The 72,089-nt window shown below is 38.5% G+C and overlaps 1 pseudogene; it reads right to left on the bottom strand.

The window, feature by feature from the left end:
* Window positions 1–51,251: 51,251 nt before the first annotated feature.
* Window positions 51,252–51,602, bottom strand: LOC147574256 (cytochrome c oxidase subunit 6A1, mitochondrial pseudogene; annotated as a pseudogene).
* Window positions 51,603–72,089: the final 20,487 nt, after the last annotated feature.

The following is a 72,089-nucleotide window of genomic DNA, read 5'->3' as shown; positions in this document are numbered from 1 at the left end:
CCTGAGTAGGTGAGTTTGAGCCAGGGGGGCTTGAGGAGAATCCTTACTCTGTCATTCTTTTCTTTACGACTTTGGACCAATTGCTTTCTCTTTCTGTATATATATTTTTTGTTTTGTTTCCATTTGTAAACCAAGATGACACATTCCATCTTTCTCCTTCATTGGGATTTGGGAGTATTAAAGCATTGACTGATTAAGGCATCTAAGAACTGATTTTTATTTTTCACCCTCGACAGGTAACTTATGAAAGCAATGCACCATATATTAGAGTTAGGATGACTGATTTATATTGTATTATATGGATGTGTATCCATAGTATCACAAGTCACCAAAAGTGGCTATATGTGGTTTATAATACTTAATTTTGTATAAAAAATGTATAAATGTGTTTTGCTTTATCTCTCCATTTGTTTTTAATTATAAATTAACATACTTTTCTTTAAATTATTAATATTAACAAGTACATACAATTCAATTCAAGATTATAAATTCCTCAAGTATTACTTCAGTGAAAAGAAAAGAAAAGAAAAAGAAAGAGAAAAAGAAAAAGAAAAGACTAATCTAATACAAATCTTCTAAGGTTAGTGATATTTAACTATGAGAGTTACTCAAATTTCTATTGTTTTTTTTCCTAAAATGTTTTTAAATTCCCTCCTGTAGACCATGTTGTGCATTTTTTATTGAAAGATAGAACTTTGATACATTGTACACCTTAAACTTATAGTGTTATGTGTAAATTACATCTCAATAAAACTGGAAAAAATGAATAAAACTACCTGATACAATCATTCATTCACCAACTAAATAGTCAAAGATACTACCCAGTGTTACTTCCAGGAAAGGGTAACTGATATATAGAAAGAGGTAGAGATGACAGAGATAGATGATAGAGATAGATAGATAGAAAGAGATAGAGGTAGAGATAGAGATAGAGATAGAGATAGAGATAGAGATGCAGATACAGATACAGATACAAATAGGAATGACAGAGATACATGATAGAGATAGATAGATAGATAGATGATAGAGATAGAGATGATAGAGATAGAGATGATAGAGATAGAGATGGAGATAGAGATGGAGATAGGGATGAGATAGGAATGATAGAGACAAAATGATAGATAGAGATAGAGATAGAGATAGAGATAGAGATAGAGATGGAGATGATAGAGATGGAGATGAAGATGGAGATAGGGATGGAGATAGAGATGGAGATAGGAATGATAGAGATAAAATGATAGAGATAGATAGAGATGGAGATAGAGATAGGAATGATAGAGATGGAGATAGAGATGGAGATAGGAATGATAGAGATAGAGAGAGATAAAGAGAGATAGAGATAGAGATGGAGATGGAGATAGGAATGATAAAGATGGAGATAGGAATGACAGAGATAACATGATAGAGATAGATTAGATAGAGATGGAGATGGAGATGATAGAGATAGATATAAAGATGGAGATAGGGATGGAGATAGGAATAACAGAGATAAAATGATAGAGATAAATAGAAATGGAGATAGAGATAGAGATGATAGAGATGGAGATAGGAATGATAGAGATGGAGATAGAGATAGAGATAGAAATTATAGAGATGGAGATGGAGATGCAGATGCAGATGGAGATAGGAGTGATAGAGATGGAGATAGAGAATTACCATCAGACTCCACAGCTTTAAAGGTTCAGTCCCATTAGAATGCCCTCACTTCATAGGCCAGTAGCAAGTCCCCACGCTTCTGTCCTGCTTGGCTACAAAGTCGGGGACATCACCACCATGTTCAGTAGTTTGCTATAATGACTCATAAAGCTCAGGCAAATGCTATATTTATGCTTATAGTTCACCACAATAGATATAAATGCACAGCCAGATTAAAGGTACATGGGAAGGAGCATCTGGGTGGCTCATTTGGTTGAGTATGTGACTCTTCATATCACCACAGGTCACAATCTCTCAGTTGTGAGATCCAAGCCCCCCCTCAGGCTCCCCACTGAGCATGGAGCCTGCTTGGGATTCTCTCTTCTTCTTGCTTTGCCCTTCCCCTGCTCTCTCTCTTCTCTTTCTCTGTCTCTCTCTCTTTCTCAAAATAAATAAACATTAAAAAAAGAGGTACATAGGAAGACATCCAGAGGGCCTCAAGTACGGAAGTATCTGTCCCTATGGAGTTGGAGGTGCCTACCTCCAGGAATGTGGATATATTTTCCAATTCAGAAGCACCCTAAACCGTGTAATTTGAGGGGTTTTTATTGCAGGTTTCATTACATAGGTATGGTTTTAGCCATTACATAGACATGATTCACTTAGATATCTAGCTACTCTCCCTTCCTAGGAATTATGGTGTGGGGCTAGAAGTACTAAACTTCTAATCAAGTCTTGGTTTTTCTTGGGGCCAGCCCTCATCGTGAAGCTGTATGAGGGACCCACCAAGGGTAATCTCATTAGAACAAAAGATAGTCCTATCACCTCAGGAAATTCAGAGGTTTAAAAGCTTCAAGGGTTCCAGGAACCAGGGATAAAAATCAAATATCTTTCTTATACACCACAGATGACAAGGAACTTTATGCTGTGGAGATAGAAAGAAAGTGGGTGATGGGGCACCTGGCTGGCTCAGTTTATACAGTATGCAACTCTTGATCTTGGGGTTGTAAGTTCAAACCCCACATTGGGTGTAAAGATTACCTAAAAATAAAATAGAAAGAAAGAAAGAAAGAAAGAAAGAAAGAAAGAAAGAAAGAGAAGAAAGAAAGGAAGGAAGACAAGCAAGAAAGAAAAGAAAGGAGGAAGGAAGAAAAGAAAGAAAGGGGATGTTTGGCATCCACAAGGATTCTAATCCCACTCCTTACTAGCTATTTGATCGTGGGCAGAAATTTTAACTATTTAGTACTCAGTTTCCTCATTCATTACAAAGAGAATAAGCAGAGTTAAATAATGTAAGGTATGTGAAACATAGAGCACAGAGCTGGTACATGGCTAACACTCACTAAGAGTTATTACTTGAATCAGAGGTCTGCAAACTTCTGCTTTACGTGAACAGAGATTTTATGCTTTATAGCTCAGCAAGTTTCTACAGCAACTATTGAAAACTGCCATTGCAGAGAGAAAGCACTCATAGATAAAATATAAACAAACATGCCTGTGTTCCAATAAAACTTTATTTATAAAAATAAACAACAGCCGGGGCGCCTGGGCGGCGCAGTCGGTTAAGCGTCCGACTTCAGCCAGGTCACGATCTCGCGGTCCGGGAGTTCGAGCCCCGCGTCGGGCTCTGGGCTGATGGCTCAGAGCCTGGAGCCTGTTTCCGATTCTGTGTCTCCCTCTCTCTCTGCCCCTCCCCCGTTCATGCTCTCTCTCTGTCCCAAAAATAAATTTAAAAAAATGTTGAAAAAAAATTAAAAAATAAACAACAGCCCACATTTGGCTTGTAGGCATTAAATTGCCCAGAACCCTGATTTACATGATGCAAATTCAGAATTATAATAATTTGATATTGTGTATCAACTCTAAATTTACAAATTGACCACATAGAATGCACTTTGCTAAAAGAATTGTGCATTTTTTCATGAACTGTGGTGCTGATATTTTGGGTGGCATTTTGCTTCTTCCAAAGACATGTTAAAACCCACAAAATTTCTAGAAAAAAAAGCATAGGCAGTAATTCCTCTGACATTGGCTGTAGCAAGGGAAACAGAAGTGAAAATAAACCACTAGGACTACATGGGGCGCCTGGGTGGCTCAGTTGGTTGAGCGTCCGACTTCAGCTCAGGTCAGGATCTCACAGTTTGTGAGTTTGAGCCCCGCATGGGGCTCTGTGCTGACAGCTCAGAGCCTGGAGCCTGTTTCAGATTCTTTGTCTCCCTCTCTCTGCCCCTTCCCGCTCATGCTCTCTCTCTATCTTTCAAAAATGAATAAACATTAAAAAAAATTTTTTTAAGCTACTAGGACTACATCAAAATAAAACATTTCTGCACAGTGAAGGAAACAATGAATAAAGCTAAAGGCAACCTGCAGAATAAAAGAAGATATTTGCAAAAGATATATCTAATAAAGGGTTAGTGTTCAATATATATGTAAAGAACTTATAAAACAACATCCAAAAAAACAAATAATCCAATTAAAAAGTGTCAGAAGACATGAACACACATTTCTTCAAAGACATCCAGATGGCCAACAGGCACATGAAAAAGTGCTCATTATCACTCATCATCAGGGAAATTCAAATCAAAACTACATTCAGATATCACCTCACACCTGTCAGAATGGCTAAAAGCAAAAACACAAAAACAACAGGTATTGGCGAGGATGTGGAGAAAAGGAAACCCTCTTGCACTGCTGGTGGGAAAGCAAAGTGGTGCAGTCCATCGGGGAAAACAGTATGGAGTCCTCAGAAAGTTAAAAATAGAATTACTCTATGATCTAGTAATTGTACTACTGGGTATTTACCCAAAGAATACAAACATACTAATTCAAAGGGATACATGCACTACAATGTTTATAGCAGCATTGTCTACAATAGCCCAGGCATGGAAGCAGCCCAAGTGTCTAGCAATTGATGAATGTATAAAGAAGTTGTGGTATATACATAGATACAATGGAATGTTATTCAGGCAAAAAAAAAAAAAAAAAAGAAATCTTGCCATTTGCAACAGCATGGATGGAGCTAGTGAATCTAATGCTAAGTGAAATAAGTCAGAGAAAGGCAAATACCATATGATTTCAGTCATATGTGGAATTTAAGAAACAGAACAAATGAACAAAGGGGAAAAAGAGAGAGAGAGAGAGAGAGAGGCAAACCAAGAAGAAACTTAACTATAGAGAACAACCTGATGGTTACCACAGGGGAGGTGTGCAGGAGAATGAGTAAAATAGGTTATGAGGATTAAGGAGTGCACTTGTTTTTTTTAAAAATTTTTTTTTCAACGTTTATTTATTTTTGGGACAGAGAGAGACAGAGCATGAACGGGGGAGGGGCAGAGAGAGAGGGAGACACAGAATCGGAAACAGGCTCCAGGCTCTGAGCCATCAGCCCAGAGCCTGACGCGGGGCTCGAACTCACGGACCGCGAGATCGTGACCTGGCTGAAGTCGGACGCTTAACCGACTGCGCCACCCAGGCGCCCCTAAGGAGTGCACTTGTGATGAGTGCTGGGTGATTAAAATAAAAACTTAAAAAAATATGTATATATGTTTAACTTCTAACCTGCAGTACCTAAGAATGTAACTTTATGTGGAAAGGAATTGCTTACAGAGATAATCAAGTTAAATAAAGTTATTAGGATGGGATCTAATCTAATACAGCCAGTGTGCTTATAAGAAGGGGAAATCTGGATGTAAGATAATCACAGAGGGAAGTTGACTTGGAACAGATCTTTCCCTACTGCCCCCAGAGAGAGCATGGCCTTGCCAATACCTTGAGTTTAGACTTCTGGGTTTGCAGAACTCTGGGACCATGCTTTTCTGTTATCTTAAGCCACTAGTTTGCTGCACTCTAGGAAATCAACACAGACTTTGGTGCTGGGAAGTGGGGTGCTGCTGTAACAAATATCTTACAGATATGCACATGTCTTTGGAAATTGTTAATGGCAAAAACTGGAAGAGTTTTGAGATGCATGACAGAAAAAAAAAAATAGACTGCCTTGAAGACACTGCCGTTAGAAGGAAGGACACTGAAGGAGGCAGCAGTGAAAAATCACTGATTTGCAGTTTAGAGGCAGGATGATGGTAATGGACAGGACATTCCAATGTGTAATCTCCAAGCCTTCATTTATTTTAAGAATGCCTAAAATACCCCTTTTCTGGGTATTTTTTTATGAGGCAGAATATCTGCTGAAGCAACTCCCACCGCAGAAGCAACTTAATCTGATACATCGTGTCAAACTCTTGGACCCCACGTAGAGCACATTTTCCACCTCCCAGGAAGAAGTGTCTTCTCACCAGAAGTGTCCCTTCTGACTCATGGTGTAAGATTTTATTCAGCTTGTCAAAGAAACTAATGGAGGCAAATGTCAAAAATTCAGAGCTCCTTAGACAAAAAACTGACAACTATTACAAAAAGAGGCAACACCATCCTAGTTAATCAGGTATGTCTACTTTCTTTGTTCAACAATTACTGAGTGTCTATTATGAACTACGCCTGCATTAGGCGAAGTGAGCCAGCCTGCCATGATTTATGTGTGGTAAATGTCAAACTAGTACTACCAGACAGCTACAGTAGTAGCAACTAGTGGAATCAAGAGAAACAGACTCATAAATACAGAGAACACACTGTTGGTTGACAGAGGAGGCGGGGAGGAGTAGGGGGGGATGTCAGGGAGGTGGGGAGGTGAGGGGGAGTGGGGGTGAAATAGGTGAAGGAGATAAAGAGGTACAAACTTGCAGTTATAAAGTAACTAAGTCTCGAGGTAAAAAGTACAGCATGGAGGGAGGGGGGCGGTGCCTGGGTGGCTCAGTCAGTTAAGCCTCTGACTTTGGCTCAGGGTATAATCTCAGGGTTCGTGGGTACAAGCCCCGCATCGGGCTCTGTGCTGACAGCTCAGAGCCTGGAGCTTGCTTGGGATTCTGTGTCTCCCTCTCTCTGCCCCTTCCCTGCTCATGCTCTGTCTCTATAAATAAATAAATAAATTAATTAATTAATTAATTAATTAACAAACATTAAAAAACTTAAAAAAAAAAGTACAGCATAGGGAATATAGCCAATAATATTGTAATACCATTGTCTAATGACAGGTGGTAATTATACTTATCTTGGTGAACATTTCATAATGTATAAAATTGTCAAGTCACTATCTTGTACACCTGAAGCTAATATAATATTATATGTTGACTATTAAAGAGAAGCATTATTAGAGTCCATGACATTGAACTTGAGACTTAAAATATGCAAGAAAAAAAAACCTAAGAAGAGTTAGCCAGAGTATCTCCCAAGTTATATCTCACAAGGGTTTTTCAAGAAATAATCCTGGAATAGGTAACAAATCCATCAGGGGAAGCCAGTGTGGTGGTTTCAGGGATATTTGCGCAGAAGGGGGCTCTTAAAATATCCTGTTAATAATATGGACTCTTGTGGCTACCAACTGTGGGTCATGTTATAAAATAAAAACAAACTTAAGAGCAGAATAGCAAGAAAAAGATTAGTAAAGAAAGCATAGATGGTTAATTAAGTAGATTAAAATTTTTAAAAATTGAGAAAAGAAATGAAGTGCTAAGAAAATAGAATATTCTAAATGAGGATTTTAATAATTAAAGAATTAACATAAAAGGGAGCTAAATTCAAGGTTTTTTTAGAAGAATTAGAATACAACATCAAACGAGTCAAATAGAAGGAACAGTAAAGAGGGGGAAAAGCAGGTATAGAATTAGCAAACATTTATTTTATTTATTTATTTATTTATTTATTTATTTATTTGGAGAAAGAGAGTGTGTGCAAGTGGGAGAGGGGCAGAGAGAGAGAGAGAATCCCAGGCAGGCTCCCCACTGTCAGCACAGAGCCCTATGTGGGGCTCGAACTCATGAACCCTGAGATCATGACCTCAGCTGAAGCCAGATGCTTAACCAATCAAGCCACCCAGGCACCCCTAGAATTAGCAAACATTTTTTTAAAGAGATTCAGAATAAAATACTTCTACAAGGTATAAAAGAGAAAAAAAATTTTTTAAGTCAAATGCTGACAATAGAGTGTAAGATGAAGTTTGAAGACAAGAGATACTGCAGGAATCAAAGTAAGAATGGCAATATTCCAGAGGAGAAAGAAAACCCACCATTCTGGCAGGCCAATTACATTTTGCTAATAAACGGTTGATTAAACAGATGTCTGAATCTTCAGATGTATCCCCTAAATTTGTTTTCTTTTCTGGTTGGCAAGGGCCGAATGGCAAAGCCTTTTTTTTCTCCTGCCTTAGGTGTGCAACAATAGGACAGTCTGTGGTTTGAGCCTAACGTTTAAGACCTGCTAGTGAGGTTAAAGCCCCCGGAGGAAGGATGGCGGGGAGCATCCACAGCAAAGCCTAGTAAACCTGGAGCTCTCTGGCCTAGGACATGCTCTGCTGCCGAATTTATTATACAAGGAGGAAATAAATTTAAATTCAAAGTATTGTTTTATTTGTTCCAATAAACAACATGCCTTTTCCTGAAGGAGCCATATCTCTTTTCTAATGACAATTGGCATTTATTAATATATCATTATGATTAATTTCACAGTCTTACTCTTACTTCGGCTTCTTGCTGGGATATAAAAATCTCATATTCTTACACGAACTGCTGCTTGGACTGGACAGGATAACAAATACAGGTTTCACTTTTCCCCATGTTTCAATCTTCATAAAATTCAAATTCTCTATATTCGAGAAGATGCTTCTTAAAATCCATCACTATTTGGTAGTCTCTACTGATTTGGAATGATCAAGTAAATATCCAGCCTGTTCCTGTTTGAATTACAATTGGAAAGTGTAATGTGGCTACTAAGCATCACCTGTGCTTGGAAATTGGGAATGAATGGCTGGCAGAGGAGTGTTACAAGTACCCTGTATGTGCAGGATCATAGTGCAAAGCTATGATTAAGAGAGGCAGAGGCAGCCCAGACTCTCAAAGGCATATGTCTGGGGTAGAAGAATAATCCTTCTGGGCAGTGTTTCAAGTTATAGCCTGCAGAATGCTTGAGTCATCTCTGGGCTCAGGTAAGAAAAAAAAAATGAATTTTTTTCAAAAAGCAGGTTTTAACAATCTAATTTTCCCGATTTCGTACTTTGGCAAAAAGTTCTACATCAGGCATTGAAGAGGTAATTAAAGTCAAGATGTTCAGGAAATTAACTTTGATAGCATTAGAAGGGAAGATATAATGCTCTAGAGTATGTTGTGTTTAGTATATCATGCTTAATACGATTTTGAGGGGAAAAATTGAAAAATGGGGTGTAACAGAGAGAGCATACTGTTCTGTATCACCTTGGCATTGTTAACGCACTTACCTGAAATGGTAAAGCACCCTTACCTGTATATTAATAGTACATCATTCAACTACAGGCATTCTCCAGATTGGCCCTATGTCTTAACTGAGTCATGAAGGACATATGCATTTATAATGAAATATAAAGGTTTTTTCTTACCTAAAAGAAAGATCTGGATTAATTTCACTTTTTCAATGGTTGTAAATAAACAAATAGCATAAGGTTTACCATCTTAGCCATTTTCAAGTGCATAGCTCAGTAGTGTTAACTATATTCACATTATTGAGGAACACATCTCTAGAACTTTTTCATCTTGCAAATGTGAAAGATGAAAGACAGTGCAGAAACTTGGACTCTTACAGGCCGATGACAAAATGGCAAATGGCCCATGAAAAAAATGAGTATAAATCCATTTATACTCTTCAAAGAAGTAAATGTCTTCAAAGAACTAAAGTTTAAAATATATTTCTAGCGGTGCCTGGGTGGCTCAGTTGGTTAAGTGTCTGACTTCAGCTCGGGTCGTGATCCCATGGTTTATAAATTTGAGGCCCTCATTAGACTCTCTGCTGTCAGCACAGAGCCAGCTTCAGATCCTCTGCCCTCCTCTCTCTCTGCTCCTCCCCTACTCGTGCTGTCTCTCCCTCTCAAAAATAAATCAACATTAAAATAAAATAAAATAAAATAAAATAAAATAAAATAAAATAAAATACAATTCTATCCTGAGGTTAAAACCTTTCTAATTTTCTATCCTGAGCTTAAAAACTTCCTAATTTTTAAATATTAATCTATAATAGATAGTTATTATATAGTTGTGTGTGTGTGTGTGTGTGTATATATATATGTATGTATATGTATATGTATATGTATATGTATATGTATATGTATATGTATATGTATATATAATAGCATTTACCACTGAGGTAGAAACAGCTTGTTCATATAAATCCTGGAAGTGCTTAGGGGCGCCTGGGTGGCGCAGTCGGTTAAGCGTCCGACTTCAGCCAGGTCATGATCTCGCGGTCCGTGAGTTCGAGCCCCGCGTCAGGCTCTGGGCTGATGGCTCAGAGCCTGGAGCCTGTTTCCGATTCTGTGTCTCCCTCTCTCTCTGCCCCTCCCCCGTTCATGCTCTGTCTCTCTCTGTCCCAAAATAAATAAAAAACGTTGAAAAAAATAAATAAAAAATAAAAATAAATCCTGGAAGTGCTTAAATGCATGGGATTCAAATGTGGTCCCCATATGATATCAAGCTTTGACAATTGTGGCCATATGGTGTTCATGTCCCCCTTTTCCTGAGAACATCCTGATCTTTTAACAAATGTCTCCTTCATTGTGGATTTACCTCCTTTGGAAATATGGTAAATCTAAACAACTGTTTCCAACTCCAAGAGCGTTTGGCAGGAGGTCTATTCTCTTCCCATCCAAGTACAGCTATGGGGCAGATGTGTACCAATTGGAAACTTCCCTTTTTTAGAATGACCCTGACTAGATGCTAGCTGCTAGGTTTCTACTTTTTGGCTCCTGGAAACATTCCATCCACTCCCTGAGCCTAGTTATCATCCTTCCAGAAAATAACCTTTTATTTAGTTTATCAAGAGTTTTCTTTTTTGCTTTTTTAACGTTTATTTTATTTTTGAGAGAGAGAGCATGAGTGAGGAAGGGGCAGAGAGAGAGAGGAGGGGGGGAAAGAAGATCCAAAGCGGGCTCTGCACTGACAGCAGCGAGCCTGATGCAGGGCTCAAACTCACAAACCCTGAGATCATGACCTGAGCTGAAGTCTCGGACACTCAACCGACTGAGCCACCCAGGTGCCCCAAGAGTTTTCTTATTTATTTGTTTGTTTAATGTTTATTTCTTTTTTTAATGTTTATTTCTGAGATAGAGCATGAGTGGGGGAGGGGCAGAGAGAGAGGGAGACACAGAATCCGAAGCAGTCTCCAGGCTCTGAGCTGTCAGCCCAGAGCCTGACGCAGGGCTCGAACTCACAAACCGTGAGATCATGACCTGAGCCGAAGTCGGTCACTCAACCGACTGAGCCACCCAGGCGCCCCAATGTTTATTTATTTTTGAGAGAGAGAGAGAGAGAGCATGAGCAGGGGAGGGGCAGAGAGAGCAGGGCTCTCCAAGCCGTCAGCACAAACCCCACGAACCGTGAGATCATGACCTGAGCCGAAGTTGGACAGTTTACCGACTGAGCCACCCAGGCGCCTGAGTTTTCTTATTTTTAATTGCTAGCATACCAGAAACTAGCTGATAGATTTACCAAACAGCTATATAACCTTGAGGAAATTACATCCTTTCTAAGGATGATAATAATATCTGCCTTAGAAGGTTGTTGAGAAAATTAAAGGAGGTAAACTGCTTAGCACATAGCTAGCCACTTTGCTATCCTTATTGTTGTTGCTGCTATATGGAATGCATAATCACAAGCCACAAAAGACACCACAAAAACATGGGTGCCTTTCCTGTGGCTCTCGGGCATTCATATGAAAGCCAACAGACTGAAGGGATATAACATAGGGGTTTTCTCTCATATATCCAACAGCCACCTTTAAAATCAATTTTCAAGCATAAAACCTGACCTCGGTTTAGAAATAAATGAAATTATTTTCAGTACTTGCTTCTAAGCCTTCCTTCCCAATGCCAGCTCTCACTCACCGATTATCTTTAGTGGTTTTGCTTATTTCGGAATCCCCATAAAATTCATTCAAATAAAATTCTCCAGGGCATCAAAATTGTTGTAGTGGACTGGACTTCCCTGACAATGAGTTATCAGTCACAAAGTACTTTCTTAAGCTGCATAGATATTAGGGGAAGAACATCTTATTTATTCGCCCCAGTTGAGCAACTAGCCCAGGCAGGGGCCAGAGAAAGCAGAGTTAAGTGATAAGTGGCTGGATATATGATACGATTATTAATAACCTGATTGATCAACCTTTTCTGACAATCTCTTGTCCCTAAGTAGTAAATTCCCCAGTGAAAGCAAAAAATGTGAACTCAATCTAAAAAAACAACAAAATGTTACTTCACCCACTCTACACATTTTTGCCCTTTGATCTGATGGTCTCTTTCATGTGCTGTTTGATTCCAGTGGACAATTCAAATATATGTGGATGGATTTTTTTTTCCCCATAGAAGTAATTAGGTTGTTTGAGATAGTACAAGCTGAGGAGTACATACTGATTAAAGGCTTCTGCTTCCAGTTATAGAGAGCCGACCTTAAATCTCCTCTCCTCCCTATGGTGCAAACTGTACATAATTGGGAATATTTTGTACCAGAACCAGAGAAGGCATTTGTACGCAGGGTCTTTGCTACACAGAGCTCATGGAACCAGGCCCACTTTCAAGGTTTATCTGCAAGAAGAAGAAGTCACTTGGGCACTCACAATGCTTAACCATTGCACTAGTAGTTGGGATACGACTGCACAAGAGAGTGGTCTTTTGCCTGGCAATCTTAATACAATATCTGTAAACTCAGACAGACGTAGTTTTGGATGGCTATTTTACCCTCTGAAATGTCCTCAGACAAGGGATCTTTTTATTATTCATAGAGATCAATAGCTTATATTCACAATCTGTTTTGTCGTTATGATTCAGAATCAAACCTTGTTCGCTGCAAGTTTCCTTGAAAACTGACAAGTTTGGGGAAGAGAGGAAGGGGAGGTAATCATTAAAAAGGCACAAAAGGGGTGACTGGGTGGCTCAGGCAGTTAAGTGTCCCACTCTTGATATTGACTAAGGTTATGATTTCACAGAGGGGTGAGATCGAGCCCCAAGTCAGGCTCTGCACTGACAACATGGAGCCTTCTTGGGATTCTCTTTCTCCCTCTCTCTCTCTGCTCCCCCACCCCCGACCTCTCTCTCTCAAAATAAATAAATAAACATTTAATTTTTTTAATGTTTATTTATTTTAGAGACAGAGAGACAGAGCATGAGCAGGGGAGGGCCAGAGAGAGCCGGAGACAGAATCCGAAGCAGGCTCCGGGCTCTGAGCTGTCAGCACAGAGCCTGACGTGGGGCTCAAACCCACAAACCATGAGATAATGACCTGAGCTGAAGTCAGACACTCAACCGACTGAGCCACCCAGGTGCCCCAATAAATAAACATTTAAAAGAAGGAAGAAAAAACCCTGTATGAATTAGTTCCCTGTCATATTTTCATCACTATCCTTGGCTTCGTGTCTGTATGGATTTCACTTAAGAACATGGGGTAAAACGGGCCTGGCTGTTTTTGCAGCTATTGACTTTAACTGGCATAGCCTTTTCATCAAGTCCAAAGGGAATGCATCACTTTGGAGGTATCAGCTTGAGTTGGAAGGTTTACAAATAGCCTTCATCTTTCTGCATAAAGATTCAGGCAGTGCTATTTTCTGCAACATACCAAACAGTACAGTTGCCACTTATCTATTTGAGGTGCTCCCAACAAATCAAACTAGATAAGTAAATGCTCAGGAAAATGCTCAGTATTATCACAGGAAAAATACTAACAGTGGCCTGTGAAATGGAGACACAAGGCAAAACACGTTAAATGTGGAAATGCACATAGTATGGTAACTGACACACAGTTCCATAAATGTTAGCTAAAATCATAATAACACATATTATTAGTTAATTTTTATTCTCTTAAAGTAGATCTGACTAATCATCTCTTACAGTTCCAATTACCTCCTCTATGATGATAAATCTCAAATGCATCACGAACCCAAATCTCTGAACTGAGTTCCAGGTGTAAACAACTGATCGATTGAATCCAATATTTCCTTCAGTGTACCTCCAGTCCGTCATACCCAATATTTTTTATCTTGGCTTATCGAGTTTGGAAACCTAGCAAGCCTTAGATTCCTTACTCATTCTTCACTGCCTGTGATTGAGTCACTGAGTCATTCGATTTCAGCTCCAACATCTCTTTAATTCATCACTTCCTGTTCTCTACACTTCCCATGTCCTTTTCTTGCTCACATGCACATTTTTCTCAAAGGAATTATTGCAAGATCTTTGGCACTCTTCCATTGGTTATCTTTAAATTATAACACATAACATGTATATATATATACATTCATATATGGACATAATTATATATATATATGTAACTATAACGTTACATATAATAAATATAACAATCTATAATATATCATGTATGTAACATATGTAACACATATATATATATGAACTAGGATTAGCTACATAATTTGTGGGGCCCTGTACAAAGTTAAAATGAGAGAACCCTTCTTCAAATCTGGAAAAAAAAAAAGTACTGTGAAAGGGACTAAATGTGTAAAATATTCTTTTTTTCCAGTCTCTCTGTCTCTTTGTTTTATTTCCCACCTTCATGGTGTTTTTTATTTGTTATTTAAAGTAACAGTCCTGGGGCGCCTGGGTGGCGCAGTCGGTTAAGCGTCCGACTTCAGCCAGGTCACGATCTCGCGGTCCGTGAGTTCGAGCCCCGCGTCGGGCTCTGGGCTGATGGCTCGGAGCCTGGAGCCTGTTTCCGATTCTGTGTCTCCCTCTGTCTCTGCCCCTCCCCCGTTCATGCTCTGTCTCTCTCTGTCCCAAAATAAATAAAAAACGTTGAAAAAATAAATAAAACAAAGTAACAGAACAAAGTAACAGTCCCTTCAGGGGCCCCTGGCTGGCCCCATCAGTTCAGCAGTTAAAGAGTTAAGCTACCCACTCTTGTGTGACGGAGCCCCTGGTCAGTGCAGAGCCTGCTAGGGATTCTCTCTCTCCCTCCCTCGTTGCCCCTCCCCCACTGGTGCACATGCTTGCTTTCTCTCACAAAATAAATAAACTTAATAAATAAACTCACACTCCCTCCAGCGTGGGGATATTCACAAGGTGAGTGAAGAACCTCACAGGCGCCCAGGGCCAGGCCCATGATTCTCCATGCGGCACTCTCAAGGCCCAGCAGCATCTGAAATACCCTCACACCAGCTGCCAGACGTGTGCACTGAGATCTGGCAGGGCTGGGGAGTCAATCGCTCCCTCAACACACGGCAGACCAGTGCCTCCAAAAGAGGGCACGTCTTCGTGTGGGGATGTTATCTGTACCCAGATCAAGATTGAGCGGCACACTCTTTCCCTACCCAATCACCCCTGGAAGGAGCAATAACTCATGATAAAAATATTCTTAGAGAATTCCAAATTTTCTCTCTAAATAAAATATATTGCAGTGATTAATTATATAAACTTTGGGGTCACAGAGCTTTGCCTGCCACCAGCTTTATGATCTTGGATAAATTTATTAAATTCTCCAACCCTCTAATTATCACAGATGAGTCTGCAAAATGAGATAATAATAATACCAACTTTATAGGATTTTTCATAAGGGCTAAATGAGACTATCATGTAAATTGCTTGCTTGATGTTAGCTATAACTGATATAAAATAGTCTACCTTATCCTATTTATTGTTTTCTTCTATGAATCCTAAATTATCTCTTATTAATATTTCCACTATTGATTTGTTAGCATTTTCCTATTATAATGTTCCCCATCTCTTTATTTTTAACTTTTCTTGTATCATTTTTTTTTGTAGTGTGGCTTGAGAAAATAGCATGTAGTTATTTTTTTTAAAGCATGGGAGAGTTTCATGGGGAAATTTAACCAAACTTACTGAGTTTAGTGATACACTAACTATGACCATATGTTTTTACTATCACTTTTCTTCTTCCTACTTCAGAGTTTTGCTCTTGGTTAATTCCTTTTTACTACTTCGGTTTGGAAATTATACATCCTTACAATTATTCTATCGGTTTCCCTTAAATATGTAATAAACATCTATTAACAGATGCAGATTTCTATCTACGCCAACACTTAAACAAAACAAAGCCCTTAGTCGTTTTCTCTTACTAACTCCACCTTTGCTTCCATGTTTCTTAAATTTGAGTATCACTGTTCCCTATATGTCATTTCTCCTCTTTTTGACACTTTTGGCTCCTTTGCAGTGCATGTTCCATTTTTGTGTGTCCGTGTGTGTGTGTGTGTGTGTGTGTGTGTGTGTGTAAATTTTATGAGTCATTACATGTCTGAAAAATGCATTTATTTTCCCCTCCAATTGAATGCTATTATAGCTATGCACCATTCTGATTTTTCTTCCCATCTTTGCAAACACTGCTTTACTGTTTTCCCCATTCGATGTTGCAAGTCCGAAATCTAAGGCTGTCTAAGTATCATTCATTGTAGGTAAACACTTTTCATTTCAGGTTTTATCTTTTCTTTTTGGAAACTTTAAAGATTTTATTCTCATCTTAATTGAGATTCAGAATTTTCACCAGAATAAGTTTAGATGTGTCTGTTTCACTTTTGCTCAGCCTCTGGCAGACTCTTTTAATCTGAGACTGAAGTCTTTATGAAGAAACCAGAATACCAAGCATCAATAGAGTAATGTCAAAAAAAATAAGAGTCTTCCCAAAAGACGGTAGTGGGCGTCTAGTCAGCTGTAATTAAAACTCCACAGCCTTGTCCCCACTTTTCTGCCTTAACAAATGCTTCTTAATTATTCATGGTGCTTCAAGCACATTTGGGCATATTGTGCTATGAAGCAAATAAGAACATTATTATTTACAGCTATTAATTTCCATCAAATACTTTCCCTTGGGGGTAAGTTGAGGCTTCTCTTGTTCAGTGCTCTCATTCTGTGTTGGACATCTCTCAGAGGCTAACTAGCCAGGGAACACTCAATGACACATCACTCCCCTTTATTATTCTGACACAATTTTGGGGCGCCTGGGAGGCTCAGTTGGTTAGGCGTCCGACTTCCGCTCAGGTCATGGTCTCCTGGTTTGTGGGTTCGAGCCCCTCATCGGGCTCTGTGCTGACAGCTCAGAGCCTAGAGCCTGCTTTGGATTCTGTGTCTCCCTCTCTCTCTGCTCCTCTCCCACTCATGCTCTGTCTCTCTCTCTCTCAAAAATAAATAAACGTTAAAAAAATTTTTAACCTGACACAATTTTATCAGGCACTCATTTTGTTACAAACCCCTAGTTGGGCAAGAATTCCACATAAATGAACATGTTGAATCCCAAATGGTATGAGGAAGTAAAGGTTGCTTTAAGACCCTGGCACCAAAACCTTATGTAATATTTTGTTTCTCTCTTTTCCTTCAGACACTACATCGTGGCCTGACCTGATTGTTTTCCTGGATTTTTCTTTTTCCAGTTGGTCATACCGTCATTGATCTGATGCTCGTGATATGAACACCTCTATCTACTTCTATTTGTGTGTGTGTGTGTGTGTGTGTGTGTGTGTGTGTGTGTTTACTGCTCCTTGGGAGATTTCTAACTGCCTGAGTCATTGGCTTTGGCTGCATAAATTGGTGAGCTGAGGCTGCAGATATGGAGCTGTCCCGACCTCACTCCCAGGTTATAAATGATGCTGTCTGGCTAGAGGACACTGCATTAATGGGCATTATGGATGGGCCTGCTCTATTTCAGAACTGTGCTTTTCAAGCCAATCTCTGTCTGAGACAGGGGAGATCTAGAAGGCTACGGTAGAGGGAAAGAAGTTCCCTTTTTCAGGTGAAAAATAAGTGTAAGGTAACCATAAAGTGACCAGATATGAAAGCAGTAGAGGTATGCTGGTGACAAAAAAAGAAAAAAAAAATTAAAAACCTCCTATTTTTTTTGCCTGAAGAATCTATTAAAATCTCAGTTTCATTTTACTTTATGTAATAAAATGAAACACAAAATGAAACAAAACAATAAAAACACCTCTCCTGTTATTTTTTAACTTATACCAAATCATTTTTATATTGAGGGACTAGAATGGAAATGTATTGCCTGTGATAAGTGCATTTTAAAGTCAAAGGGAAGTAGGGGAGACTACCTTGGGGCAGAGAGGGGGCAAGATAAATGATTATCGCTGGTTCAACATGAGTCAAGGAGGTTGGTGTTGGCGGTAGCCCTCTTAGGGGGTGGAGTGACAAGCCGTAGGACAATGACTTGCCATGTCAATAATTTACCTACGTGGTTATCCTATTTACTATAGTTCCTTCAAGGGAAAAATATCTTTAAAAATGTATGATTATTGATAACTGAGGAAGGAGGAGGAAGTGACATCAGCTGGGATTTTGAACTTAGGACATCAGGACTCTGTTTCCTTCCCTTACATTAAATTCCGGAACGATCTGAAGCAAGTTATTCCACCTTTCCGGACCAGCTACTCCTCACCTGAAGAGGAATGTGACAACAGCCCCCCTACATTGATGTGGAGAAGATTAATGCAATGATGTGTTTCAGTGCCAAGCACAGTGCCTGGGGGGATTGAAAGTGAGGTGCAAATACCTGCTTCTCTCATTCCACCCCCTCCTTTGGATTGCTTCCCATCTGTCCTGCCTGCATCGGCTTCCTTTTTAAAATATGCGTCATGCAGGTTTTTATATTTCAGTTGAGAGTTTACAGTTAGCACTTGAGACTTACATTACCTGCCTTTGAAATGCTCTCAGTTTCCCCTTGGACGTCGAGAAAATCACAGTGCCAGATAGGTTTTGTAAACCAGAGCAGTATCCATTAATTCAGTCCCTAGAATGTGGAGAGAAAAACACAGAACCATTTTTACCCTGACAATTTCCAAGGCATCGCTGCTTAAGACTGAAATAATTTGAGAAAGCAGATCATTTGAAGCTAATGGCATTCAGTCATGTTCTCAATTTAGAGACCTTCTACTGAGTATCAATTACTACTCACACTTCAGAGAGGGTAACAAATCAACCCGATTTCGGGTCATTTGATATGAGAGAAAAAAAATTACTAGGAAGCTTTATGTAATTTTCACTTTCACTGCTTAAGCCAAAGAGGGAAAATGATAGAGAATCAGAGACCAAAATCTAACCTAATCAGTGAAGTTCCTCCTGGCTAAAAAACTAAAGACTATTGTAAAATTGTAAAATTCTTAACTAAGGAGCAATAAATTCTTACAGTTAAGCTTTTTAGACAACAGAAACTTAAACATTAAGAAGAGCAGGGCATGATCAGTCCCTCAAAGGGCTTACACGCATTTCCTAAATTGATCTGGCTTCTAATTTCTTCCTGGTGCCTTGGGAGTGGAGTGTGATTATCTGTGAAGTGATGAAGGTCCTTTGTGCAAAGCACATATGCCCCAGCCCCAGCTTAGGTCCTTATGAGGGAAGTACAGTCATTAAGTCTCACCAGCGTGTTCTTGAGGCAAAGCTATGTCCGACAAACAGACAGCTGGGGCCACTTGATTTAAATGTTTTCTCTTGACCCTCAAAGGCACATCTGATTGGTAGAGAACGTCTTTGTGCTAAAACTGGCCAAGTCTTTCCTCCAGATCTGAAGTGAGGGAAGAAATGTTTATTTATGGATGAATGTTCTGGGGTAATGCTCTGGGGTAAAATCACCTGGAAGACACAGCTACAGATTGCCTTTATAAATTGATGGGCGATTACATCATGAGTTGGCATCCACTACAGATCACAAAAGTCAATCCACAACACTGCAGGTGACTTAGGTATGGGTGAGACTCCTTTGACCCTTCATGGGCATTTCGGCTTTGGACTCAGTATGTCATTGCCCAGTCCACTCTTAAATATACTTAAACATCTTTCTTGAGTCCTCATTGACAGGCTCATTACAGGGTAACTTCATCTTGACAACTACTAAAAGCATAGTGCTTCCCAGCAGGTGTCCCATAAACAGTATTCACGGAAACTATGTGTCTCTATGATGAGTGTGCAATGCAAGTGTAACATAGCCACAATTAAGAAGTGCTGCCACAGGTGCAATGTTTTATGAGGCATCATCTGGGTCCTGAGCAGAAATTCATAAGCCCATAGTGTTTGCATGCTCACTTGTTAAAACATGGGATTCACTCACCAACGCAAAATACTACCAACAGATATTTAAACTTTGCTGGGTTTTTACTTTGTTGTTTTTGTTTTTACTCTTTCTTTGCTCCCTTCCTTCCCTCCCTCCTTTATTCCTTTCTTGGCCTTTTATTTTATTTTTCACTTCATTTACCATGAGGTTTTTGTCTACTTGAAGCCAACTACATATTAAAAGTACCAATTATGTGTAAAACATTATGCTAAGCACAGTTGGGGATATGGCTACAGCTATAACAATGTCCTCATCCTCAAGGAACTTACTTTAGTTCCCAGTGCAAATATGTGCACAAATGTATATATAGCAAAATAATGATGACAGTATACACCAAGGAACACTATGCATGCTTATACAAAGCCCTCTTTGCATAGAGACATTTACATAGAAAAAAAAATGGCACCTGAATTGAGCTTTGAGGAATGAGTAAGGTTTTTCAGAAAGCAATAAACTGACAATAAGAATTCAAGACAGATAGGATAGTATAAAGAGATAAGTAAACTAGGGGGTCAAAGCCAAGTTTTTTAGAGCTTTTAAGGCATAGTGATTAAAGGTTAGTGATATGATTAGCCACCAAAACAAAACAAACACCCCTTGGAAAATTAGCAGATGATAGATGGTTTGGGGATTAAATGATGCATAATATATATATATATATATATATATATATATATATATATATGATCAGAGCCATAGACCCAGAGTGTTGAAATCCAGAGGCAAGAACTAATGTTTTGGGAAGATAGGAAGCCAGGACTTTATAGCCTCATAAAGTGATAACATTTCAGGAGAGAGTAGATATATAGGTCACTTAGACAGTTGTGAGAGGAGGAATATGTCAGGACCTTGGGAACACACACCCTTTGGAGGTAGGAGGAAATCAAGAGAGAAGCCAGGTTAGTGAAGAATAATGGACGTCAGAGGAGAAGGCATCATTAGATCGGATGCTATGAGGATCCAAGAGCATGAGGACTTAGAAAGGACTAGAATGTATAATTAGGCAGAGAGCAGAGCATCAGACTTATAAGTCCATAGTTTGAGTTTGTATCCTTGATCTACCACTTAGCTGTGTGAACTCAGGGAAGTTATTTAGCCATTCTGGCCCTCCATTGTCTTATTCATAAAATAGAATTGCGGTTGTAAGCAAACATGGAAAAAATAATTTGAACAATACTGGCAAATAGTGAACAATATAAATATGTTCTCCATCTTTCTTTCCCAGCAGACTCTCTCCTTCACGCCTATTTATACCAGCTGCATTGAGACTGATCTAAATGATGGTTGCAAGTCCTGAGTCCACATGACTTGTTAGCTCAAGTACACCCAACACTGATCAAACATGCTTCTTTAATGTTTTATTTTTGCTTGGTTGTCTCCTAATTCTCAACAAAAAGAATCTAATTGACCCAACCTAGTCAGATTTCTTCCCCCCAAGTCAATCAGCGTTGGCCAGAGATCAGAGTAAGGTGGTACTGAATTGGGCACCATCAGAGCTGGGGAAGTGGAGACTATCTTAAGTGGCAGAGATGGCCAGAGTGGGCTTGGTTGCCATTTCCGATACAAAGGGAACAGATAAAGGCTAGAAAAGGTCAAATATAAATCCTGGGTTCAGAGTGCCATCTTCTGTTTATGTGCTTATAGTGCATAGAATGGGGGATCTAAAGCACTCTAGTTGGCCAGCACAGATTATAGCTTATGGTTCTAGTCAAGCTAATGGCTTCATTCACCAAAACCTAACAGTGACAGAGGAGGTGGTAAGATACCTCACTCTTACACACATGCCCTCTTCTGGAGTTTCTGCTACTAACCATTACTATTCAATCACTGAACTCTCCAGCCAGAGGACCGATGCTATACAGACAGAATCGTGCTCTGAGACAGGCTCTGCACTTATTATCTGTGTGACTTTGGTTGAGTTCCTTAATATCTGTGCCTCAGTTTCTTTTTGTGTTAAATGGGAATGTATTCACCAGCTCACGGTTTGTTACACCTAGCACAATGTCTGACCTATAGTAGTTGTTCGATAAATGTTATATGCCCTTGAAGAGTGAACAGAGTGGAAACATTTACTATATGAGACAGAGTGAATCAGAGGAAATGAAGCTTGAGCAAAAGTCCTAAGATTCCATTTCTTTTTTTCTCTATGAGATGCCCTAGTTATGTGATGTTCGAATCTCAATTTTCCTTTGAACTTCAAATTTCTCATAGTCTTTAATTGCTATGAATATTTTTCTAGATGTTCAAAGGGCCAAGTGAGCTAGGGTGTAGGAAAACACTTTACAAATTAGAAAATGCTGAATACAAAGTATCATGAAACCTTATTCTAATCATTATTATTGAATAACTGGAATTTTAAAACGTAGTCCATATAGATTTTGTTTTTAAAACATCATTTAAGTAGATTCTGGAATAAAATATGTTATTCTTAATCTCCTAGACAGAAATTTCTTATGATGTGGGCCAAATATGATGAACGAGTGGACTTGGCTTTGTCCATATGGTACTTTAAAAATATGGCTACAGGGGCACCTGGGTGGCGCAGTCGGTTAAGCGTCCGACTTCAGCCAGGTCACGATCTCGCGGTCCGTGAGTTCGAGCCCCACGTCGGGCTCTGGACTGATGGCTCAGAGCCTGGAGCCTGTTTCCAATTCTGTGTCTCCCTCTCTCTCTGCCCCTCCCCCGTTCATGCTCTGTCTCTCTCTGTCCCAAAAATAAATAAACGTTGAAAAAAAAAAATTAAAAAAAAAATATGGCTACAAATGTTTTGAAAACGTGTTTAAAATGGGAGATTTCATACAAAAACCTATATTTGCATCTTCTCTTGAAAAAGAAAAGGAGTGTCTTATAATACAGAGACAACATTTCACGTGGGCATGATGTGCCATAGCTGAGTAGCAGCTATCTACTTCCAATAGTGCACACACACATTCTGGTTTGCCAGAGTCTCCACTACTCCTTAGTATACTACACACTGAAGCTGAGTGTCACTATTTATCAACAAACACTATTTTATTCTACTTATGCCACAGTGTTTGGATTGGCTGTTGTTGTTGTTGTTTGTTGTTGTTGTTTTCAGTTTTATTTATTTTGAGAGAGAGAGAGAGAGTACCAGCAGGGGAGGGGCACAGAGAGAGGGAGAGAGAGAATTCCAATCAGGCTCTGCACTGACAATGCAGAGCCTGACGTGGAACTTGAACCCATGACCATAATAAGATCACGACCTGAGCTGAAATCAATAGTTGGACGCTTAACTGAATGAGCCACCCAGACGCCCCACTACAGTGTTTTTTGTGTGCCAAGTAGTCTCCTTTATTATTTACTTTATCTGCCTGTGCCCTCTGTCCCAAAATATGCATAACTACATCAGTATTCCTCCACGGAGAATCCATTTCCTGGGTATAACACCCAGGACAGAGTCTGAACCACCAATAAAATGGTATGATCAAAGGCACAAAAGTGCATTATTATTATTTAGAAATAATTCCAAATATAAGAGTGAAACATGCTGTTGTCTTCCTGTTAAATATAAAACTCATAAATCTGAAGAAGACACTCTCAGCAAATGCCAGTTAATCTAAGTTTCCCTACATTTGTTGCATATTTTTCTTCTCACAAAACCAATGATATTGAGCTGAATGCACCTGTGAATGGGATTCCTAGAGTCTGTAATCTCTAATATCATATGTAACATTATCTGTGTTTGCCTTTGTCTAGGAAGTGGTCCCTTATCATCATATAAATTCCTAAATATTTATTCCTTGATATTTATTTATATCACATATATATTTATATCAATTAATATCAATAATTTATATCTATATATATTTATATCAATTCCTTTATATTTATTCCTAAATATAAATTCCTTCACATTTAATGTGAAAAGTTGCTCAACATCACTAATCACTAGAGTGATGCAAATCAAAACCAAAATGAGAGATCACCTCACACATTTTAGGAGAGCTATCAAAAAAAAAAAAAATAAGATAAGTGTTGTTAGGGCTGTGGCGACTAGTAACTCTTGTATACCCACTGGTAGGAATGTTAAATTGGTGCAGCTACTATGGAAAACAGTATGGAAGTTCATCAGAAAAAATTCAAAATAGAACTACCATTAAGATCCAGCAATCCCACTTCTGGGTATTTATGTAAAGGAATTTTAATCAAGATCTTGTAGAGACAGCTGCGTTCCACGTTTACTGCAGCATTATTCATAATAGCCGAGATACAGAAGGAACTTACATGTCTATTGACAGATAAATGGATAAAGAAAATGTTGCATATGTATATAAGGGAATATTATTCGGCCTTAAAAAAGAAGGAAGTTCTTCCAATTGCAACAACATGGATGAACCTGGAGGACATTATGCTAAGTGAAACAAGCCAGGCACAGAAAGACAAATATATACGATTTCACTTTTACATGGAATCTAAAATAGTCAAAATCATAGAAGCAGAGACTAGAATGGTGATTGTCAGAGGCTTGGGGGAGGGTAGAATGAGGAGGTAAGGGTCAAAGGGTACAAAGTTTCAGCTATGTAAAATAAATAATTTTTGGAGCTCTGTTTATAGCATAGTCGCTACAGCTAACAATACCGCATGGTATATTTAAAATTAATTAAAAGTTACGTTAAGTGTTCTTACCACACAAAAAATCATCATCGTTATCATCATAAAGAGGGTGGAGGAAACTTTGGCCTTGATAGTGGTGACGTTTTTGTGGGTGTATACTTATCCCCAAAGTCATTGACTTGTATACATTAAATACATACAATTTTTTACATATCAATCATAAGTCAATATTTTGGTTTTTAAAAATCACTACCTTACAGAGAACTAATAGTACTTTAACTATAGTATCTAAGTCTGTGTTGAAATTTAATAATTATGGGAAGAGGAAATACATTTTCTCAGCCAATCCTGATATTGAAATATGGTGGGTTGAAGTCAGGGATGTCACAGTGAAAGAAACTTGGTATGTGTGTAGAGGTGTGTGCACGTGTGTGTACATGTGTATATATGTGGAAATCCTGATTTAAAAAAAAATAATGGAAATATGGAAAAAAATCTTGAAATATGCTTGTATCCAATAAGATCTACTCAGATGCTGCACACACTTATTAAGAGACAATTTTCCACTGATCTCTCATGTTCCATCAAGTCTTGGGAGCAGAGGTACTAACTTTCCTTTTATTCCAAACTATGTTTCCAAGGATGTTTGTATAGCAAAAAGCCTTGGAAGATGGAGACCATCACACTCTGTAGCAGAGGGCAGGATTGTTCAGTAACCAAGATAGTGTCTCCTTTTAGAGCAAAGTTTGGTTTACAAAGAGGCTAAAATTTTAGACCCTTCACAGTTTTTGACAACATTCAGCCTCACCCAATCCTCTTTCTTAGAGCCCTTTGTCTCATTTCTTAGCCTTCCTCAGCTTCTTCGGGGTCTATATTCCCATCTATATTGCCAAAATCCACTATCTCTGGCCACACTTTCCATGGAGAACCTGGAGATAAACTAAAATTTAAAGTTTTCAGCCGATTCAAGTCCCTGACCCATCAGAGCATTACTGGCATCTCAAACTTTTAATATTCCAGTTGAGAATGGAAAAACAAAGGAATGAAAAAAAAAACACATCGTTACGTAAACATTGATTCTTAAGTAAACATTGATTCTTTTTTTTTTTTTTTTAATTTTTTTTTTCAACGTTTTTTATTTATTTTTGGGACAGAGAGAGACAGAGCATGAACGGGGGAGGGGCAGAGAGAGAGGGAGACACAGAATCGGAAACAGGCTCCAGGCTCTGAGCCATCAGCCCAGAGCCTGACGCGGGGCTCCAACTCACGGACCGCGAGATCGTGACCTGGCTGAAGTCGGACGCTTAACCGACTGCGCCACCCAGGCGCCCCTAAACATTGATTCTTAAGTAGAATAGAAACTGATAGAACCAGTGGATCTTGTGCACGTCCCCCAAAATTATACCGAGCCGTATGAGGATGGCAAATTTGCTCAGCCCTGAAAGAGGTAGGGCGATGGGTATCTTCTCTACTCTATGAAGTCCTCACTTGGAGTAAAAGGATATGAATCCACCATGCCAGTGCAACAGTCTTATTGATTTTTTCCCCTGTAGTTCAGTTTATGTTTCTGAAACACTTCAGTGACTTAAACTTAGGATGCAGAATGGCTGTTTACTGAAGGCTCACTCTGAAATAGCTATTCTTACCTCATTTATATTAAGACACATGGGAGGGGGAAGTGGGCAGACGCAAAAAATGGAAATAGATGAAATTTGCATTAGAAGGATGTATTAAGTTGCTTTGTGCTTGCTTTGATTATCTTATGTCACGAAGACTTGCTAAGAAAATGGAGAATCTGGAACTTTTAAAAAATAAATTTAAAATTAAACAGCTTTTAGGTGTAAGTTGAAGCTAAGGAGATAGATGTCTGTCAGTGTTGTATTCACACACACACAGATATGTAAAAAATTTTTGAAAAAACACTTTTTATAGGTAATGAGATATTCTCAAAAAAAATCTTAATTTCTCACTTTTCCCTTCATATTTTGACCTGTTTCCCTTCTTATTTAAACCTTCATTTGAGGGGTGCCTGGGTGGCTTATTCAGCTAAGTGTCCTGCTTCGGCTCAGGTCATGATCTCATGGTTCGTGAGTTTGATCTGTGCTAACAGCTCAGATCTTGGAGCCTGCTTTGGATTCTGTGTCTCCCTCTCTCTCTGCCCCTCTCCTGCTCATGCTGCGTATCTGTCTGTCTGTCTCTCTCTCTCTCAAAAATAAATAAACATTAACAAAAATTTAAACCTTCATTTGAAGGTTTTGCTTCTAAATGTCTACAGATTGTGACCCAGGAATTCCTAAATGCATAATTGGGAGTCTTCTTTCCAAATATATGGACAGTATAATGTACTGGAGAAATACCATCCGCACTTAGAATCCTCCCCCGCTGTCCTTTGAGTGGTGTGGTATCCTATTCAATTATGCGTTATTTATGTTTGCCAAGTTAAAATGAATGAAAATTTAATTTTAGGTTGAAAATTATAAATTCACAACACATAGTGGTAACTGGGGATGCTCTACAGGCCAGAGGCTGGAGGTAGAGAACAGGGAGAGAGAAGATAGGTTCAAAAGGTAAGTTCCATCCAGGGATGGAATGCACAGTATGAGACTCAGGACTGCTTTCTCAAGCACACTAATTCCTTCCTGGGGTCGACAAAACCAGGGCTTCTGCACATCAGATAGATAATATTTTCAGGCCTTTTGGGAATAATAAAAGTAGAGCCTGCAAAGTTAAGACAGGCAACATCAGAGATGCATGCCACTGTATATATCATCCTTCACTCAAAGAAAAATCTCATAAGAACCAACTATCAGATCACAGCTTTTTTTTTCCCCCTTTACAATCTGTGCCCCTTTCACTTACACTGGAGCATCAAATGAATGCTTCAGCAGAAGTTGGGGGTGTTTAATAATTTAACAAGCACACAGGTCTATAGTATATTATTAGGCAATGTCAAATGAAGAAAATACATTTCTTCATTTAGCAAGTTCTACTGAGAGATTCTTGTACTTTAGACAGGATGCTAGGGAATACACTGATAAATAAAACAGACAATATCCTCACCCTTGTAAGATGTGCATCCTAGTGACCACAGTCTATATGGTAGTTCCCGCGTATCTGTAGGAGATAACATTCCAACTCCCAGTGGATGCCTGAAACCGTTGCTGGAAGACGAGCTATCCCAGCCCGAGTGGCATGGCCGGGCTGTGGACGGGTTGGTGACTGCAGGGCGGCCCGCCAACAGTGAAGCTTCTTGTCCTCCCGCTTTTAGGTAATTTGGCCTTATTAAAGTACCTGGGGTATTGTCTGTTGGGGAATTGCCCTCGGCAGGCCCCCTGGGAAAAGAACCATTAGCGAAGAAAATAAGTTTCCACAAGAAATTGTGGGGCCTTACATTTAGCCCTTGCCATCCCCTATGGAGACTCCTCTACTTACAGGAAGGATAGCCTCATACATTTGCCAGCAAAGAGGGCCTGTAAAGGAGAGACACATGGATTTGAAAGTCTCACTCTGGCAACTAAGGAGTGTATCTCTGGGCACAGGTGGCTTCAACCCCTAGGCCCACCTGGCCCCCCGGAGGCATTCCAGATGATGACTGAACCTAGTCGGTTAAGGTACAGGATGGTCCATTCGTTCCTAGGTGCATTGTCTCTCTGAGAATGTATGAGGCATGGGTTTCTAAGGTCCTTTTGGTCCCTTCCTGGCACCTTGGACCGAGGCAAACACATTGTTCTTCTGGCCTCAGGTGGTTAGGAGGTCATGTCCCTGTAACTGTTCCACCTGAGGTGTTGAGATATGGAGGACCTTTCATGCGAACAGCAAGGCAAATGCTTTATAGACTGTAGATAATTACAGATAAACGCAGATGCATAATGGAATAATGTAAGAAATTAATCAATAATCAAAGGGTATGCGGGAACGTTAGGGGAAAATCGCCATGTTATTTCTTAAAGGTTGATTACACATAGGAACATTTTCAAAGTTAGGTAATGTTAGAAAAACATAGATGATGTATGTTACAAGGAAATCACTAGTGAATATAATGCCACGTTTACTAAATAAATCGGCCAGTTCAACACGCTGCTGTTGTCTGTGTCCATTTTACTTTAGTTTTAGTTTTTCATTTTAGTTTTTTATGTTTTAGGTTTTTATTTTAGTTTTGTTTTATTTTCACCGACACCGTTCTTTCTTTGGGAGCCCCTGGTTGCTGGAGCTGGTCTCCGGCAAACCGTAGATAGTACCCAATCCCAGATAGACTATTTTTTTCTATGCATGCATACTTATAATAAAGTATAATTTATAAATTAGGCACAGTAAGAGATTCACAACAATACTAAAATAGAACAACTGTAACATTATGCTGTAATAAAAGTTATGTGAATGTGGTCTCTCTTCTCAGAATACCTTATTGTACTGTACTCACCCTTCTTTTGAGGTTGTAAGATGATAAAAGCCTGTGTGGTGAGATGAAGTGAGGTGAATAACATAGGCCTTGTGGCTGTAGTTAGGCTACCATTGACCTTCTGAAGATAAATCAGGAAAATCATCTGCTTCTGAACTGCAGTTGACTGTAGGTCACTGAAACGACAGAAACACTGTACATAAGAAGTGATTACCATTATAGTTCATGGGAATATGGAAGAAAGAAAGCAGGGTGAAAATTGAATAGCCCACCTAGATCTGAACCAGAACAGGCAAGTGTAAGGGGCTAGCAGCAGGAAAAGAAGAAGGAATTGGAAAGACTCAGTAGGAAAACCTAGTGGTCAGTCCTAGTTAGTTTTCTCTTTTCCTGGGCACAGAGCAAGATCCTTTTGTGGCTAAGTGTAACAGTTGCTTGGTTAGGGTCAATGTACTATAGGAAAATATGGTGTGTGTCATTTCTAAGCCAAATCATTGAATAGCCAGGGCATAGTTCCATGATGGTCTCTTTTCTGCCTCAGCAAACCAAAAGAACTGTTGTTGAGATGGCAGAAGCAGAGGGTTGAAGTGGACACATGGATGATAGTATTTGGACGGTCACCCTGCTTTGTAGTGGCCTCTGTGTGAAAAAGAAGCACATTTTCTTATGTTAAGTTTTGAGATTGTAGTGTGTTTTCTTTAGCGTAGCTTAACATGCCCTAGCCACTACAGTGGGGCTAATGGACACATAATACATGAATATGTAGAGTCATGTATTTATTGAAGGTAGGAATGAGATGCTAGGAAAGAGGGGCTGGGAAGGAAGGGAGAGAGTAGGGAAGAAACCCACTTTCTTGAAGCAAGTAAATGAAATTATAGAAATCCCTTGTTGCTTTACAGAAGAGCATATCTAACTCCACTTCAATTTGTTTGCCAAATAAGAAACAGATGGGAAAATTACTTAGAGTACAACTATTCTTAAGAATTTAATGAAAGAAATATTCTCTGAGACCATCAACAAAAAAAATCCATAAAGTATGTATGATAGAGTTTTTGTCTGATCCACGTATTACCGCTGTATCATATTGCTAATTTGATTTCATTCATATGAAATGTGCAAGTACAAAATTTTGTGTTGTCTGTGTGTGCATGTGTGATATAAAACTAAGTTAATTTTATTCAGTTCCACCAGGGAAATTTCAATGTAATTTTTCAACTGCATAATGAAATGGGTTTTAGGTGGGTAGGCTCAGATCTCTGACTTACACAGAAAAGGAATCATTTTTGTTTTGTTTTGCCCCAAACCCTGGAAACAAATAAAAAACATGCAAAATGTGCAATACATAAGAATATCAATAATAGACTTAAAAAATTGTTTTGGCCTCAGTTGTGGAAAAATAACTACCCCTGAAATGGTCATTTAGCAGCTATTGGTGCCTTGTTCTCCTGGTACTCAGAATTCATTCATTTATTAATTCATTCAAATATTCATTCACTAAAAACACATATGGAGTGACTATGATATGCCAGACCACATTGAAGGTTCTGAGAATTTATCTGAGACCAAGACCAACATGGTCCATGTTCTCTTAAAGTGTATATTCTATTGGGGGAGGGGGGAAGAATATAACTAATAAATTAAAAAGAAAACATCAAATAGTGTAAGTGATATAAAGAAAACAAGGGGCGCCTGGGTGGCGCAGTCGGTTAAGCGTCCGACTTCAGCCAGGTCACGATCTCGCGGTCCGTGAGTTTGAGCCCCGCGTCGGGCTCTGGGCTGATGGCTCGGAGCCTGGAGCCTGTTTCCGATTCTGTGTCTCCCTCTGTCTCTGCTCCTCCCCCATTCATGCTCTGTCTCTGTCTGTCCCATAAATAAATAAAAAAAACGTTGAAAAAAAAATTAAAAAAAAAAAAGAAAACAAAACAGGAAGATGGAATATCGAATGTCTAGGGTCTAGGGGCTTCTTCAAGTAACGTGGTCAGGTAGGCTTTTCCAAAAAGCCCTCTTTAAGCAGAGATCTTACTGGCAAGAAGGAGGCACTCTTGCAGAAATCCGGGGAAGTTTGTTTTCAGGCAGAGGGAATCAAAACTACAAAAGTCCTAAGCAGGAAAGGGCATAGCATTACTCAAGGAACAGAAAGAAGACAGTTATAGCTCCGGCAAGGTGAGCCAGGGACAGGTTTGTAGTAGTTTATAGTGGTTAATGTCATGTGTCAACTTGACTGGGCTAAGGGATGCCCACATACCTGGTAAAACGCTATATCTGGGTGTGTCTGTGAGGATGTTTCCAGAAGAGATCAACATTGGAATCAGTAGACTCAGTAAAGAAGTATGAATGTGTGTGGGTTAACCATCTAACCCCTTGATGACCCAAACAGAACAAAACAGTGGAGAAAGAGTGAATTCTCTCTTTCTCTTTTTGAGCTGGGACATTCATCTCTCTTCCCCTTATACATCAGAGGTCCTTTTTCTCAGGCCTTCAGGCCCAGACAGAATTATACCACCAGCTTTCCTGAGTCTTCATCTTGCAGATGGCAAATTGTGGGCTTCTTGGCCTCCATAATTGTATGAACCAATTCTTATAATAAATGTGGTAAATTTTAAATACCAACTCGACATTTGAGAAAAGATGACAAGTTGCAATTAGACAATGACAGTCTGAAACTTATGACTGGAGAAAAAAATGAGGAGACTATAAAAATATATTTAAAACCATGGAGCTAAATGATACTATCTCGAGAACGAGAGTGTCTTCAGTGAGAATGTCTATAGAGAAAGAAGAAATAATCTTCCATTGAGCTTTATGACTCCCTGTATTTAGAAGACTAAGAAGAATCAACAGTAAGGATGGAGAGAAACCAGGTGAATACATATTTTTAAAGCCAAGAAAAGTTGTAGATTAATTGTATTAATGGCTATTGATAGGTCCTATAGGAAGAAAGAGAAAGGACTTCTAGGTTCTGGCATCACGGAGTTCATTAGTGACATTAATAAGAGCAACTACCAAAGAATTATACAAACAGAAACCCAAACAGTGCACTGAGGAAAAAACAGTGGAGGTTGGCATAAGAAAGTGGAGAAAGTAACTGTAAACAATTTTTCTAGGAAAAGTTGCTGTGAAGCCAAGTGGAAAAGTCATACCATAGCCAGAAGGATGACATGAGACCAAGGGAAGTTATTATTATTATTTCCTAAATGGAAGTTTCTAGGCATGTCTTAATCATCATGGGAGTAATCCAAAATCAAGGGAGACATTAATGACTCAAGAGAGAAAAAAAAGATGATTATATGTGAGAAATTCTTGAGAGAGAGAGAGAGAAGAATTAGAATACAGAGCCTAAAATACCCCATGACAGAAGCAGGTATATTTAATCCATTGGAACAGGAGGAAGGCCTGACAGTAAGGGTACAGATATAGGTAGATCACTGGATTAGAGCTGATTCAGGCTGGCTGTTATTAGAAAGGAGATCAGGAACTTCATCAGCACATGGTCAGCAAGGGCAGGTCAGTGTTACAGGCACCTGAGTTACCAGTTCGAGTGTGTGTTTAGGATTTTTTCACTCCCACATTTCTAATTAGAGATTATGCTTTTTTGGTGCTGTAGTGAGTTATCATTTGCTTGTCTGCTGTGCAGCTCCCAAAATTCCATGGCTATTGTCCCCCCGCCCCCAACTATCCCCATTCTTTTAGATTTTATATCTTTTAAAAAATGCGTTACAGTAATTCTATTGAGTACTTGGCTGGTAGAAAGATTAAATGGGAGCACTTAATCCATAGATTTTACCAAGAAGCTTATAAAATCTTTTTAAATTTTTTAACGTTTATTTATTATTGAGAGACAGAGAGAGACACAGCATGAGCATGGGAGGGGCAGAGAGAGGAGGAGACACAGAAGCTGAAGCAGGCTCCAGGCTCCGAGCTGTCAGCACAGAGCTCCACGCAAGGCTTGAACTCACAAACCGCGAGATCATGACCTGAACCAAAGTCAGACACTAAACCAACTGAGCCACCCAGGCACCCCTAAAATATTTTTAAATAGAATAGTCATGGTACCCTTGATTTATTAATACAAATTTAACTTTAAAACTATAGAGTATAACACTTGATAAACTTGATAAAATAAATTGGGTTAATTCTATAGTCACACACACCCAAAACTATATTTAAAAGTACGTTGCCCTCCCGTTTATGGACTGCATGTTTGTGTCCTTTCAAAGTCCATATGTTCACACCCTAACCCTTGATGTGATATTATTAGAAGGTGGGAATTTGGGAAGTAATTGGGTTTAGATGAGGTCATGAGAGTGGAGCTCCTATGATGGGATCCATGTCCTTACAAGAATACAAAAGATTGGATTGACTCTTTCAGACATGTGAGGATGCAGAGAGAAGCTGGCCACCTGCCAGCCAGGAGGCAGGATCTCACCAGACACTAGATCTGCTGGAACCTTGATCTTGGACTTGTAAGAAATAAATGTTAGTTGTTAAGCCATCCAATTTATGATATTTTATTATCAGCATCCCAAAATGACTCAGACACCCATTGTGTCCATTTTTTCTTATCTGGCCTTGCCTTATTCATAGTGCAACAAATTGTAAGATAATTAAAATGACTACATCAGAATCATGGGTTTTGAGACATTCATGAAGAGATTTGGGGCAACCTATGCCTTAATCAAAGAGATTCAGGGACGTTTCCTCCAACAAATTTTGTTTTCTTTATTGTAAATTGCATCGGAAGCAAACTGCAGTCTTAAAATACAGGTATTTTTCTCTCATTGTGATTATTGTAGTAGACAATTCTTGAGGGTATCTTCATAGCCCCTGTGCCTTTCCCACATAAACTGTTTCCATAACCATGGTGACACAGGTGTATGCTTGCCTTTCTGATCTTGAGGAAATAGGTATTAGTCAAAGTCATTCTGTATGCAAGGATCTGGGAGCAGAAACCCAGTTCATAATTCCTGAAATGACATGTTCTCAGTTTTGGAATTGGGATGGCATCGTAGCATCGGAATTTCTGGGAGAATTCATTTGGCCTCATCTGGGTCATGTGTCTACCCCTGGGCAATGGTTATGACCAGTAAGACTATGACATGGCACAAGAGTAAGGACTTTCCCCCACCCCATTTTTATGGAAGACTGAAAATTATAGAACGCAAAGAATGATTTTGACTGAAACTGTCATTATCCGAAATGTCAATAAACTGAAAAACTATCTTTATGATCAGAAAGCTGGAATAACAATATACTGAAAGGAGAATAATTTACAAAATGAGATGATCAATAGTGTCAGAAAGTATAAAGCAAAACCATTTGATTGTTTAATTTCAAACATGCAGTTTTAATAGTTTAGAGGGATCCTGAAATCGTTACAATATGTAAATAAACTAGGTGGGGGTGGGGAGAACTTCTAAAGCAGAGACCACAAGTTCTAAAGCCCTGGTTGTATCCTATTTCTTGACCTGGTACATTTTATAAATTTGGCAGTGAAGGATAGTAGGATGTGATCCATTTGTAAAGTATTTCTCATTCTCAGTGTCCAAAACATGAATACTCGATGGAGTTTTTGATGTGTTTTAAAACCAACAATAGAATTCTTAAAGAATTTTCCTATCATAGAAAACCATACTTAATACCATCTGTGTAGGAAGATCTGATCCAATTCGTGATCACGGTTTTAACAGACTACTGAAAAATTCTCACACACAGAATAAGACCAAGGAAAATCTGATGAATTAAGTAATTAGGTTTCTTGAGTACCTTCAAGTGAGTCAGCTTCTTTCTTATGTGTAGAGTTTAGTCAGAGTCAAAATGAGATATAATTGCTGATAGAAATTGTGGCCCAGACCAGGATGTCCAAATTATAACATACAACACTTAATGTATAAGTTAATGGTCTTTGTAAACATTAGAAAAGGGTTTTAGCTTATGTAAATATAAGCTTACTTGTTGGAATGATTCATAGAATCCGAGGAAAGCTGAACTAGTTTCCCGAAGCACAAGAACTAGGGCGGCTTTGAGAAGCTCAGCAGTAGAGCTGAGAAACCATCTTTCCAGGGTCCTATGTCACGTGAATTCTGCTCCAACAGCCTTATATTCCCAATTTCCATTCAAGACTCTTAACTCTTTAAATTCTTTTTTTTTTTTTTTTTTTAATTCGAGAGGGAAGGGGAGAGGGGCAGAGGGAGAAAGAGAGAGAGAGAGAAAGAGAATCTTAAGCAGGCTCTGTGCTCAGTGCTGAGCCCGACATGGGGCCTAATCCCACGACCCTGGGATCATGACCTGAGATGAAATCAAGAGTGGGACGTTCAACCGACTAAGCCACCCAGACACGCCAAGATTTTTAACTCTTGAGAGAGATCATCTAATTGACAAAGTCTGAATCAGGTGAATCTCTCTACGTGAGGATCAGAATCTCATGGTCAAAAGACACAATCATAGTGATGTAGAATAATTGTGAGCGGTTACAGTGTCATCTTTGAGCTGACTTCTCTTTGACTCTTCCATTTCTCTCAATCTGTTTTGATGTTTTATTCATCTCTGTACATGACCTATCCTAAATCTTGCTATCTGCCTCAAAAGTCAAGTACTGGTAATTAAATTTAATAAGAACTTTCTATCACTCATTCTCTGTTTTAAATGTTTTTCATATGTTCTCTCAATACAAGATAGTTTTTATTATCTCCATTTTACAGGAAAGTAAACTGAAGCAGGGAGTATCTACCTTTCTCAGTTCATAGTTACAATGTAGTAGAGACAGGATTTTAACTAAGCTGTGTTTCTGAGCTGTGCTCTTAACTATTATACTATATCTGCTCTGATAAAATGCTTATTAAACAGTCATTTGGTTTAAGAAAAAGCAATCTTTCTGATCTTTTTAGAAAGGCTAATATTGTGTGTTTAAAGTGGGCTAAAAGTTGTTCCTGTCTCCACCCACACTAAGAGGACTGATCATTAGATCAGCTTTCTATAGGCACACCTTTCTGGACGTGGAAGAAATATCCACACCACTTTGTCCACAAAGTACCTCCCCTTTCATCTGCTAAGAACACTTATCCAACTATTGCTGCTGTTTCTTCTCCATCATCAATTTCTTTTTTTTTTTTCCTTTCTATCCTAGATCGTGGTGATCAACATGCAAACACATATAAAACATCTCTTGACTCACTTCCTCACTACCACTCCATTGCTCTGTTCCTCTTTATACCAAAACTTCTAGAAAGAGTCCTCTGTACTCTCTGTCATGAGGTATTTTCCTCTGATTTGCTAAACTCTCTCCAAAAAGGTCCCCTCCTCCACTGCTCTTCTGAACATGCCCTTGCCAAGGTCACCTAGGACACACCCTGGAAAGTCAAGGGTCAATTCCAGACTCTCCATCCTACATACCATTGATCACTGTTTCTTCTTCTTGTCTCCTTTATCCTTACACACTTCTGTGACAAGTTTTCCACCAGCTTATGACTTGAATACCATCTCTACGCTGGTGATTCTCCCAATTTCATCCCCAACCTGAACTTTTCCTCTAAGTCTATACTCTTATATTTTAAGTCCTTTCTTGCCATCCCTACTTTGATGCCTCGTCAGAAATTATACATCTACCACATCCAAAAAAAAATTTTGATCCGTATCAAATTTATATTAAATCTTGATCCAGTACCAAATATAAATTTATATTTATATTTCTAAGAACAAAACCCTCGGTTCATCCTTGACTCTGGTAAGAGACATATCTACATGGCTCTGAAGGCTCATTTCCTTCCAACTTTTAGTAGTTCATTGATAAGTCAGCTCCCTGGGATTGATGGTGATAAGATAGGTGATAAGATAGGCCTTTAGCTGCTGTTCTCCTGGCCAGCATACAAGGCTGTCCCCAGGCCCTTCGTGTGCAGATCTTGGTCCTCTGCATACCCACCTCCTAGCATTGTTCCTGGCCAGGAAATTCTTTGACTCATTTCTTATTATTAGCATTCTAAACCACTGTGCTTTCCCTCGCCTCTTTTGGGCTGATCTGTAAATAGATAACAAGCTATGGGGTCAAGAGCCTTTTCTTTTTCAGACCTCTGAGTTTCACATCCAGCCTGTTGGCTAAGGAGGGCCCTTTCTGCTGGAACTCTGGCGCTTACAGAACATCCATGCTTGTCCCATGCTGTGGAATAAGGACAGTCCGGGGAACTTCGGGTTGTTCTGTTAATTCCCTGCTTGTAAGACTATCTCCCACAAGCTCTGTGCTATATCTGTGCTGTGTGGTACTTGTGATGTGTGTGGGTGACATCCTTGAATAACAGACCTTTTCCTTCCTCTCACACTCTTCAACCAATCCGTCAGCAGCTCTTATCAGCCCTGCTTTCAATGTATATTGAGAATATGACCACTTATCACGCCCCCAACTACCATCTGATTGAGGACACCAACATCTCTCAACTGTATGATTTAGGCTTCTAAATGGCTTCTCTGCTTCCACTCCTGCCCTCTATGCAGTCTGTTGACAATGCAGTAGCACAGAGGCCCTCCTGAAATGAAAGTGCAAATCAGGCAAAACCCTCCAGGGCACTCCATCTTACTTAGAGCAGGAAAAGCCCCAGTCCCTGTACAAAGACGATGGCCCTGAGGGCATGACCTGACCTATACTCCAGAAGATAACCTGACCCATGCTCCACTTGCTCTCAGATCCCACTTCCTACCACGTAAGCCTTTGTCTGCTGTGTTCCTCTGCTGGGGCTGCCTCAATGAAGCACCACAGACTGGGTGTCTTCCACAACAGAAATTTATTTTCTCATGGTTCTCAAGGCCAGAAGTCTGAGATCAAGACATTGAAAAGTTGGTTTCTTCCTGAGGCCTCCCTTCTTGCCTTATAGGCTGTTTTCTTCTGTGTTTGTATCTGTGCCCTTATCTCCTTTTCTTATAAGAATACAGTCATATTGGATCAGAACCCAATGATCCCCCTTTAACTTAATTACTACTTTAAAAACTGTATCTCCAAATACAGCCACATTCTGAGGCACTGGGGTTTAGGACTTCAACGTATGAATTTTCAAGACGTGACAACCACTCTGAGCATGCCCACTAGCCTTTCCGCACATTCCAGAGCTTCAGCTTGGCTGGAATGCTCCTGTCTCAGGCCCAGAGCTGGATGTTTATCTATCTATTTGGACAATGCTTCCTCCAGATATATCTATGGCTCTATTCCACACCTCGTTAAGTCTTTATGAATATACCATCTTCGCTGGAAGGTTTTGTCTGTCCAACCCTCCTATAACCTTCAAACCCAAGACTTCGGTCACATTCATTCATTTCCCTCCATAGCACTTATTATTTTGTCTACCATCTGTCTCTCCTAACTAGAATATGAGCTCCAAGAAGACCTATATTAACTGCTGAATCTCAAGAATCTAGAATAGTGCCTGGCACATAGTTAACATTCAGTAAATATCTGCTGAAAGTTGAATTCTTTGATGCCTAAATTAGTTGGTTTCTGAATATGGCCTGGATGGGCAAAAATCTGTTCATTTCCAAATCTAGTGAAAAATAAGTTATTAATAAAAAATCTGAGTTCATGTAGCAATACAATGGTATTAATAATAGAAAATGTAATGAATGGTAGAAATAAATACTATGGAGCATAAAATAGGAGAATAATAAATGGAAACTTCCATTATATTTTTTCTGTTCAAGCCAACATATTCACTGGAGTTCTATTAGAGTAAGCATAAATTCATTTTATTGTTTTCTAACCTTAAAAAAGACTTTTCTCGGGGCACCTGGGTGGTTCAGTCCATTAAGCATCTGACTCTTGATTTCAGCTCAGGTCATGATCACATGGTATGTGAGATCGAGCCCCGCATTGGTCTCTCTCCCACTCTCTCTGCTCCTTTCCCGCTTCTCTCTCTCTCTCTCTCTCTCTCTCTCTCTCTCTCTCTCTCTCTCAAAATAAATAAATAAACTTAAAAAAAAAAGACTTTTCTCTCCAGGTGGTCAAGTAGTGCTGGGGCAGCAGGTGGGGGTGGGGGTGGAAGACATCTTTCCAAATGGACAAGCACTGTTGCCCAGGCACCAAGGTGGATGTGGGAACCCTGAATCAAGTCTGTGAAATTTCCTCTCTACTTGGGCAGAAGAGAAGGGACTGCTGGAACAGACATAGCCCAGAGCCGTGCCAAAGGCAAGCGCAGAGGCACTTTCCCTGATGAATTTTACTTCTACCTTATGTTTCTTGGAAGCAGAGTGTGGTTGTTAATACATCAGAAAGACTGGGGGCTATAAAGAGGAGGAGGAAGAGTTGGAGCGGTACTCAGTAAATACTTTAAAGTGCCCCAGGGATTGAGAGAAGGCCTGGAGTGAGTGAGACTGTTTACCAAACAAAGCTTATATCATCACATTTCATATTTTGCCTGGCTCCCACGATGTGAGCTACATAAAAATGCATTCGACTGTGGCATTCCCCTGCTCCGCTGGCTTTAATTAAACTTGCTTTGTGCTTAGGAAATTAGCAAACTCTTTGCAGTTGAGGGGAGAAAAACATGGGTTATTCACATGGGTAGATTTTTCCCTTTAATTCGCACAGCTCAAATGCTTTGTCATATTCAGCGACTCTGGTGGCTACAGCACAGTGCCAGAACCCATTAGCAGAGGCTGCTCACCATGGCTGTAGAATGGGATTTCCACCTGACTCCAGTGCACATGATTGATGGCATCAGAGAAGAAGGTCACTGGGTTCTGGCCCTTAGCAGGGATCTGTCACTCTGTAAAATGGCCCCACAGCAATGAGTAGAAACAATGGGTCCCCTTGTTGAGCCAACAGGGGCAGTGGCTTAGGAGGCGTTTCCTGGCCCTCCCTGCTGACAATACTCCATTTCACGTGCGAATGACCAGCTGATGTTGGAGGTCTGAGCCCACAACAAACCACCTTTCACTTTTTACAAAGAAATAACATTATCTGCTGAATTGTCAGGCATGAAAAATTAATCCTTTGGCGGCAGCCGTGTGCAATATTTCAGTTAAGAGGTAAGGGACATGTGGAAGGGAAAAGAAAATAAAACCCTTCTTTGAGGAGATTGGGGCATGATTTCACTTCACCTAAGTAGAAAACACAAAGCCAGTAAAAAGTGATTAAGGCACAGAACAAAATTGATTAGAGAGCAGAAATCTGAAACTCCAGAAGCCTCAAATCTGTTTGAGGCCAAGACTGGCTTGTTGACATATATTCTTAAATTAAAGCCACAGAACCAACAAATGGCCCTCCTGCAGCCAGTCTCTGAAGACCACAGCCTACATAATGAAACTCCAAAGCTTTCAGAAAAGATAACCGGTCCTTAATTACATCCCTTACCTACTTACTACTTCTTAGATTACTTGAATAATGTAAGTTTCTGAATTCACTCATTATGCTTTCTCTGGGCTCCAGTCTCCTCTTCCTGAAATAGCCCCATCTTCTTGCCTTCACATGTGTAACTTCTAGTAGAAAGTTTCCCAAGCTGGGATTCTGTTTCCTTTGGTAGATTTGCAGACTCCAAATAAGCCTCTTTCAATATTCTATATGTGACATCGCTGTTGCTATTAGGTAAAAAATGAGCCAAGCAGCCTTACGATGGGTCATAGACCTGATTGATTAATAAGTTACGTTAACTTTGGGGTTCCCTTGAATAATACCTAGAAGCCACTGGCCTCAAGGCTGAAGTCCTAACATCCCAGTTTGAGTTACCTATGTGCCTTACCTGCTTCAGTCTTCATACACATTGACATATCATTTCCTTTCATCCAGACTCCAGTTCCTGAGCAGGCAGTGCAGTATATTTCTAATTTGGGGTACAGACTGTATAAAAATGCCCCCCTTTACCTTCCTTCAAAGCTCTGGAAGTGAAGAGTGGCTCTCTCCAGTGAGAGGATTTTTTGCCTTAGACACACACTCATGAAAAGTAAATGCAAACCAGTCCACAAGACATACTTCAAGGGGCTCTCATGCCAGCATTCCATGCCCTAAAGGAGCATCTTTCTGTCATTTGCACCCTCTTCTGTCTAATGAACATTTGTGTGTTTTTTTTTTAATTTTTTAATGTTTATTATTTTTCTTTTTTAAAAACTTGTTTTATTTTTTGTTTTTTTAAATTTACATCCAAATTAGTTAGCATATAGTGCAACAATGATTTCAGGAGTAGATTCCTTAGTGCCCCTTACCCATTTAGCCAATCCCCCTCCCACAACCCCTCCAGTAACCCTGTTTGTCCTCCATATTTATGAGTCTCTTCTGGTTTGTCCCCCTCCCTGTTTTTATATTATTTTCGTTTCCCTTCCCTTATGTTCATCTGCTTTGTCTCTTAAAGTCCTCATGAGTGAAGTCATATGATTTTTGTCTTTCTCTGACTGACTAATTTCACTTAGCATAATACCCTCCAGTTCCATCCATGTAGTTGCAAATGGCAAATGGCAAGATTTCATTCTTTTTGATTGTTAAGTAATATTCCAGTGTGGGTGTGTGTATATATATATAAATATATATATTATATATTTAATATATATAATATAATATATTATATATATTTAACATATATAATATAATATGTATAATATAAATATATATAAATATATATATGTATATATATACAGACATATATATATATATATATATATATATATACACCACATCTTCTTTATCCATTCATCCATTGAAGGACATTTGGGTTCTTTCCATACTTTGGCTATTGTTGATAATGCTGCTATAAACATGGTGGTGCATGTGTCCCTTCGAAACAGCACACCTGTATCCCTTGGACAAATGCCTAGTAGTGCAAATTCTGGACAGTAGGGTAGTTCTATTTTTTGTTTTTTGAGGAACATCCATACTGTTTTCCAGAGTGGTTGCACCAGCTTGCATTCCCACCAACAATGCAAAAGAGATCTGCGGAGAGAGACCCTCCACATCCTCACCAACATCTATTGTTGCCTGAGTTGTTAGCCATTCTGACAGGTGTAAGGTGGTATCTCATTGTGGTTTTGATTTGTATTCCCCTGATGATGAGTGATGTTGAGCATTTTTTCAAGTGTCGGTTGGCCATCTGGATGTCTTCTTTGGAAAAGTTTCTATTCATGTCTTTTGCCCATTTCTTCACTGGATTATTTGTTTTTTGGGTGTTGAGTTTGATAAGTTCTTTATAGATTCTGGATACTAACCCTTTATCTGATATGTCGTTTGCATATATCTTCTCCCATTCTGTCGGTTGCCTTCTAGTTTTGCTGATTATTTCCTTCCCTGTGCAGAAGCTTTTTATTTTGATGAGGTTCCAGTAGTTCATTTTTGCTTTTGTTTCCCTTGCTTCCAGAGACGTGTTGAGTAGGAAGTTGCTATGGCCAAGATCAAAGAGGTTTTTGCCTGCTTTCTCCTTGAGGATTTTGATGGCTTCCTGTCTTACATTGAGGTCTTTCATCCATTTTGAGTTTATTTTTGTGTATGGTGTAAGAAAGTGGTCCAGGTTCATTCTTCTGCATGTCGCTGTCCAGTTTTCCCAGCACCACTTGCTGAAGAGACTTTCTTTATTCCATTGGATATTCTTTCCTGCTTTGTCAAAGATTAGTTGGCCATATGTTTGTGGGTCCATTTCTGGGTTCTCTATTCTGTTCCGTTGATCTGAGTGTCTGTTCTTGTGTCAGTCTTGATGATTACAGCTTTGTAGGATAGCTTGAAGTCTGGGATTGTGATGCCTCCTGCTTTGGTTTTCTTTTTCAAGATTGCTTTGGCTATTCGGGGTCTTTTCTGGTTCCATACACATTTTAGGATTATTTGTTCTAGCTCTGTGAAGAATGCTGGTGTTACTTTGATAGGGATTGCATGGAATATGTAGATTGCTTTGGGTAGTATCGACATTTTCACAATATTTGTTCTTCCTATCCAGGAGCATGGAATCTTTTTCCATTTCTTTGTGTCTTCTTCAATTTCTTTCATCAGCTTTCTATAGTTTTCAGTGTATAGATTTTTCACCTCTTTGGTTAGATTTATTCCTAAGTATTTTATGGTTTTTGGTGCAACTGTAAATGGGATCGATTCCTTGATTTCTCTTTCTGTTGCTTCATTGTTGGTGTATAGGAATGCAACCAATTTCTGTGGGTTGATTTTATATCCTGCAACTTTGCTGAATTCATGAATCAATTGTAGCATTTTTTTTGTGGAATCTTTTGGGTTTTCCATATAGAGTATCATGTCATCTGCGAAGAGTGAAAGTTTGACCTCCTCCTGGCCAATTTGGATGCGTTTTATTTCTTTGGGTTGTCTGATTACAGAGGCTAAGACTTCCAATGCTATGTTGAATACCATTGGTGAGAGTGGACATCCCTGTCTTGTTCCTGACCTTAGGGGGAAAGCTGTCAGTTTTTCCCCATTGAGGATGATATTAGTGTTGGGTTGTTCATATATGGCTTTTATGATCTCGAGGTATGCTCCTTCTATCCCTACTTTCTTGAGGTCTTTTATCAAGAAAGGATGTTGTATTTTGCCAAATGCTTTCTCTGCATCTATTGAGAGGATCATATGGTTCTTGTCCTTTCTTCTATTGATGTGATGAATCACATTAATTGTTTTGCAGATATTGAACCAGCCCTGCATCCCAGGTATAAATCCCACTTGGTCGTGGTGAATAATTTTTTAATGTATTGTTGGATCTGGTTGGCTAATATCTTGTTGAGGATTTTTGCATCCATGTTCATCAAGGAAATTGGTCTATAGTTCTCCTTTTTAGTGGGGTCTCTGTCTGGTTTTGGAATCAAGGTAATGCTGGCTTCATAGAAAGAGTTTGGAGGTTTTCCTTCCATTTCTATTTTTTGGAACAGTTTCAAGAGAATAGGTGTTAACTCTTCCTTAAATGTTTGGTAGAATTCCCCTGGAAAGCCATCTGGCCCTGGACTCTTGTTTTTTGGCAGATTTTTGATTACTAATTCCACTTCCTTACTGGTTATGGGTCTGTTCAAGTTTTCTATTTCTTTCTGTTTCAGTTTCAGTAGTGTATATGTTTCTAGGTATTTGTCCATGTCTTTCAGATTACCCATTTTATTGGCATATAATTGCTCATAATATTCTCTTATTATTGTTTTTATTTCTGTTGTGTTGGTTGTGATCTCTCCTCTTGCATTCTTGCTTTTATTTATTTGGGTCCTTTTCTTTTTCTTTTTGATCAAACTGGCTAGTGGTTTATCAATTTTGTTCATTCTTTCAAAGAACCAGCTTCTGGTTTCATTAATCTGTTTTACTGGTTTTTTTGGTTTTGATAGCATTAATTTCTGCTCTAATCTTTATTACTTCCTGTCTTCTGCTGGTTTTGGGTTTTATTTGCTGTTCTTTTTCCAGCTCCTTAAGGCATAAGGTTAGGTTGTGTATCTGAGATCTTTCTTCCTTCTTTAGGAAGACCTGGATTGCTATATACTTTCCTCTTATGACCACCTTTGCTATGTCCCACAGGTTTTGGGTTGTGGTGTTATTTTCATTGACTTCCATATACTTTTTAATTTCCTCTTTAACTGCTTGGTTAGCCCATTCATTCTTTAGTAGGATGTTCTTCAGTCTCCAAGTATTTGTTACCTTTCCAAATTTTTTCTTGTGGTTGATTTTGAGTTTCATAGCATTGTGGTCTGAAAATATGCACGGTATGATCTCAGTCTTTTTGTGCTTATTTGGGGCTGATTTGTGTCCCAGTGTATGGTATATTCTGGAGAATGTTCCATGTGCACTGGAGAAGAATGTATATTCTGCTCCTTCAGGATGAAATGTTCTGAATATATCTGTTAAGTCCATCTGGTCCAGTGTATCATTCAAAACCATTGTTTCCTTGTTGATTTTTTTATGAGATGATCTGTCCATTGTTGTGAGTGGGGTGTTGATGTCTCCTATTATTATGGGATTACTGTCGATGAGTTTCTTTATGTTTGTGATTAATTGATGTATATATTTGGGTGCTCCACATTGGTGCATAAATGTTTACAATTGTTAGGTCTTCTTGGTGGATTATGATATAATGCCCTTCTTCATCTCTTGATACAGTCTCTATTTTAAAGTCTAGATTGTCTGATGTAAGTATGGCTACTCTGGCTTTCTTTTGTTGACCATTAGTATGATAGATGGTTCTCCATCCCTTTATTTTCAATCTGAAAGTGTCTGTAGGTCTTGTAAACAGCATATAGATGGATCTTATTTTCTTATCCATTCTGTTACCCTATGTCTTTTGATTGGAGCATTGAGTCCACAGATGTTTAGAGTGAGTACTGAAAGATATGAATTTATTGCCATTATGATGTTTGTAGAATTAGAGTTTCTGGTGGTGTTCTATGGTTCTTTCTAATCTTTGTTGCTTTTGGTATATATATATATATATATATATATATATATATTTTTTTTTTTTTTTTCTCCCCTTAGAGAGTCCCCCTTAAAATTTCTTGCAGGGCTGATTTAGTGGTCACAAACTCCTTTAATTTTTGCTTGTCTGGGAAACTTTTTATCTCTCCTTCTATTTTGAATGACAGCCTTGCTGGATAAAGAATTCTTGGCTGCATATTTTTCTGATACAGCATACTGAATATATCCTGCCACTCCTTTCTGGCCTGCCAAGTTTCTGTGGATAAGTCTGCTGCAAACCTGATCTGTCTTCCCTTGTAGGTTAGGGACTTTTTTCCCTTGCTGCTTTCATGATTCTCTCCTTGCCTGAGTATTTTGCGAATTTGACTATGATATGCCTTGTCGATGGTTAGTTTTTGTTGAATCTAATGGGGGTGCTCTGTGCTTCCTGGATTTTGATGTCTGTGTCTTTCCCCAGGTTATGAAAGTTTTCCGCTATGATTTGCTCACATAACCCTTCTACCCTTATTTCTCTCTCTTCCTCTTCTGGGATCCCTATGATTCTGATGTTGTTCCTTTTTAATGAGTCACTGATTTCTCTAATTCTTAAATTGTGCTCTTCTGCCTTAATCTCCCTCTTTTTTCTGCTTCATTTTTCTCTATAAGTTTGTCCTCTATATTGCTGATTCTCTGTTCTGCCTCATCCATCCTTGCTGCTGCTGCATCCATCCATGATTGCAGCTCAGTTATAACATTTTTCATTTCATTCTGGCTATTTTTTACTTCTTTTATCTCTGCAGAAAGGGATTCTAATCTATTTTCGACGCCAGCTAGTATTCTTATTATCGTGATTCTAAATTCTGGTTCAGACATCTTGCTTGTATCTGTGTTGGTTAAATCCCTGGCTATCGTTTCTTTGTGCTCTTTCTTTTGGGGTGAATTCCTTCGTTTTGTCATTTTGAAGGGAGAAAAGGAACTAATGAGGTAGAAAAATTAAAATTAAAGAAAATTAAAAATATATATATATTAAAATTAAAAACACACACTCACACAAAAATCGAATAAATGATGCTAGATCCTAGGTGTGTTTTGGTCTGGGTGTTGAAAGTGGTTTGACAGATTAGAGAAAAAAAGGGGGGAGGAGAAGAAAAAAAAGGAAATCATTTGAGAACTTGAAAAAATGAATACACTGAAGTAGACTAAAATGAGAGGATGGAGATAAAATAGAATTTGAAAATATATATACAGAAGTAAAGAATATGGTAGAAAAAAATTAAACAAAAATATTTTATTAAAAATTAAAAACAAAAATGAATTTTTTCTGTTTATATATTCAAGAAAAAGAAAAGGAACGAAAAAGAGAAAAAAGAAAAAATGGAAAAAAGGAAATCGTTTGAAAATTTGAAAAAGTGAACACTGTAGTAGACTAAAATAAAATGATGGAAGTAAAATAGAATTTGAAAAAATTTACACAAAAGTAAAAATATAGTGATAAAAATTAAAGAAAAATATTTTTAATAAAAATTGAAAATAAAAATGATTTTTTTCTCTTTCTGTATTCAAGAAAAAGAAGTGTAAAAGAGAAAAAAAACAAAAGAAAGAAAATCGAATAGATGGACCTGCTAACAGACTGAAGTGGGACTGAGATTACTTCATTTTCCCCTAGAAGTCAGTCTATGTAGCACTTTATTGTCCATAAACTAAGCCGGTGGTGAGACTTGTTTTTTTGAAGAGCAAAGTTGGCCCAGTTGGGCGGGGATCAGTGTAATGGCTCTGCTCTCCACTAGATGGCGCTGCTACCCTACTGGGGTGGATTGTTGCAAGGCTTGTAGGTGCGTATGCACATGCACAGGAGTGGTGAAAATGGTGCCACCCAGCTACCCAGTCTGTTCTCCTGGATCAGCAATCGCACACCCTTCCTGTCTTCAGCTCTCTTCCACTCCCTGCTTTTTCACTCTCTGTGACCAGGCCCCAGGCAGTACCTCTCTCCCAAGTTTGGTCTTAGATGCGGCTGTTTTACCCGGCCCCTTACTTTCAAAGGACTGTGACTTTGACCCCTTCTGCCCTTCTGTGGGAGGGTCTCACTGAACAATGGCCGAATTCCAGCTGCACCCATGAATGCTTGCTGGACCTGCTGCTGCCGGTGCCCCAAGACTGCGGCCAGATGCCAGCCTACCCCAGAAGAAGTTCACGAGATAGTGTTGCAGTGGCTTTTCAGGGATTATGGAAAATCACAACACACATCTGGCACCGGGCTTCACCTTTAACAACCTTGTTCCAGTACCAACGAATGTGGCTGTTTTCTAGGGTCTCTTGGGACCAGGTGGCTTCAACAGTCTCTACCAAATGTCCTTCCTGCAGTGGATCTGCTTTTCCCTGTGTGGGCTGAGAACCTCCCGGACCCCACTCTGTTCCTGGGGATTTGCTCTTCCCACCAGAGCACCACCAGGTATCGAGCTACGGAGTTGCAGACTTTGCACTCCCCTTGTTTACAGTCTTAATGGAATTTAAACCCTCTCCTTTCTCCTTTCTCCCTTTTTGGTTTAGTCCCTGTGGCTGTTTCCAATTTTCTGCTTTCTCTCCAGCTGCTTTTGGGGAAGGGTGCTTTTCCCGTATTCTCCCCATCCACCCCCCCCCCCAGTCTCTGTCCTCTCTCCATCTGCAAAAGTGGCTCCCTGCCCGCTGCCAGCTTCTCTCTCCCCAAGTTCACCTCTTTGCACCGCATACCTGCTGAATTCTGTGGCTCAGGTTGTGCAGATTGTTGTGTTAATCCTCCAATCAGTTCTCTAGGTGTGTAGGATGGTTTACTGTTGGTCTGGCTGTATTTCATGGATGCGAGACACACAAAAAAACTCCCATGCTGTTCCGCCATCTTGGCTCCTCCTCCTTAATGTTTAATTTTTTGAGAGAGAGAAACAGAGTGTGAACAGAGGAGGGGCAGAGAGAGAGGGAGACACAAAATCTGAAGCAGGCTCCAGGGTCTGAGCTGTCTGCACAGAGCACAACACAGGGCTCAAACTCACCAATGGTGAGATCATGACCTGAGATGAAGTCAGATGTTCAACCCAATGAGCCACCCGGGCGCCCCTGTCGAATTTGGATTTACTTTAAGTAACAATCTAAAATGCTTCAAAATGGCATTCTCTGGCCACTGAGTGAAAAATAGCATCCTATATTGTATCCCTTTACACCATCTTCATTATTCCCCCTTCACGATCTTTCCCTCAATTGCTATCAGGGATTTCAGTATTCCACATGGGACAAGCCTGCCTGCTTTGTTTGCTGCAGGGTTCTCCATCCAATAGGATGACTAGTTTATAATGAACAAATATTGTTTGTTGACTGAATAAGTGAACAGATTACAAAGCAAGTATTTCTCAGAGGGGTAACACACAGATATTCAAAACACCTTCCCTAAGAGTAGGTTCTGATAGGAAGAAAGACACTCTCTAAGGATGGAGGACAAGGATCATGGGGGCAGTGGCCAGAGTGTCTTACCTATAGTGTCCTCTGCAGGCAAATAACTTTATCCCCAAGTCTACTTTCTCATCTGTTAGCTAAAGTTGTTATAAAATTGACATTAACGAATGTAATACTGTGCATTATACTGCGTGTCAATTATTATGACTTCTCCAATTCCACCTATTGGCTCTTTTTAAAATTTTTTTAATGTTTATTTTTAAGACAGAGAGAGACAGAGACAGAGTGTTAGCAGGGGAGGGGTGGAGAGAGAGGGAGACACAGAATCTGAAGCAGGATCCAGGCTCCGAATGTCAGCACAGAGCCCCCTTGAACTCACGAGCCAGCTGAGATCATGACCTGAGCGGAAGTCAGATGCTTAATCGACTGGGCCACCCAGGTACCCCTCTATTTGGGTCTGAATTATTAACCCCAAAGACTAGTTGCAGTTATCAGAAACTGATAGAGGTGAGAACGATGTTACAAAACAAAAGTGTCCTTCTCTCTGGTTGCTTGAAATCAATATGTAAGAGTCCCTTGTCGAGGGTAGCGAGCTCAGTGTCATGGCTGATAGGAGAATACATCACTGATGATGGTTAAAGATGATGCCCCAATGAAAAGAGTTTTGAAGCAGTGAGGACATTGCAAGTTTGAGCACAAAACCTTGAAAAGATGGGGGAAAAAAAAGGAAAGTTTGAATCCAGAGTTAGGTGTGTGATAAAGAAGCAGAGAGCAACAATCCATCAGAGAGGCAGTCAGAAGGCAATCAACTTTTAAAGCATTTCTGTTGTGCTGCAGGGAAGTTTTCGGACTTTCAGGTCTTGGGATGTCATTGTTAAAGTGATAGGTACCCTGACCAGTGCTGCACAGGGCTGACCTAGTCTTTATTCACAATGGCTCAAAACCTGCACATGAACTCCCTGGATTTGGGCCATTTGGGTTCCTGGCATAAGGAACTAACAAGGATAAAAAAAAATTCCTTTTACTATTTTTCCCCATATCCCATAGAATTAACCATACAATTCTCACTTATTTGGCACTGGTTTTTAGGTTATGGCCACCTCATCCATTTCTGTGTTCTTAAAACAGGTTTTGATATAGAATAGGTCTGGATCAAACTAGTAAAAAAAAGTGTAATATATTGACTAACAGTGTAAAGTTACATTGGAACTTTGAACCACAACTCACTGAAGTAATTGACCTTTTTTGTTGTTCAGAAGTTTGGGTTTTTAGTGAACTGAATGAGTTGAGAAATTCTGAAAACAACCCCATTCAGTCTTTCACCAGTCAGTAGTCAGTGGATTTTTTCCAAGAACCTCATGGTTCTCTTTAAAAACATTTGGAGATGGGAAATGCACTTCAATCAATCTCCTCAGTGCGGTTATGCAGATGACTTAGAGGAAAGGATCCAGCAAGCTTGTTTGGCATATCTTGCTTTGGAGAAGTGATCATAATCTATCTCCCTGTCATTTTTGTCCACAAGACAGAAACATCCTTAAGTGGCTGTTTGGTATTAAGGGAGAGAGGTTTCTCAGGTTCCATTGGGGAATTTTCTTGAGGATTCTCACTGTGTGTGCATGTGTGTTGGTATGTAATGAAATATTTCCAGTAGTTGTCTCTGAGGAGGGTGCCTGGGGACTTAGGGTTTTGATTGGAAAGGTGACTACTTATTTAAAACTAACTTTTCATTTTGCATTAATGCCAGATTCACAGAAAAGTTGCAAAGATAGATATCCCTCATCCAGTTTCTCTGTTTTTTTTCCAATATTTTTATTGGACTAAAATACATACAGCATAAAATTTACCATGTTAAGCCATTTCTAAGTGTAAAGTTCAGTGGCATTAAAAATATTTATAATATTGTATAACCATGACCACCATCCATCTCCAAAATTCTTTTGATCTTGTAAAACTGAAAACCTATACCAATTTAACAAAAGCTTCCCAGCTCCATTCTACTTTTTCTCTATATAATTTTGACTCCTGTGAGTACCTCATACAGTATTTATCTTTTTGTCACTGGCTTGTTTCAGTTAGCATAATGTCCTCAAGATTCATTCACACTATAGCATGTGTCAGAATCTTCTTCCTTTCTAGAGCTGAATGGTATTTCATTATATGCAAATGGCACATTTTGCTCATCCATTCATCCTTTGATCGATGCTTGGGCTGCTTCCATGTTTTGGCTATTGTGAATAATACTACCGTGAACATGGGTGTGTACATATCACTTAGAGCCCCTGCTTTCGATTTTTCTGGGTATGTAACAAGAAGAGGAATCGCTAGGGGCTCTTGGGTGGCTCAGTCGGTTAAGTGTCTGACTTCGGCCCAGGTCATGATCTCACGGTTCACGAGTTTGAGCCCCGCGTCAGGCTCTGTGCTGACAGCTTAGAGCCTGGAGCCTGCTTTGGATGCTGTGTTTCCCTCTCTCTCTGCCCCTCCCTACTCATGCTCTGTCTCTTTCTTTTTCCCTCCCTCTCTCTCTCTCTCTCTCTCTCAAAAAATAAACTCCTCACTTTACACAGATTTTGCTGCCCCTCCCCCATTGATGTCTTTTTCTTACCAAACTTCATTTTTAACTTTATTTATTTATTTCATGAACAAATTGAAGTTATTTATGTAAGACATCTGTCATAAGCAAAGGGATGGGAGATCAGTATCATTTGATACAAGTAAGGAAGGTGAGCTTAAGGTCCCATATGCTTTTTGGTCTGTGTGCAGACTCATGGTCCAAACCGGTGCTGTGGTCCCCACTGGGTGGTGGTCCATGTTCTCTTTATTCATCTTCATAGCTGGTTGGAAGTGGATTCGTGTGAGAGTTACGGAATGGAGTATGATTACCATCTCCCCAAGGAACGGGATTGGCCCTGATGTGTAGATGGGGGTAGGCGACAAACTTAGGTCTCTCTTGCTCTCCCAGATGTGACTTCAGGAAGACGTTCAACATGCTCACACCTCTGCTGAGGAAGCCCTACCAAGGATATGAAGACCTTCCACATGCAAGCTGAACCCTCCTCACCATGGGCACCACTTGACATGGATGCCCCAGCTGTGCCCCTCACTGACCTAGCAGCCCTGAAAACTGGGACACAGCCACTGCCATTTTTGACCTGGACCCATTTTTACTTTATACTTTTTTCAATGATTCAGATTGTTCATCTTGTGCATCAGTTTTTACAACGCATAAAAATATTAAAGTACAAAAAAATCCAACACATATACTTAATTTATGATAACTTTTATTGTTTCAAAACTCCGTTCAACACTTATTTATTAGGCATTCTGAGGAACTGAGAAGAGATGGTTGCAAAAAATGCAATCTTTTCCTTTAATTTGCTTGCAATGTAATTTTTTTAAGTTTATTTATTTATTTTAAGAGAGAGAGAGAGAGAAACCAGAGGAGGAGAGAGGGAGAGAGAGAATCCCAAGCAGGTTCCAAACTATTAGCACAGAGCCCAACTCAGGGCTCAATCCCACCAACTGTGAGATCACAACCTAAGTGGAAACCAAGAGCCTGATGCTTAATGGACCAAGCCACCCAGGTGCCCCATATTTTCTGTGTTATATATACATTTGCAAACAAATGTTTTACCTGGAATGATCAATAATTGAATTATAAGCATTGTTAAAAAATTATGTGAAAGGACAGTCACACTTCATATTCCAGGCACCATGCAAAGCAGGCATTTGACATGCTTTACCTGGATTATCTCATACCTCACAATAACTACTAACAAATAAATGAGCATTATTTCTACTTATCTATGAAAACTTGAGGAACAACAGAGTCGGACAACTTGTATAAGGAAAACTGTGTGCAACAGAGCTAGAATTTAACCCCTTTCTTTATGATCCCTGAATCTCTATCTCTTTTCATTTTCCATGTGGTTTCTATTAATAAGTCAAATTCAACCATCCTAAAATCAAATAAGTTGGCTTTGCTGTTTCTGAACTCAAGTTAACTGACAGGGCAGGTAAATTAAGGCAAGAAGGCAAAGCACAGTAAAATTATAAAAGGAGACTCACCAAAAGGAAAATCAATGCACATTAATTTTGCATATTTTGCATAATTTTTAATGGCCACTCTAAATCACAGTGTGCTCCAGACGTTAGGGATATAAAGCACACTCAACTTCAATGTTCCTTAATGTGCTTGTAGCTCATAACTGGAACTGCATTCCACTATGATTTGTTCCCATTTTCATTAAATCTTGGGCTTTTAAAAAATTTTATTTCTTCCTCCTGTAGATTCACCCATAAAATATGTTGAGGAATCATATCTTCTCTTGAGGTCGTTTTTTCCAGGTACTGTATATTTCAAAGTGATGGCCCAGAGGTGGAACAGAGATTAAGTGGAAGAAGATGCATTGAGAGGGAGGCTGCAACTGTGGTTAAAAGAATAAAGCAGACAGAGATTTGAAGAGGAAATAGGCTCTTGGCTTAAAGTATCGTCTTCTCTTAATACAGGTGAGAGTTGGCACTTTTCGCCAGAGTTGTATTTTCATGAAACTGTATTTATTCACAGGTCTTAAAGCTTTGGAAGTAAAGACTCAGCTAGAAAGTTTGAAAACTTAGTGAAATTCTGACTTTTCTAGAAGCTTAGCTCTCTTTCAATGGGGTATACACTTGGGATTTGGTTAAGTACTAACTTAGGTCAGATTTCATCTCTCTTTCTGGCTGGAGGGAGTATTAAAACAGTTATGAGATTAAGACAATAGAAAAACTTTGAATATGACTGTGCCTTATTTACCCAGCAGGAAACTAGACCAGAAAAATCAAATGCCAATGCTTAAAAGTAGTTATTAAGCCAAGAATGTGTGTTCTAAGTCTTACCACTACAGACTGTCATTTCTTGAGAAAAAGTTACCCCCTTCCCCCAAAAAAGATTTGAGATTCTTCAAGATGTAAGTGAACATATAAATAAAGACAACTGAGAAGAATAAAATTCCTATCTTCATTGTATTTTAAACTGCTTGAAGGCAAGGACCATGCCTTCTTCATTCAAGTATCATCCAGCTTCCCTGATTACCTTCAAAAATATTTTTCTCTGGTGAACCTGTTATTTGTGATACAACATCTACAACAGGGAAGAATAGGTTTGTTTATTTGTTTCATGATTTAGAGAACTAATTCAAGAGTTGAAGTTCAAAATACATAGGTTCTGCTGGCTATCGCCTATTCATCTATGATTATCAAAAAGTAATTTACATTACAGAGCTTGGATGACATTAGAGAGAATACTTTAAAAAGTATAGGCCAGTATACAATGTTTTGTTATGTAGAGTCTAATTTATAGCTAAACAACTTAGCTTGCCTTCTGCTCCTTGATTATTTATATTATTTCTGCCCAGAGTATGGATACATTACAATGATTGTATAATAGGTTAAGCTAGAGCATAGGTTTTTCTATATATCAAACATTATTCTGGTCCCAAAAGACATATGCAAACACGGGGCACAAAATTACTTACTAGTAACAAGGCTGGCTTATGGTGAACATGTCAGATTTGATCTGTTTTTCAGATTATTCTGCTTTAATTGCCATTCTTCCAAGGTAAGCTTTAGAATGAGGTAATTCATCCCTTAAAACTTCACATGGTGCATGATGATGGCTAGCAGTTCATTCACTTTACTATGTACATATCTACTCTCTCCCCACCTTGTAAGACAAGCCATTGTTTTAGGATGAATTATCCCAGATGCAGACCTTGAGCCAAGGATTTGAATGCTAGTGATTTATAGGGTAAATGCTCCTAGAAGAAAGGTAAAAGTGGGGGAGAAGCAGGACACACGTTGGGAATAAACCAAGAAAGGTTACAATATCAGGGGAAGCTTTGGCCTCAGCCTGATCCCACCAGGAGCAATGGAGTACACAGTATATCTCAGAACTTGTGCCCTGGCTGCAGTGCTGGGGGTGTGGGAGGGAGACTGGGACTCTGCAGGAGACTCAGCAGATGTACCCTCTCTCCTTCACAGTTTATTGTCTGCCTGAGTCAAGGATCATTTTGTCACAAATCAGAGATAGTACCTCAAGCTGGTTTAAGCAAGAAGTAATGTAGTCAACTAATACCTGACTATGTCATACAATACTAGACAAGCCCAATAGCCTACTCATACTAGAGACTGAACATGGAAACAAGAAAGTCAAAAGGAACCAAAGCAACCCTTCGTCTTCTGTCTCTTTCCCCAGTGTCTCTGTTTCTTTCTAAAGAAACCCTCTTTCTGATGCTCATTAGCTATTTGGACCTCCAAATGACTGGCCCACTCCCTATGTCTTCATGAACTTTGACTTCCTAGAAAATGCAGATGACTGAAACTTCTGGATCTCTTAGTTAAAGTTCTTGAAAGAGGGAATCAGGATCAGGTAGCAAGTTTTGTTTTCATGAGCTACAACTGGAGAGGAGAGGCGAGAGCTAGTAAAGCATGACTTGAAGAACCCACCTGTGCACCCAAGACTTAGATATGACAGACCTCAGAGAATCAATGAGGATTCGGCAGGTACCCCCCCAACCCAAGGCATTTCTATGTACTGTTACATACGATTTCCCAACACGTAGAAGAGTGCACAGGATGTGGCAATCAAATGCTTTGCTTTTAAATGCATTTACTTTACAGACTTGGAGTAAAACAAAAGCAGATTATGAGGTCTGTTTACTGATGCCTTAATTATCCCCTATTACACATAATGTCAATAAAATTGGAAATACAGAAATGCATAAGCTAGCATCCTTAATAGTTGCCTTAATAGTAATATTATCCTTAAATAACTGAGCTTTATACATAGTTAGCAGCACTGTAAATTGGTAGAATCTCTTAGAAAGCAATTTGATAATAACCATAAGAGCTATAAAAATGTTCATGTCCATTGACCCAGTAATTCTGCTTAAAAGAAACTACCATAAAGAGTTCAAAATATAGGGAAAAGCTTTATATACCATATGTTTGTTACAGAAGAATTTATAGAGGAAAAAAACAGAAAATCATCTGAATATGCTTCAAAAAGGGAATAATTAAATAAATTACTGAAATATTTTTGAGTCATTAAAGTTCTGGTTATGAAAAGCATGAAGCATCATGGAAAAATGTTTATGTACTCATAAGTGAAAGAGCAGAATGCAATATTGGAAGGAAACTCAGACAAAAAACGAGGGTAAAAATGCATAGGGAAAAAGCAATTACCCCAACATGCTAATCATGATTGAAACAAAGTAATGAATTTTTTTCCTCTACTTCCTGAATTGCTTCCAATGTGTTTCTATTATTTTTATAAAATAAAAAAGTGTAGTCAAAAATTGCTAAACCACTAACATCACCCTCTACATCAGATATAGTTTGTATTCTCTGGAGCTGTTTCTTAACACTCTTCAACAGGCTCTCTTGAAACCTATTACTTTTTGAAAAGACTTTTTAAGTTAAAAGCTATATCCCTAAGTGCTTGGAAACAAGTAGAGGAAAATAGAAAAGCCAGCTTAAGTAACTACTTTGGAGAACCTTTAGTAAGGACCAGAGAAGTGTCTGTGTTTAAAAAAAAAAATACTAAGAGTGGAGGGGAACTGTAAATCCTCAGAAATGTCTGAAACTGTCAATTGTAAGGCAGCAATATGATAAAAGGATCGACTGCATTAAGTATGTGTCCTGTGAAGCATCCAAGAAAGCAATGCAAGGGGTAGTAATTATGCATCAGCAATGTAGATTTTCTTTTTCAAGCGACTATTAGCCTGATTCTTCTGCCTGTTTATAGGAGGCTAGAGTATTATAAAACCACACAGAAGTAAAAAACAAAAATTGCATCTCCCATGTTCAGAATAAGTAAATGGTGGCTTACTGAAACTCTTTTGAGAACATAGTGCTATGCCCCTAGAGCATGAAAGGAGAATTAAATTATTATGACATTGTCATTGGTTACAATTTGTAATGCACCAATTTCCAAATTATACTCTGCAGAACACCAGTCCCAAGAGATGTTCCTTTAAGGAAAACAGTTGGGGGTGAAATATATCTGTCGTATGTTGCATACATGGCTCTTTAACAACTGGTATATTCCTTTAAAAGTCCCACAGGAAAGACAGCTATTTTATCAGCTTTTCCAAAACTTAACTGCTCAAGAGATCTCCTTCCCTACCATGTAATAACTATTGTCATTGAGGAAAAGTAACGTTCAGTAAAATACAGTTTGGCAAATGCTTGTGTGATGTTGGAAGATTTCATAGACTAATAGATGTAGGTTCAAATCCAATTTCTGCCACATACCAGCTGCGAGAATCTGAATGAGTTACTTGAGCTTTCTTATCAGATCAGAGATCTTTAAAATGGTCTTGGTCCCCCTAACATATAGTCAGAAACATACAAAAATGCATCAAGGACAAAAACCTCTTATATTTGGTGATTTCTAAGACTTTGTCCTCACTCACTCCTGGTGAAGTTTTTATCCTAGCTCTTGTTCCTCTTGGTCATGCAGACCCCAGTATTCCTCTTGACCTCCCTTGTGCTTCTTACTGACTTTGAAACACATTTCCAGTTCTGTTCAGGAACCACGAATTCTGGGCACAGGGCTCAGGCAGTATAAGATGCCTACACATCTGCACAACTGAACAAAGGTGCAGCAGCTTGAACCAACAAGATGAGCCCTCTTCCTCTGGCAGCATACCTCTAGAGCACTCTACAGAGAAAATTTAACAACCCGCTCACTTCAGGGGAGGAATACTTAAGGAATCCAGATCGATATCACAGAGTGGGGCTTGAAGGGAAAATCTGGACCTGAAAAACAATCAATTAATAACTGGCACAGCAGTGGTATCTAATTGAAGTTTTAATTTGCATTTCTCTAATAATGGTGAGCAACTTTTCTTTTGTCACTCATATATCTACTTTGGCAAAGTGTCTGTTCAGATCTTTTGGGCTCTCCATTTTTCATGGCTTTGTCTTATTATTTAGTAGTGAGAGTTTCTTATATTTTCTTTATATATCCTTTATACATTTCTTTATTGAATATACATTTTGCAAATTCTTTGTCTCAGGTTGTGTTTTGCCTTTCATTTCTTTCTTTTTTTAAGTTTATTTATTTATTTTGAGAGAGAGAGCACAGTGGGTGAGGGGCAGAGAGAGACAGGGAGGGAGAGAGAGAGAGAGAGAGAGAGAGAGAGATAGAGGGAAAATCAAAAGCAGTCTCCTGTCAGTGTGGACTCAATGTGGGGCTGCAACTCATAAACCACATGATCATGACCTGATCTGAAGTCAGATGCTTAACTGACTGAGCTACCCAGATTCCCCGCCTTTTACTTCTCTTAAACTGTGTCTTTTGAATAACATTTTTTTTGGAGATTTTTAATTGATCTATTTTCTTATTTGTAATCTGTGTCTCCACTTTTCTATTAAAAAATGCTTCCAGCCCAAAGTCATTATTACCTTTTAAAAAGTGTCTTCTAGAAACTTTAGTTGTAACATGATATTGGCAGGCTACATCTGAGGACCCAGAGAGGGCCCCACATGACCAGCCAAGAGGGTCCTTGGCTTTGCACAGCATAGAATCAAACATAAGCCAAGAAGTGAAAACAGAGTTTATTGAATAGTGTTAAGTGATAGAGTATAGCAGATTGAGTGTCTGGGAGACTTGGAAAAGAAAGGTGAGTGAGTCTCTTCATCACTTAGTGTTAGGGGTTTATATTGGAAAAGAGGTCCAGCATATGTGTTCCTTCAGTAATTCAGGGTAGGGTTCGATCAAAGGTGAGTAACAGGTGAATAGGTGCTATTTCATAAATCACTAAACACAGGGGTTATGGATGCCAGCAGCATCAGTAGAGGATTGTTCAAATCTAATGTCCTGGAACTTGTTTGGGATCCAGCTCTTCTTACATGTTATCAGGTCCTTGGGAGTCTAAGAGAATGATTAACTTCCTTGCTTCCCCTTGGAGTGGGAACATAACTTCTTTGGTTTATTCTGATGCAAGGTGAAATACAGGACATAAATGAATGGGGCCTAACATGGAAACAGCAGAGATGGAGACTTTCTAAAATGGAGTCCCTCCAGTTTCCCTATCTCAAACATTTGCATGTGTTTCATTTCAAGTTAATTTTTGTAGAAAGCATGAGATAGGGTCAAAGTTTATGTTTTGCATAAAAGACAGTGAAGACAATTACCTTAGAAAGTAAAAGCATGTCCTGGGATGATAGCTACACAAGAGGTAATCTATCCAATTTGGAGTAAGAGTATTTAAGATTCCAGGAATGATATTTCCAAGAGGAAAATAATCAAAGTAACAGAACATCTGATGTATTTGACTATGTTAAAATAAGTTTCAATTTTTTGGCAAAGAATGCAAAAGAATAATTAATGATAGCTTCATAGAAAACTAAGCAAAATAAAAGCAATTATTAACTCTAGGAAAAACAGAAAGATTTATAGGAAGAACTATTTAATAATAGTACACTGTGTGACACAAATCTAATAGGCACAATTATGACTGAACCATTGATTCTGATAAGGTCCAAGAAAAGATTATGTGGGCTCTGTTAATAGTGGTGTGTCAGGATGAGGGCCTCTGTAACTAAAAACACTTTGGAAATGATAGACTAACTCATGATTTGAATAGTTAACAAAGTAAGTTTGGGCCAGTGTCAAAACTTTTGAAAGTGTCAGCTTTCTAATCTGGAAAGTTTGGATAATATCTATTTTACTGGATTGCTTTGAGAGTTAAAAATTATCATTGCCTAGCAGAATTTCTGGCATATGTCATGGCTCAATAAATGTAGTACATTATTTTTTAATGATTACTCTAGTCTTGACAACATGATTCAGAACAAAATGTTATTAAAATTATATTCTATTGTATTTGTTCACACAGAAGCTATACTACTATAACAAGAGACTGAAAAATACCCTCCTTCATCAAGACAGAAGTCAATTTCTCTCTTAAATCTAATCATGGAAGGCATTCCAGGGTGTTTGGGACAGCATTATAGTGTTGAGGAGCCAGGACCCTTCTATCAGGAATGTTTAAGTGTTGCCCTTGTCTACAAGGTCAAAGACAACTTGCTACCACACCAAAATCCCACCCACAGGAACACTTCCCATTTAAGGCAATGATCCAGAAGTTACAAATAGCACTGCCACTAATGTTCCACTGGCCAAAATTTAGGCCTCGTTAGATGGCCATGGCCACCAGCAAAGAACTGTGAGAAATATATTTTGGGGGGCAGCAGCCATGTGCTATGATAGAAGTGGTATTACTATGGAAAAGAAAAAGGAGAATGAATAATTAAAGGGACAAACAACAGTTTTCTACACACCTTCTGAATTCTAAGTCTTTAAGCTAAAGTAATTTCCTCACTGGAATGTGAGGGGGGAAAAAGATTGGAGTGAGGAGCTTAAGAAATAGGATGAGTACAAAAAAAGTGTTATTTAAAAATCTGAATACTAATATATCATATTTTTGCCAATAAAAATGTAAGACAAGGAAACAACGGATCCCTTTGTGCTGGTGAATGAAAAGCCTTTAAGGTTCATAGTCTTCAATCTTACTCCCTCCTGTGGCACCTGAAATCCAGAGGTGGTAAATCACTGTGCAAGGCACTTAGTTACTTAATGGCATGGCTGAGGTTAAAGTTCATTCTGTCTGCCTCTTTATGCTTCCACTTTGCCTTAACAAAATATACAGGAATATTAGTTTTTCTCTCTCACCCCCACAAATAAGATATCCGCTGAAGGACTAAGTGAACAAATGTGGTGGATGTTGTGGTTATGCATTTGCTTTCATGTTTACCAACAAATACATCATCATCATCATCTAATAAATATTTAATGAGTGCCTAGGAAGGGCCATAGAGTGCCTATGAATATAGCCATGATCAAAAACAGACCCAAACCCTTGACTACAGAGAGCTTAGCTTCCAATGAGGAGAGACAAAAAGTGAAAGTAATAAGTAATGTATTGTGATTCACAGCACAGTAAACAGCACTGAGAAAAACAAAGCAGAAAAAGGGATAGAAACTTCTCAGAAGGAAGTCTGCAATTTTAAATAAAATGGTCTTGGAAGGGCTCACGGAGAAGAGGACATATGAGTAAAACCTACAGGAAGTAAGGGAACATGGCCGGGGATATTGTAGGAGCATATTGCAGCATAGAAACATAAAATGGACATGTCCTGGCCTGTGAGTGTATCTGACCCTGAGGAACAGCCAAGAAGGCCTATGTGACCAGAGCAATGAGTGAAGCAAGTGTGGGAGGAGATGACTTCAGAGTGGAAAGGAAGGGGGATGGGATGGGATGGGATGGCCAGAGTGGAAACAGCCTCACAAGCCTTGTCAGGACTTTGGCTTTCGCTGTATGTAAGGAGCACCTTTGGAAATTTTTTTTCTTCTAAATTTTTATTTAAATTCTAGTTAGTTAATATTTAGTGTAATATTGGTTTCAAAAGTAGAGTTTAGTGATTCATTACTTACATACAACACCCAGTGTTCATCATAACAAGTGCCTTTCTTAATACCCATTACCCATCCAGTCCATCTCCCACCCATCTCCCTCCATCAAACCTCAGTTGTTCTCTATTAATAGTTTCTTGTGGTTTGTTTCCCTCTGTTTTTCCCTCTCCCATACATTCATGTTTTGTTTCCTAAATTCCACATATAAGTGAAACCATATGGTATTTGTCTTTCTCTGACTGACTTATTTCACTTAACATAATACACTCTAGCTCCATCCATGTCATTGCATATGGCAGGATTTCATTCTTTTTGATGGCTAGGTAATTTTCCAGTGTGTGTGTGTGTGTGTGTGTGTGTGTGTGTGTGTGTGTATCTTCTTTATACATTCATCAATCGATGGACATTTGGGCTCTTTCCATAGTTTGGCTATTGTTGATAATGCTGCTATAAATATCAGGGTGCATGTACTCGCTTTGAATCTGTCTTTTTGTATCTTTTTGGGTAAATACCTAGTAGTGCAACTGCTGGATAGGAAGATATTTCTATTTTTAACTTTCTGAGAAAGCTCCATACTGTTTTCGAGAATGGTTGCACCAGTTCAGTTTGCATTCCCATCAATAATGTAAGAGGGTTCTCCCACCCTTAGGCTTTTAAGCAAGGAGGAACATGATCTGATTTTCACTTTAACAGATTAATAATACTAATATTAATGGAGCTTCAACTTATTGAGTATAGTAGTTTCCACTTACCTGCTGAGGATATATTCCAAGACCCCCACTGGATGCCTGAAACAAAGAATAGTACCGAATTCTATATAAACCTTTCTTTTTCCCATACATTACAAATTTTGACAAAGTTTAATTCATAAATTAGGCATAGTAAGAAATTAACAGCAATAAATGATAATAAAATAGAACAATTATAACAATATACTGTAACAAAAGTTATGTGAATGTGGTTTCTCTCTCTCAAAATATCTTATTGTACTGTACCAAGCCTTCTTCTTGTAATGATGTGAGACAATGACATGCCTATGTGATGAAGTGAATGAGGTGAATGATGTAGGCATCATGACATAGTATTAGGCCACTGTAGACTTTCTGAAAATAGGTCAGAAGGAGGATCACCTGCTCCCAGACTGCAGTTGGCCTCAAGTAACTGAAACTGTGGAAAGTGAAACCACAGATAAGGAGGGAATACGGTCCTCTATTCTTGGCACTACAATGAGTGCTTTATGTACATCACTTCAGTTTAATTCCCACAGCACTGCAAAGTAGCTTTTAATATCCCCATTTGTACAGATGCATAAACTGAGTCTCACAAAGGTTGAATACATTTATCTACGAATTAATGGCATTCTTAGGAGCTCATCTCAGGTACTTCTGCCTGCAAACTCTTTGTTGTTATTCACATCACTCTATCACCACTGTGACAGCTCATTTGAAAGGTTTATGTGTTCTTGTCTCTCCATAAAATTGTTGCCTATTATATTCTGTCCACTGATATCATAAATAGATATGATAAAGAGGTATTCTACTGTGTCATTATGAAGAGTAGTATTACTTATGATAGCAATTATTACTCATTAGCATTTGATGAAAACAAGCTCTGTGCCACTGCACTCCTAATCTAAACAGTGATCATAAATAACAAACCTTTGCAATTGAAGTAAGACTTCTAAGGGTGTTTCCTTTTTAATCCCAGTAATGAGGCATTGAAATTAACAAACTTTTTCCATAATTACGGGAGTTTTTTTCTCAAGTCTCTTCCCTCCTCTTCTTCCAAATTTCACCTTTTCCTTGAAGCCTTCCTGCATAGATGTTGACTTTGCTGATTTGCATTCTCCCTATGCATACAGTCCCTACCTCATGGTCACTTGCAATGGTTCCCATAGACAGGCGTGAGTCACTATGCTGAATATTGCTATTTTCTGTATTTCCGTCACTTCTTTTATAGCTGCAGATCAACCCCTTGCTTTCGTGGGGCCCAGAACAAGAGTACAAATGGAAGTTTCAGATCTTATGTCTATTTAGAAGTTACAAATCAAGCTAACAAACTGTTAAATCAAATATGTTCCATAGACCTACACTGAGAACTGTAACAATGTATTTATCTATCTTCAGTTCTTTAGAAATTCTTTTCCAAATCCCCCCTTTTTAAAATTTTAATCATGATCTCAATGTATACTCATTCTCTATGTTAGAAAACGAAATGAAAAAGTGAAATGGAATCATGTGAAAAGAGTACAAAATTTAATATAGGTTATTAAAATGTAAGTTAAAATGCAAAAATTAAAAGATTAAAACTATTTTTCATATACATTGTCTAAAAAGCTCTCATCTAAATAGCCAATGTACTAAAATTAAAAGGTAAAATATAAATTATATAATTAGAGATATATTCATATGTTAATTATATTATAATACAAACCAATAAATATATTGCATTATGCAAATTAGGCTAAATTTGTTGTTTACTTTTTAAAAACTGAATCGACTTATAAATAGCTTAGAAAACTAAAACTATTTACAGTTGTAGCCCTCAATGTTCATCTAGTTACAAATATAAATACAGTTGATCCTCACTACTTGCATAGTCTGTATTTGCAGACAAGCCTACTTGTGAAAATTTACTCATGACCTTAAAATCAATATCGCTGCATATTGAAGTCATCACTGGACATAATAGTGAAAAATTGAGCCACCTGAAGTGCAAGTTCCAACTTGGCATCCTTTTTGCTATCTATTTAGCACCAATTTCTCGTTTTGGTGTTTTTTGTTGGTGATTTCACTGTTTAAAATGGCCACCAAGCATAGTTCTGAAGCATTGTCCAGTGTTCATAAATCCAAGGAGGCTATAATTTGTCTACTTAGTCTCCTCTGTACCAGATAAGTTTTGTTCAGGCACAAGTAATAGTGTGTTTGGCCATGATCTTGATGCTAATGAATCAAAAATGTATATTAAATAAGGTACCTTTAAACAGAAATACACATAAAGAGGTTATGTATTGCTTGATCGAAAAAAATATGATCAGAGGCTCATGGGAACTTAATGCTGTGTTTCACAGGAATGGTGATACAGTATTGGCTAATTCAGTGTTCAAGGGAACATAACTACTATGGAAGAATTTTCTAACATTTTGTCTTAGCCAGCGAAGAGCATGTAGGTGTATCATGTGTTAAAGCAGATGTTGAATAAGCATTTATCATGGCTTTTGTGGAAATGAATTTTGGATTATTTAACAAATTATGCTATAATACTCTTAGTTCCCCTTCCATTTAATTAAAGATAGCAGAATAAAGATTCTAGGTAAATACAGAAGAACAGAAGTTAATCATTCTATGAGAAAGTAAATAAAAATAGTAAAACTCAACAAAATTTTTTATTACTAGCTGTGAAACAAGAAAAGAGATTCAGCCTCAGTCATAAATTTAAAAGTGGTAGCCAAAGAAATACACAGAAGATTCTGCCCAGTTTCTGAATCCTAATACAACAGTCCAAAAGAAATAGAAATAAAACCTGAGGGAAAAAATCATGAGAATTCCAGCTACTGGCCCTTTATTTCAAGGGAAACAGGTCTTAACTATAGAATCCAAGAAGTGATAGGAAAAATAACTGCCTACCATTTTCCAGGAAAACACTTTGAACCGGTGAATTATCAAAAATCCAAGTATCTCTGCCTCCTGAAATAAGATAAACCCACAACTGGGAAATAAGGTAGGAATAAACAGTGGTATAGGATATTTCACAAAGCATCAGTGTCTAGCTCTGATTCTCTTTAACCATTAACACTACCACCCATAGTGCACTTCAGTTACAGGGAAGTGAATGGAAAGCAATATTCAACCTTACAATTGTAGGTCAGAGGAGAATATAAATACTGAATTGAAGTAGAAAAAATTTCAAGGAGGATCCATCAACAAAACATCAAAGCAGAGTTATTCTGAATAGAGTTGATCATACTGAAAAGAAATAGGCCAAATTTTCAAACATAACTGGGATGTACAGAGAAAATACAGCTTCTTTATTTTTCCTATAACTAAGCTGGCAAGTCCTATAATTACTCATGCAGTGATTAGCTCAGGGGAAGGGAAATTTAAAGCTTCATCTAAGAGAGTAGATCTTAAAAGTTCTCATCATAAGAAAAAAAATTATAATTCTGTAGGGTGACTGATGTCTATTAGACTTACTGTGGTGGTCATTTTGCAATATATACAAATATTGAATCATTAGGTTGTACATTTGAAATTAATCTAACTTGTATGTCAACTACACCTAAATTAAAAACAAAAACAAAAACAAAAACAAAACCTTCATCAGATCCATGATCTAAGATTGTAATAGTCCTTTTCAGGTAGTGTTTAGTCTCTGGGACAAAAATCTCTCAGGTGGCCTCCCTCTCCCCTTAAAAGGAGAAGGATGTGTTTTCTTGAATGTATGATAGTAAAGTAGAGTCAAAACACTCAAGCTTCACATTGTCTATGTCTACTGGAATAGAACACAATCTCTCTTATCTACTTTGGTACTGCTTACCCTGCTGATGCTGACAGCTTTTTGAAGTCTATAATTGGTGTCACCTATGATTTGGTATCTCTACACTTCATCAAGGTCCAGTGTAATTAGCTGCCTGATTTGGCAGCTATTTTAATGCCTTTGTTTGCTAATTCTACCTTCTTTGTCATTTCTGGGTCTGTTTCTATTGATTGATTTTTCTTCTGACTATGGATCATATTTTCTGCTTCTTTGAAAATACCTGGTAATTTTTTATTGGATACATACATTATGAATTACATATGCTTGAGTGTTGAACTTTTAAAAATGTTATAGGTCTCTTTCTTCTGGGATACAATTATTTCAAACCAGCTGGATTATGTTGAGGCTTATTTTATAGATCTGTTAGGATAGGTCCAGAGCAAATTTTACTACATGACTAATTTGGTCCATTATTAGACATTGCATTTCTGAGGCATCTGTCTAATGTCCCATGTATCATTAGTTCTTTCCACTTTGGATGATGAAAATAGGAACTCTTCCCAGCCCTGTGGGATCTTTGTGGATTGTTCCTTCTACATGTGCACACTGGTACTCAAAGCCTCAAAGGCAACCCTCTGCAGATCTCCAGCATTTTCTATTTCTCTCCCTCTGTGAAGCTCTCTAGAGCTTTCTTCTCTGGTGATTTTGTCTGTAAATTTTACCTGCCTTGACCCTTCAAACTCCAAATTCTGTTTTCTTAACTCAGCCAGACTACCAGGCTTTGTTCATCTTCCCCCTCCTTGTACAGTGCTTTGGGAAACTCCAAGCAGTACGTTGGGGCAATCACAGGGCTTTACCTCATCTGTGTCCCTCCTCTCAGGGGTCTGTTTCCTGCAATGCCTATTGCTCAATGTCTGCAAACAATTTCATATATTTTGTCTAGTTTTCCAACTGAGAGGAAAGGTAAATTTGTTTCTTTGCTCTATCATAGCTAGAAGAGGAATTTAAGTGTTATTTCTAATTGTGGAATGAAACTTAATGTTCTCTGGAAAATGAATTTCAGGCCTCAGTGGGCAGATGAGGGAAGTAATGTTGTTTTGTGGTTGTTTTCTTTTCCCTAGTTGGGTTTTTCTAGTTCCATAAAAATGGCAGCCTACTCTGTTTTCCTGCAAAGTCATCCTTCTTGTCATTTGTTTCTAGTCCCTACAGTTACTTAAACATTCTATATGGATCATTGATCATACTAATTTGTGATAATCCTCTGAAAATCAAATGACTCACCATTTTGCCATTGAATAAGAGAGATTTTTTTATATCTTTTTTTTTTTTTTACTTTTTTTGGGAGGGGGTGATATTTTTAATTGATATACTTCTGAAATATGCTTGATGAACATTTAAAAAAGTGAATATTCCTGCCATTCTGAACATTCCATTTCAGAAGGACATGGCAAATAAAGTTTCTAAAAGTTACTCTGATACAATTCACAGTTTGGAATTATTTGTTTATTTTCTTGGTTATCTTTTAAATGTTCTATTGATCAGTATTCTGTTTTTCAGAACTATCTTTGAATAGGAATTTCCATAATGTAATTACAACAGATGCTGATATCAGTAACTGCATAATCAAAAAAGTCCTTTTAGTGATCAAAGCATGGTCACTTTGTGTACTTATATTAAATCCTTTTTTATTTTGAAAATTAGCAAGTCTTTGGTAGAATATTGACTAATTCCTCTTTCTCCTGAATACTTGAGAACTAAGCTTTCCCATATCAAACTGGATAACAGAATTTCTTTATGAAAATCTAGGTTGGTAAACATATAATAGCATGTCTTCACTTAAAAGAAAAAGGAATCATGAAAGTCTTCTCCTATATGTGGTGATTGAGTTATAGGTTCATTTATTCATATGTAATATTGCAGGCACTGAGTTTGGTGCTGCTATATTAGCAGATTTATCTAGCAGATTAGATTTGACGGACAGGTAATCCTTGCCAGCAGACAGCTATCAAATCAAGCAAGTTCTAAGAGTTATTAATGGAAGCTAATAGAGTTACACATAGCCCCAGCAAAAGATATCATTTATTACTAAAAAAAAAAAAAAAAACCAACTTCCATTTAAATAGTCTACATTGATTCAACAAACTTTTCAGATAAGCCTAGTGTCATTTGGTAGAGTCAAAATAAAGTTTTGTCAAAATGTGTAAATAAAGCAATTACACATGCACCACCATAGATGTTTATTTTTGATCTTTTACAATACTTCTCAGACATGCATTTTTTTTTCCCCTCAGCAACCACAGAGATGTTATAATTGGAAGAAAAATACTCTGCGATTACAGGTTTGAGTTGTTCACCTCTGTGACAGGTATCTGCTATAGGTATGGCACTTGGAAGCTACAGAGAGATGCCATCTTAAGAACTTGAAACTAAGATTGCACTTTGTTAAGCAACAAGCAGTCAAAAAAAGTAAAGATATGAAGAAGAAAAAAAAAAACTTAAAAAGACAAAAAGACTCAGAGACCAGAGAGTACTCAATAATCTGATAGTCTGAATTTTTGTTCTTAAATATGTCAGTCAGAAGAGGCTAACTTGGTTTGTGAGTTCGAGCCCTGCGTTGGGCTCTATGCTGACAGCTCAGAGCCTGGAGCCTGCTTCAGATTCTGTGTCTCCCTGTCTCTCTCTGCCCCTTCCCCGCTAGCACTCTGTCTCTTTGTGTCTCTCTCAAAAATAAATAAACATTAAAAAATTAAAAAAAAAACAAAACAGAAGAGGCTAACTTGTCTCAAAGGATCGAAAGCAAAATAAAGATCTGTGTCTACCCCAAAGCCATCCAGAAGAAAAAACCTTAGCAAATTTTATAAGCAAGACTACTTTGTGTGTGAGAGAGGAGTGTATGAAGCTATTAATCCATTTGTCTAATTCTTTCTAGTCCAATATGCATTAGGCAGCACTCTGATCATAATTTAGTTTTACACATAGGTGTGTCCACGGTAAGGAAATATGTGAATCGCGTGGCCCAAAATGCTTCCAGGCCTTTGACAGTTTTCCTCATTATGAATGACTACATGTTCATTATTTCTCAATAGGCAAGTTTCATGGGTTCAGTTGCTATGAAGCTTCGCCTGAAAAGTGGGTCCACTCTTGATTAGAAGATCAAATGAAGTTTCTGAGCCAAAAAGACTGAGACACAGACTTGGCAAACTCACCTAAGGAGACAATACACATCATTCCCTACGCTTAACGGAATCCATCTTTGTACTCTCTTGAGCCGCCGGGTAGAATGGACAATCTGCCTAACACAAGGGTTGAATTAAATACAGCTCAGCCTGCCAGCTGGTCCTTTATAAGGAGGAATACATCCAGGCTCAGAGAGATGCCATTCATTTATGTCACTTAAATGTTAATGGAGAACTGCAACACAAATGAACCTTGAAAACGTCATGCTTAGAGAAAGAAGCCAGACACAAAGGTCACATGGCGTATGATTTCACTTATAAGAAATGTCCGAAATTTGCAAATGCATACAGACAAAAAGCGGATTAGTGTTTGCTAGAGTCTGGAGGAAAAGGGGTGGGGGAGAAAAGACTAATGGAGACAGAGTTTTGTGAAAGGTGATGAAATGTTTTGGAATTATATAGTGGTGATGGTTGCACATCCTTATGAATATACTAAAAACCACTGAAATGCACACCTTAAAGCAGTGAATTTTATGGTATGTAAATTATATCTCAATTTAAGAAATATTAATGGGGCCATGTTAGGATTGTTGAATTTCAAATGATTCTTTTTTTCCCCACATCTGTCTAGATTACTTCTTTTATAATGCACAAAATCAGAAATGATAAAGCAGGTTTCATTAGAAAGAAGGAGAAACTAGTTAAAACCAGGCCATTTAGAAATTCTGATACACATATCTGACCAATACCATGCATAGCCTAGAAAAGTAAAATTTCAAAATTCCATTTCAGTTCTCTTCAACTGGCATTGGTTCTTATCAATAACACAGTAAGTGGAAAGTTGATGAATCTTTGGTCCGCTCTCCATATAGAATGTTTTATGCTGACGTAGGTATTTATATGGGATTACTAAAATTTAAGGGCTTAGTCATTCGTTTCTTCAATAAATATTTCATAAACAGCTACTGTGTGACAAGAACTGTGTGAAGTACAGAGATAAAAAGCAGTATGAGCAACCACTAGGTTCTTCCCCAAAATGTTCCTCATAACAGGAGTCAAAGGTGAAGTGTTAGATTGAAAAACCTCTTGAATTGACCTGTTACAGCTTTTGGTAAAACTTTCCATTCTTAATGTAAATGTTAAGGAAAAATGAAGGATTTCTTTTGCCTTTCTTCTCAACAGCCACCATTTTATATAGACATTGGAAGTAGATGTGGGAAGTAAACCTGTTGATGACCTATTTACAGTGATAGAAAAATCTTCAGGATGACTTAGCATGTTCTGTGTTACTCACAGAAACCAAGATAATGATAACATTTAGGGATTAATTAGCCATTTTTGGAATTTTACACATCCTGCCCCACATGGTTGGAAGAGGTGGTCAAAGCAGTAATCTATAGCAGTGATTCTTTACCTACTTGGAGGTTTGCAGAACTCCTTTGAACATTTCATTGCACTACGCCTCGCCTTTCTAAAAAATGCATATAGGCACATATAATTTAAAAATTGCAAAAATTTCAAAGGGTGGTATTTTCTTTAAAAACCATCCATGGATTCCAGAAGCATCATAGAGATTTTAAGAAAAGCTCGCTTATTATAAGAAGAATATCTTATTAATATAGATTGATACATTCTTAGTTAATTCATTCAATCAATTAAATAAGTGATTATATATAAAATGCTTAGAAATGTATCTGGCTCACAGTAAGTATCCAATGAGTATTAGATAATTTTTTTTTATTGTTGTTGTTATGTTGAGTAATGGCTAACCTTTTCTGTTTCTGTTTTAGGCCAGACATATATTTAATTTAATACATCTAATCACCTTAAGCAGTAGATATTTTGATGCTTACTGCTTTACAGATGAAGAAACTGAACATACAAGAGTCATTCATCTTGCCCAGCGTCCGTAGGGTTTGTACTCAAAGCTCCAACTTCACTCCCATTGCCAGTGCTTCAATTCATTACCAGTATTGTTGTGTTAGGGCTCATACTCAAATCTAGAACTTATTCCATAACCCAGTCTTTTGTTCCCTGGGCTATGCCACTGTTGTTTGGTTCCAAACAGCCTATTCAAAATTTGTCTGGGATTATTCACTTAGATCACCGAGGTGAACATCTATATCTTATAGGAACAATTTTCGTTAATATAAACTCAGATCAAAGTTAAAATGAGAGCGAGGCAAACCCCCTACTTAAAGTAAATGTCATAAATTTGCATTGGCAGTATGCTCCGAGGGCTACCTTTTCATAAAGTCAAGGAGTAGATAAATTACCATACATTTTCTTTGTCAAGTGAACCTTCCCCCCCCCCCCACTCACTTCACTATAAAGGGCTGAATATTTCAATTCTTATAATTTTAATATTAAGACTCCTAGGGCACATTTAAAAGGTTATACAGTTTGTGGACAGAGTGCGTCCTTGCACACCTTGTTTTTGCCTTATTACGGTGTAAATCAAAGGTGCTATGGCCTAAATTACTTTAAATCTTAGAGTTGGGCATTTAAAATCTCAGAGATGATTAACACTCGTGTTTTCCCTGATAGTCAAGACAAGTTTTTTTTTTTTTTTATAATTTGTCTAAGACATTCTGGTTTTAAATATTTCTTAGATTAAAAAGTGCCTGAATCTTAAATGCTGAGATACAGAAAGAGAGGATGCAGTGGGGAAGGGGGGAGGGGGGGAGAGAGAGAGAGGGAGAGAGAGGTCTACTTATATTTGAATCTTTAGGAAGGCAGAACAACTTATGAAAGTATAGTCTTTAATCACACTGCTTTTCTGATCCAGTGATGAAATTAAAATATAAATGGAAAGATACACTGGTTTATCAATTGTAATCAATTGAATCTCTATGAACCTGAAAAGTTAGGAATTTTGGACTTAAAGGGTTAGCTAAGAAAGCAATGGATACTTCTATATTATGTAGAATTCTGCCTTTAGAATTTTTGGGGATTTTCCCTTTACAGCAAACAACATCAATGAAACTCCTCCTTTTTTTTTATTCCCTCCTTTTTCTTATTCCTCAAAAAACATTTATAATCCCACTTGCCCAACCAACTAAAGGTAGGCATTACATTTTTAAAGCAGTCACTGGAACAAATACTTCTGTGAATAGCTACATGAAGTTCAAAAGGATAAAGGAGGTTAAAATATGAGAATTCTAGAGAAATACCAATGGACAGAGTGTGGGCTGTGGGGGCAAGGAGAGGTCAAGAGAAGGAAACACAGTGAAGCCTCTCACTATAGTCCTCTTTGCCAAACATATTTAATTAGTTATAGAAAGATGCCTGTCCCCTGGGGGAGGGAGGTGAGCAGACAGTATGACCTAGAGCCATCAGGTTTCCTGGCATCCTTTTCCTGGTTCTACCCTGAGTTGTGTCTTGGGCAGAGCCTGAGCTGAACTAGAGACGGCCGGGGAAGGACTGCTGTAGTCACTTCTCTGGACTAGTTCTTGGCTTAATGGGTGTCTATGCAGGTAAGTTCTACAAAGCTATTCTAGTTGCCAGAGGTCTCAAGAAA

This window comes from Puma concolor, chromosome E1 (assembly GCF_028749965.1).
Source record: "Puma concolor isolate L17-30 chromosome E1, mPumCon1.1.hap2, whole genome shotgun sequence".
In the NCBI taxonomy this organism is placed as follows: Eukaryota; Metazoa; Chordata; class Mammalia; order Carnivora; family Felidae; genus Puma; species Puma concolor.
The sequence above is the reverse complement of the archived record's forward strand: the minus strand, read 5'-3'. Positions and strand labels throughout refer to the sequence as shown.